General features: G+C 40.9%; 13 protein-coding genes across 21 annotated transcripts; 10 read left to right on the top strand and 3 right to left on the bottom strand.

Moving 5' to 3' along the window:
- Window positions 1-9,249: 9,249 nt before the first annotated feature.
- On the top strand, window positions 9,250-10,341 carry LOC116192456. Its single transcript, XM_031521014.1, has 2 exons — window positions 9,250-9,507; window positions 9,770-10,341. The coding sequence occupies exons 1-2, from the start codon at window positions 9,366-9,368 to the stop codon at window positions 10,012-10,014; spliced, it is 387 nt and encodes a 128-aa protein (XP_031376874.1). The 5' UTR covers window positions 9,250-9,365; the 3' UTR covers window positions 10,015-10,341.
- Window positions 10,342-12,830: 2,489 nt separating this feature from the next.
- Window positions 12,831-15,042, top strand: LOC116193162 (glucan endo-1,3-beta-glucosidase 14). 2 transcript variants are annotated; one of them, XR_004154212.1, is made up of 6 exons: window positions 12,831-13,207; window positions 13,295-13,707; window positions 13,809-14,126; window positions 14,284-14,589; window positions 14,688-14,815; window positions 14,894-15,042. XR_004154212.1 is itself a non-coding variant. In XM_031521951.1 (5 exons), exons 1-5 carry the CDS (start codon window positions 13,108-13,110, stop codon window positions 14,736-14,738), a joined length of 1,188 nt encoding a protein of 395 aa, XP_031377811.1. In that variant the 5' UTR covers window positions 12,831-13,107; the 3' UTR covers window positions 14,739-14,960. The 2 variants fall into 2 exon arrangements, 1 of the variants encoding a protein (XP_031377811.1); XM_031521951.1 differs by having other exon boundaries at window positions 14,688-14,960.
- On the bottom strand, window positions 14,994-18,137 carry LOC116193163 (palmitoyl-monogalactosyldiacylglycerol delta-7 desaturase, chloroplastic-like). Its single transcript, XM_031521952.1, has 4 exons — window positions 17,270-18,137; window positions 16,934-17,074; window positions 16,588-16,728; window positions 14,994-15,546 (listed from the first exon to the last, which is right to left on the bottom strand). Exons 1-4 carry the CDS (start codon window positions 17,840-17,842, stop codon window positions 15,235-15,237), a joined length of 1,167 nt encoding a protein of 388 aa, XP_031377812.1. The 5' UTR covers window positions 17,843-18,137; the 3' UTR covers window positions 14,994-15,234.
- Window positions 18,138-21,175: 3,038 nt separating this feature from the next.
- Window positions 21,176-22,868, bottom strand: LOC116199091 (SNF1-related protein kinase regulatory subunit gamma-like PV42a). Its single transcript, XM_031529392.1, has 3 exons — window positions 22,342-22,868; window positions 21,858-22,209; window positions 21,176-21,671 (listed from the first exon to the last, which is right to left on the bottom strand). Exons 1-3 carry the CDS (start codon window positions 22,806-22,808, stop codon window positions 21,315-21,317), a joined length of 1,176 nt encoding a protein of 391 aa, XP_031385252.1. The 5' UTR covers window positions 22,809-22,868; the 3' UTR covers window positions 21,176-21,314.
- Window positions 22,869-26,684: 3,816 nt separating this feature from the next.
- Window positions 26,685-28,332, top strand: LOC116199083 (protein TOO MANY MOUTHS). Its single transcript, XM_031529381.1, has one exon. The coding sequence runs from the start codon at window positions 26,745-26,747 to the stop codon at window positions 28,230-28,232; it is 1,488 nt and encodes a 495-aa protein (XP_031385241.1). The 5' UTR covers window positions 26,685-26,744; the 3' UTR covers window positions 28,233-28,332.
- A 2,298-nt stretch (window positions 28,333-30,630) lies between these two features.
- LOC116199126 (PTI1-like tyrosine-protein kinase At3g15890) lies at window positions 30,631-34,544 on the top strand. Of its 2 annotated transcripts, none has more exons than XM_031529423.1 (4): window positions 30,631-31,160; window positions 31,951-32,095; window positions 32,816-33,078; window positions 33,577-34,544. In XM_031529423.1, exons 1-4 carry the CDS (start codon window positions 31,117-31,119, stop codon window positions 34,247-34,249), a joined length of 1,125 nt encoding a protein of 374 aa, XP_031385283.1. In that variant the 5' UTR covers window positions 30,631-31,116; the 3' UTR covers window positions 34,250-34,544. The 2 variants fall into 2 exon arrangements, with proteins under 2 accessions (XP_031385283.1, XP_031385291.1); XM_031529431.1 differs by having other exon boundaries at window positions 30,632-31,160; window positions 31,957-32,095.
- Window positions 34,545-35,143: 599 nt separating this feature from the next.
- On the top strand, window positions 35,144-38,483 carry LOC116199005 (E3 ubiquitin-protein ligase KEG-like). Of its 3 annotated transcripts, none has more exons than XM_031529307.1 (5): window positions 35,144-35,500; window positions 36,005-36,442; window positions 36,579-36,670; window positions 36,762-37,235; window positions 37,346-38,483. In XM_031529307.1, exons 2-5 carry the CDS (start codon window positions 36,077-36,079, stop codon window positions 38,304-38,306), a joined length of 1,893 nt encoding a protein of 630 aa, XP_031385167.1. In that variant the 5' UTR covers window positions 35,144-35,500; window positions 36,005-36,076; the 3' UTR covers window positions 38,307-38,483. The 3 variants fall into 3 exon arrangements, with proteins under 3 accessions (XP_031385167.1, XP_031385149.1, XP_031385158.1); XM_031529289.1 differs by having other exon boundaries at window positions 35,992-36,442; XM_031529298.1 differs by having other exon boundaries at window positions 35,146-35,500; window positions 36,056-36,442.
- Window positions 38,484-39,310: 827 nt separating this feature from the next.
- Window positions 39,311-41,821, top strand: LOC116199156. 2 transcript variants are annotated; one of them, XR_004155482.1, is made up of 5 exons: window positions 39,311-39,962; window positions 40,447-40,579; window positions 40,699-40,950; window positions 41,135-41,308; window positions 41,466-41,821. XR_004155482.1 is itself a non-coding variant. In XM_031529448.1 (5 exons), exons 1-5 carry the CDS (start codon window positions 39,771-39,773, stop codon window positions 41,550-41,552), a joined length of 807 nt encoding a protein of 268 aa, XP_031385308.1. In that variant the 5' UTR covers window positions 39,317-39,770; the 3' UTR covers window positions 41,553-41,821. The 2 variants fall into 2 exon arrangements, 1 of the variants encoding a protein (XP_031385308.1); XM_031529448.1 differs by having other exon boundaries at window positions 39,317-39,962; window positions 40,699-40,919.
- Window positions 41,822-42,453: 632 nt separating this feature from the next.
- On the top strand, window positions 42,454-47,798 carry LOC116199058 (chaperone protein DnaJ). Of its 2 annotated transcripts, none has more exons than XM_031529351.1 (11): window positions 42,454-42,974; window positions 43,633-43,701; window positions 43,893-43,985; window positions 44,089-44,210; window positions 44,709-44,904; window positions 45,156-45,331; window positions 45,456-45,585; window positions 46,037-46,197; window positions 46,430-46,527; window positions 46,786-46,888; window positions 47,243-47,798. In XM_031529351.1, exons 1-11 carry the CDS (start codon window positions 42,654-42,656, stop codon window positions 47,286-47,288), a joined length of 1,515 nt encoding a protein of 504 aa, XP_031385211.1. In that variant the 5' UTR covers window positions 42,454-42,653; the 3' UTR covers window positions 47,289-47,798. The 2 variants fall into 2 exon arrangements, with proteins under 2 accessions (XP_031385211.1, XP_031385219.1); XM_031529359.1 differs by having other exon boundaries at window positions 42,838-42,974; window positions 43,531-43,701.
- Window positions 47,799-50,947: 3,149 nt separating this feature from the next.
- On the top strand, window positions 50,948-54,396 carry LOC116199073 (signal recognition particle 54 kDa protein 2). Its single transcript, XM_031529370.1, has 9 exons — window positions 50,948-51,442; window positions 51,827-51,926; window positions 52,030-52,183; window positions 52,274-52,424; window positions 52,511-52,659; window positions 52,775-52,875; window positions 53,005-53,162; window positions 53,256-53,370; window positions 53,650-54,396. Exons 1-9 carry the CDS (start codon window positions 51,212-51,214, stop codon window positions 53,976-53,978), a joined length of 1,488 nt encoding a protein of 495 aa, XP_031385230.1. The 5' UTR covers window positions 50,948-51,211; the 3' UTR covers window positions 53,979-54,396.
- Window positions 54,397-54,778: 382 nt separating this feature from the next.
- On the top strand, window positions 54,779-56,072 carry LOC116199144. The gene is made up of 2 exons (XM_031529438.1): window positions 54,779-55,391; window positions 55,545-56,072. The coding sequence occupies exons 1-2, from the start codon at window positions 54,867-54,869 to the stop codon at window positions 55,986-55,988; spliced, it is 969 nt and encodes a 322-aa protein (XP_031385298.1). The 5' UTR covers window positions 54,779-54,866; the 3' UTR covers window positions 55,989-56,072.
- Window positions 56,073-56,121: 49 nt separating this feature from the next.
- Window positions 56,122-58,773, bottom strand: LOC116198987 (protein FAR1-RELATED SEQUENCE 6). 2 transcript variants are annotated; one of them, XM_031529274.1, is made up of 2 exons: window positions 58,366-58,773; window positions 56,122-58,242 (listed from the first exon to the last, which is right to left on the bottom strand). In XM_031529274.1, exon 2 carries the CDS (start codon window positions 58,240-58,242, stop codon window positions 56,233-56,235), a length of 2,010 nt encoding a protein of 669 aa, XP_031385134.1. In that variant the 5' UTR covers window positions 58,366-58,773; the 3' UTR covers window positions 56,122-56,232. The 2 variants fall into 2 exon arrangements, with proteins under 2 accessions (XP_031385134.1, XP_031385140.1); XM_031529280.1 differs by having other exon boundaries at window positions 58,379-58,773.
- A 121-nt stretch (window positions 58,774-58,894) lies between these two features.
- On the top strand, window positions 58,895-62,586 carry LOC116199103 (cis-3-alkyl-4-alkyloxetan-2-one decarboxylase). 2 transcript variants are annotated; one of them, XR_004155467.1, is made up of 13 exons: window positions 58,896-59,050; window positions 59,180-59,399; window positions 59,698-59,773; window positions 59,873-59,958; window positions 60,213-60,306; window positions 60,412-60,488; window positions 60,599-60,726; window positions 60,919-60,990; window positions 61,382-61,452; window positions 61,657-61,732; window positions 61,919-62,062; window positions 62,150-62,242; window positions 62,311-62,586. XR_004155467.1 is itself a non-coding variant. In XM_031529400.1 (12 exons), the coding sequence occupies exons 1-12, from the start codon at window positions 58,989-58,991 to the stop codon at window positions 62,187-62,189; spliced, it is 1,146 nt and encodes a 381-aa protein (XP_031385260.1). In that variant the 5' UTR covers window positions 58,895-58,988; the 3' UTR covers window positions 62,190-62,586. The 2 variants fall into 2 exon arrangements, 1 of the variants encoding a protein (XP_031385260.1); XM_031529400.1 differs by having other exon boundaries at window positions 58,895-59,050; window positions 62,150-62,586.
- Window positions 62,587-65,731: the final 3,145 nt, after the last annotated feature.

The raw sequence follows: 65,731 nt of genomic DNA, 5'->3' as shown, positions 1-65,731 counted from the left end.
GTTCATTCATTCTGACCCAACCCAAGGGGGTTGATTTTCAGCCATGCCACAAATCATACCTATACCTAGGGAGCGCATGCATGCACAACATGCCCTTCCATGAACCAATACTAGGCAAGTTACGAATCATAACCCCGAAACTAACGTGGAAGCCAAGTCGGATCAAAAGCCGAAATTTAGTGCAACTAAACTTGTTCTGGAGATAAACTTGTCATGATGAGTTTAGAAAAAAAAAAAAAAAAAGAAGTTCTCCAGACAACAATGTCACGTAATAAATCAGAAAAGACGTTTAATACAGTTCACACTCGGTTCGGAACTAAAAGGTTTCGGCTCTAGCCTTCCAAAAGCCTTGAGAAGCTCACGGGTTGGAATCTTTCCGGTGGTGCTTTTATTTCTTCATTCATTCAACCGTTGCGTTAAAAAGGAGGAGAAAGGAGAATAGGAGGAAGAAGAAAGAGCCACCTGTCCACGAAAACGAACCGCATAAAATAACTTTGCCCTCTGATCTGAGATTTAATGATCATCGTCAGAGTCCTGTCCGGGTGGCTAATCTTCCGTTGTATTTGTTTACATTTAATCAAATAAATATTTAAAAATTAATTATAAGTTAATTATAAAATAAAATAAAATAAAAGGTTAAGGATGAAAGTCTAAATCACTTAATCATTACATAAAAAAATCATTAAATAAGTTAATTCAAAATATTAAACTTAATAAAATAAATTATTTTTCATTTATTAATATTTTTAACTTCTTAAAAAAATATCCCCTCATCCTTATCGATTCCCTTTTCTTCTGTTGGGCTATCCCTCCAATTTGGAGGAAGTTGGGCTCAAATTGTATTGGGCTTTTATCGGGCTTTAATAGGCCCAAGAACCCAGTTTTGTTAGGGTTTATATTTCAGCATATATATATATATATATGGCAGCAGAGAACAGCAGAATAACGGAGCTGCAGATTTGAAGAGGCGGCAGAACAGCAGCAGCAAAGGCGGCAGCACAGCAGCAGCAAAGGGGCAGCGCGCAGCTGGAGATCAAACCTCGATCGGGACATCAAACGAACTCCGATTGGGACGAAATTTTGACAGCAGCTTCACAACACGTGGGGCTAACTTCTGAACGGTCAGAATTTCTATTCGAGCTCTGTAGGTGCTGTTTCAGCTGATTTTGTGAACCACCCGGTGTGGGTGACGAATTTAGTATTTGGGTGATCCAAGAGAGTGTTTCTCTTGAGTTTGGTGATCCAAGGGTTTACCCTTGATGAAAGACATTGTATAACCTTCATAGTGGATCGTTGATTCGGAGTTGGTCCCGTGGTTTTTCCCCACATTGGGGTTTTCCACGTAAAATTCTTGGTGTTGTTTTACTTTACTGCTTGTTGGTTGATTTGATTAGTTCCTATCTCGATTACACTAGAAGGGGAGGAAGATTAATCGCTGCGTTATTGTTTGGTTGAGTACATCCCTAACCCCAACAAGTGGTATCAGAGCCTCGGGTTAGAGAAGTTTGAGTTTTTCGGTGTTTTCGAGATGGAGGAATCTACAGGATCTATGTTCAAGTTGAATGCAACCAACTACTCTATATGGAAGTCTCGGATGGAGGATCTTCTATTTTGCAGGGATTTGTACGATCCCATTGAAGGGGATTCCGCGAAACCCAAAGATAAGGATGACAAGGCTTGGGAACGCACAAATCGGAAGACTATTGGTTTGATTCGGCAGTGGATAGACAATAGTATTTATCATCATGTTGCTCAGGAGACAAATACGAAAGCTTTGTGGGATAAATTGACAAATCTCTATGCGAGGAAGACACCACAAAATAAGGCATTCCTCGTGAAGAAGCTGGTTCATCTTCGTTTCCAGGATGGAGGTGATATGGCTGCGCACATGAGTAATTTCCAGGATATTATTAACCAGTTGACGAACCTGGAGATAATATTACCCGATGAGTTGCAGGCCTGTCTACTTTTAGGGACTCTACCGGATAATTGGGACACACTTGTGGTTGCATTAAGCAATTCTGCGCCAAACGGGAAGCTATCGTTGGCTACGGTGACAGACAGTTTATTTAATGAGGAGACTAGAAGGAAAGGCACGGGAATTTCCATTCAGTCTGAAGCTTTGGTTACTGAACAACGGGGGAGAAGTCAAAGCAGAAATTTCTCTTCCAAGCATAGTAACTCACGTGGCAAATCGAGGGGTAGATCAAAGTCGAAGACGAGGAAAGTGGTCACTTGCTATCACTGTGGAAATGAGGGACACTACAAAAGGGAGTGTAGAGCTCTGAAGAAAAATCAGAATGGCAACGGTGAGAGCAAGAAGGAAGAAGGCTTTACAGCAGTGGCATGTGATGGAGAGACCTACATCATTTGTGATGAAGCTTATGTGAATTTCACATGTCAGGACTCTACCTGGGTTGCAGATACAGGTGCCTCGTTTCATGTCACTCCTCATCGGGATTTCTTTTCATCTTACACTACCGGGGACTATGGTTATGTGAGAATGGGGAATGGACAATCATGCAAGATTGTCGGTATTGGTGATGTCTGTCTAGAGACCGAGCTTGGCTGCAAGTTGTTTTTGAAGAAGGTGAGGCATGTTCCAGAAATTCGCCTTAACCTAATCTCGACGGGTCAACTTGATGATGAAGGCTACAGTAATGAATTCAGCAATGGGAGATGGAAGCTCCCCAAGGGTTCGTTGATTGTGGCACGGGGTCAGAAGACCGACACTCTCTACAGGCTGCGTGCCAAACACAATTCCGGTCAGGTTAATGTTGCTGAGGATTATCCTATCGAGCTATGGCACAGGAGACTCGGACATATCAGCGAGAAAGGTATTCAAATTCTTGCTAGAAAGCAGTCTTTGCCCGTTAAAGGTATGCACTTGAGCACTTGTGATCACTGTTTAGCTGGTAAGCAGAGGAGAGTTTCTTTTGTTAGAAGTCGTCCCTCTAGATGCCATCATATACTTGATCTTGTGCATACAGATGTTTGCTTTATGTCGGATAGATCTCTTGGTGGTGCTCTCTATTTTGTGACATTTATAGATGATCACACCAGGAAAGTTTGGGCTTACCCTATGAGAACTAAAGATCAGGTGACTGAGATTTTCAAGAACTTCCATGTAGCAGTGGAAAGAGAAACATGCATGAAGCTGAAATGTGTCAGAGCTGATAATGGTGGTGAGTATAGAGGTCCTTTCGAGAACTATTGCAGGACTCACGGTATCAAACTTGAGAAGACGGTACCGAAGACACCACAACAGAACGGGCTTGCAGAGAGGATGAACCGCACAATTGTTGAGAGAGTTCGTTGTATGCTTTCTCAAGCGAAACTGTCTAAGCCTTTCTGGGGCGAGGCAATGAGGTCAGCGGTTGATCTTATTAATCTTACACCGTCAGTTGCACTTGATGGAGATGTACCCCAGCAGGTGTGGACCGGCAAGAAAGTATCATACAAGCATCTCAGAGTATTCGGGTGCAGGGCATCTGTTCACATTCCTCGAGATGAAAGATCAAAACTTGATGCCAAGGCAAAACAGTGCATCTTCTTGGGTTATGCACATGAAGAGTTCGGGTACAGGCTTTGGGACCCTGATAGCAAGAAGATCATCAGGAGCAGAGATGTTGTCTTCTTTGAGGACCAGACAATCGAGGATTTGCAAAAGTTAGAGAAGGCCAGTGTAGGCAATCCTCACGAGATCTCTATTCCTGTACCGGTTGATGTAGAGCATCCAATGGAAGAGGTACCTGGTGAGTATGAAGAAACCACGACTGGGGGTGAGATTCCTCAGGTAGATGATGATGTGACTACGGATGATACAGGCTCGCAGTTACAGTTAGAGCCTGCAGATCTACCTAGACAATCTGATAGAATAAGACGATCATCTACAAGATATCCGCCTCATGAATATGTGCTACTGACTGACGGGGGAGAACCTGAGTGCTATGATGAAGCTGTGGCACATGAGTACAAGGAGCACTGGTTGAAGGCGATGAATGAGGAGATGAACTCCTTGTCTGAAAATTACACGTATGACCTAGTGAAGCTACCGCAAGGTAAGAGAGCATTGAAGAACAAATGGGTCTACAGGTTGAAGACAGAGAACTCGCGACCTCGATACAAAGCTCGACTGGTAGTGAAAGGTTTCAACCAGAAGAAAGGAGTTGACTTCGAGGAGATCTTCTCGCCCGTTGTCAAGATGTCATCGATCCGAGTTGTTCTCGCACTGGCAGCTAGTCTGAACTTGGAGATCGAGCAGCTCGATGTAAAAAGCTTTCCTGCATGGTGACTTGGAGGAAGAAATATATATGGAGCAGCCTGAAGGATTCCGAGTTAAAGGTAAGGAGCATTTGGTGTGCAGGCTGAGGAAGAGCTTGTATGGGCTTAAGCAAGCACCTCGGCAGTGGTATAAAAAGTTTGACTCTTTCATGTTGAGCCATGGCTACACACGGACAACTTCAGATCATTGTGTGTTCGTGAAACAATTCTCGAATGGTGATTTTATCATTTTACTGTTATATGTGGATGATATGCTACTTGTTGGTCATGATATGAGCAAGATTACAGAGTTGAAGAAGGAGCTCAACAAGTCCTTTGCCATGAAGGATTTGGGACCGGCAAAGCAGATCCTTGGGATGCATATTTCTCGTGACAGATCAAGTGGAAAACTTTGGCTTTCTCAAGAGAAGTACATCGAGAAGATTTTGGATCGGTTCAACATGGGTAATGCTAAACCAGTTTCATCACCACTTGCTTCTCATTTCAAACTTAGCTCGAAGCAATGTCCTACAAGTGAGAAGGAGAAAGAAGAGATGAAGAAAGTTCCTTACTCATCAGCTGTAGGAAGTTTGATGTATGCCATGGTCTGTACAAGACCAGATATCGCTCATTCTGTTGGTGTGGTTAGTCGTTTTCTCTCCAATCCGGGGAAAGAGCATTGGAATGCAGTTAAGTGGATTCTGAGGTATCTCAGAGGAACATCCAAGGTGTGTTTACACTTTGGCACTGGTAAGCCGGAGTTAGTGGGCTATACGGATGCGGATATGGCAGGAGATATTGATTCCCGGAAATCCACTTCGGGATACTTGATGACTTTTGCAGGGGGAGCTATCTCATGGCAGTCAAGGCTTCAAAAGTGCATCGCTTTGTCTACAACGGAAGCCGAATACATTGCGGTGACCGAAGGTTGCAAGGAGATGTTGTGGTTGCAAAAGTTTTTGCAGGAGTTGAGCTTGAAGCAAGAAAGGTATGTTCTACACTGTGATAGTCAAAGCGCCATTCATCTTTGCAAGAATCCCACTTTCCATTCGAGGTCGAAGCATATCGATATCAAGTTTCATTGGATTAGAGATGTGTTGGAGTCCAAGCTGGTGAAGCTAGACAAAGTGCACACTGATGAGAATGGAGCTGATATGATGACAAAACCTCTCGCTAGGGAGAAACTTCATGTTTGCCGAAGTATAGCCGGTATGCTTGAAGCCTCCAAATAGTCGGGAGGGGGAGTTTGTTGGGCTATCCCTCCAATTTGGAGGAAGTTGGGCTCAAATTGTATTGGGCTTTTATCGGGCTTTAATAGGCCCAAGAACCCAGTTTTGTTAGGGTTTATATTTCAGCATATATATATATATGGCAGCAGAGAACAGCAGAATAACGGAGCTGCAGATTTGAAGAGGCGGCAGAACAGCAGCAGCAAAGGCGGCAGCACAGCAGCAGCAAAGGGGCAGCGCGCAGCTGGAGATCAAACCTCGATCGGGACATCAAACGAACTCCGATTGAGACGAAATTTTGACAGCAGCTTCACAACACGTGGGGCTAACTTCTGAACGGTCAGAATTTCTATTCGAGCTCTGTAGGTGCTGTTTCAGCTGATTTTGTGAACCACCCGGTGTGGGTGACGAATTTAGTATTTGGGTGATCCAAGAGAGTGTTTCTCTTGAGTTTGGTGATCCAAGGGTTTACCCTTGATGAAAGACATTGTATAACCTTCATAGTGGATCGTTGATTCGGAGTTGGTCCCGTGGTTTTTCCCCACATTGGGGTTTTCCACGTAAAATTCTTGGTGTTGTTTTACTTTACTGCTTGTTGGTTGATTTGATTAGTTCCTATCTCGATTACACTAGAAGGGGAGGAAGATTAATCGCTGCGTTATTGTTTGGTTGAGTACATCCCTAACCCCAACATCTTCTTATACGCTTCTTTCTGGTTTAAAGTCACGTCACACGACACTGCATGATTTGATTCGTTGCCGCGATTAAGTTTAGGATTCGACACTTGTCCAGGATGGGGAATACCTTCCTGGTTCCTCCCCTAATCTTTCTTTCCCACCTAATCTAAGACTGTCGAGACACGTGGTGGTATCCCGTTAGCTCTTTCCGAACGGGGCTTGTCGTATGACCCCATTCACGTCCACGTGTCGTCAAGCATAGATTTCTATTCTCGGCCCCCAACGGAAACATACTTCCTTCGACCGGCCAATTTCTTCGATCGGTTACGGTGGTGAAGCTCTACCCTTCACGTCTATTGAGTGTACATATTGATGAATACCTAATCCTCGAAAATAATATGGCCGGCTTACTTATAGGTATAATTAAGCTGGTGAAGTATTATTAATCCAGCGTTTGTACAAAGAGCGATTTGTAGAAAGATATATTATTGCTTACTTGTTTCGAAATTATCACTGGATACATAATATGCATATGTTATATGCTGCTCAAAATTGAGAGAATGATGAAACACGTTATTGATTGTCGCATGCTCGAGTGTTGGACCATCTATGTGTACTGTGTTACTTTGTTTGCTATACGCGCATTATTGGTCGACTTGGACCATTTCATATATATGGTACATGATGAGCATGGGAATATTAGTACCGGGCTACCAAGTTTGACTCCCGTTAGCTATTAGTTGGCATCACAAACAATAGAAGACAAGCATGAACGTGGAAGATATGAGCATGAAGTTACGTTGGAGAAGAGAAGGCCGAAACTAAATGTAGAGAAAATGATATCGAACATGAAGTTACGTTGTGCTTGAGATATGCTCTTTTCATACCATACCTGCTCTTGTTCTCAAACAACACATTAATCACGACACACTATTGAGTTTAACACTTTGAAATGGATTTTTTATAGAATATCACTTTAATTTGAGAAGTTCCTGTACAAGGCAGGAGGTCCATGTGATAACAATGGCAAATATCAGACATGGAATTAAGTCCATACGCAACGTTATCATTGTTTTTTAATCACTATAGAACTTTCAGTTTTTGTCCTAATTCCACTTTCCTTTTGGAGAATTCTCAAATTTTTTGGAAATTTTTTCAAAATTGTAAGAAATATGTTCACCTATTAAAATGTGGAGTCAATTTTCAAAGAAAATTCTCCTCTCCACTTCTCTAATTTATGTAGGATTTGAAGAATTTTTTTTTTGTGGGTCTTCTCCACTCTTGAAGTGGAAAAGTAGATCCTTTTAGTTTCTCTCTCTCTCTCTCTCTTTTTGCTACGTAATAATTAGTGGGCTTCAGTTTTGATGATTACGGGGCTTTGATGCCAAATCATCTTTCCTTTCTATAATTGCATTATTTATTTTCTCTTTTCTTAATTGATTAGATTGTTTACGTTGTAATTTCTAAAATTAATTTATTCTTAGTTAATTTTACACTAGTAATATAATATAGCAAATCACAATTAAGCAATTGTATAATATATATTTAATAGTAATAATAATAATATAATAATTATTATTATTATTTTATTATTATTATTATTATTAAAGTTCCACTATCAAAACCAATTATTTATAATCGGGTTATCTAAGTGTTTTTTTACTGTACAACATTTTTCACCATAGCAATAATCTAATAAAAAATTTATATGAATTAAGTTTATATATATATGTATCATAAAAACAAAAAAAAAAAGGGGCATATTTTCACTCAGCAAACATGTTTTCCAAATTTTGAGCTCCGCTTGAGGGGATTACAAATTTATATTTGTAAACATGATTTCTCAATTTTTTGTAAAGAAATAAATTCAGAAAAGAAGAAGAAAAGTGGAGTTGAAAATTAGAGAAGACTTCTGTTAAAGTAAATGGGTCATAAATTCTTGAAATTAAAGTGTAGTAATCTATGAATTCCAATCCAATTTTATACGACTGTCGGTTGACGAATTCATTGCCGAACTTAAATATTCTTTAATGAGAATTTCTCGTTTTCATTGGGCATTACCTCCTTTAGATAGATCGAGAACAATCCCGATTCCAACTCTTTAATCTGTAAGTTTTAATAAAACGGACGTTGTAAATTGTAAGACTATTTAGAAGTTAATAACAAGTGAACTGATTATGCAGTAACTGATTTACTTATGCATACGAGTTACAAATGAAAATATAATATAGAATGGGCGAAATACTTGGTAAAAGAATTGTCTATTGTTTTCTTATGTTTTTCATATAAGTTAGATTCATATTATTATACCGCTATAGGAAGGACTAGGAGTACCCTCCTTGATCCGTTGTTGAAATTACTGAGATGTTAATAATCTACATTACAAATTGGACAAAGAGTTAGATGGGTAACATTTGCTTTCCGGTATTGTCTATCGTAAAATAATGGCAAAAATTATAAACCACTAAATTAGATGGAAGTTGAGAATAAATGAGTCAATTTATAACGTTTGTAACTACTGATTAACCCATTCTTCTCTATCAACTTATCCAAAAAAAAAAAAAAACTCAAGTCCCAGCTCCCTCTCCTCTGTTCGCTGTTCTCTTTTTCCTCTTACCATTCTTTTCTTATTATTTATTATTGAATAAAAAATCTTTTTTATCTCTACAAAATAATTTATATTACTGTATTGTTATAAAAAATAATTATACATTGCAGAGATTTTAAAAGAATATAAAGCAATTATGTCAAATTGTACATTGCGCGAGATTACGGGTTTTTCTAATTACAAATTCAAGATATGTCTAGATAATGATTTTCAAGTTTTGGAGACAAGTTGTGAATCATACAGCCAAACGACATACCTTTCTTGATCTTATTATTTATGGAAAATATTTCTGACTTTATCTGCTGAAAATATAAAAAATATTAATTTCTCGAAATATTTGTTTAGATTCTGATAAAAACATATTTAATAATAATACTCTCAAAAAATTGAAAAATGTATTCTAGTACAAGAGGAAGTCTAGACAACATATGAAGAGACGACTCCTGCACGTATATATATACATACATCTCCCCTGTTCTCTCTCTGACTATCTCCCCCAAATAAGACCAAAAGCTCGCACCTTTGACTCTCCCTGCGTCTGTTCGAGGACTCTGTCTCTCTCCTTTCTTCTTCTTTCTTCCTTCTTCCATGTCATCTTCTATGCTGGGTTCGCAGAGCTTGGTCTTAGCCACAACAGCTATGGTGGTCTCGAGCACGGTCCTCTTCCTCACCTTCTCTCGGCACAAAAGCGATCCCGCGGAGCGGCCTCTTCGTTCTTGCTTATGCTCAGGTACCTCATGAACGGGGGAAATTTGACAATCAAACCCGAACTGCGAATTTTTTTTTGTTGTTTTTTCCTGGCGAAATTTCCGACGGTCGGCTTCATTAGGCCGGCGGTTTTTTAATTGTTGGGTATTTCATTATCAATTCAAAGCATGGATCTTTGATCATATCATAGCTCTGTTTCCAAAATACATGCTCGGTGAATTTTAGCTCGAGAAAGCAGAGCAGTGCGATCAGCTTGCATTACTAAATTCCCGCGAATTCTGCAGATCGGAATAAATTGGGGCAGAAGAAGAAGAAGAATAAGAGGGTGAAATTCGCGGAGAGCGTGAAGGAACCGAGAACGAACGGGAAAGAGTTCAGGAGGAGACAGCGGAGGGACTCTCGTCCAGTGGAGAAAAGCTGCAGGGAGTGCGAGATTTCTTCTTCACGGGCGCCGGGGATGCCGGCGAACAGGGCTGCCCTGTACAGTGGAATCCTCAGGGATCGAGCTCAGAGGATGGAGTGCTACTGAATTCAACATCCTCGGTTTGGTCTGTAAATCAATCTAACTGTAAAATTCATCTTCTTGATTCTCCCTTTTCTCGGTCTGGATAATCTGTGTGGGTTCAGGACAGCCATAACAAGGGGGAGAAAAAAAAAAAGAGAGAGAGAGTGACAGGGGAAGTCCCTTTTTTTTTTGGCTTTCAGGTTAGTCATTTTTCTCGTGGTTTTTATTATTGTTTGTAGAAGAGAAATCTGGGTGGGCTGTGGGCGTAAATTGTAAATATTAGGAATTTGTAATATAATTAATTAAGGAAATAAAAGAAGAAGAAGAAGAATGTTCTTCATTTTTTTTTCAGTTGTTTTCTTTAAGAATATTGGGTTGACTTGACTGTATTAACCTCTGCGTTCTGATTTTGAACAGAACAGGCAAATAATAGTGCCAGCCTCGGAGTTTGTTCTTAATACTTGCATTGGCTCTACATATATACATTGTGACAGAGAAGTCAATGAAATACAAAGACTTCATTAAATTTAATTAATAGTTAGTCAATGACTAATTATGGAAAATGTAATTATTATATTTAACGGAGGAAATTAAAGAAAAGCAGGGTGGAGGGCCCTCCTTCTGGTGATGGTCGGATGGTTCTCGAAAAGGTCGGCGAGGGATTACATTTTGTCTGCAATAATCTTTCTAGACGTTCTATTGTTTTCTTTTAATTCTTAACGAATAAACCGTTTCATTAAAAATTTAAATGAAAAATATTGAATTGTTCGGACGTTCCAATTGAAAGGCAAGACAATTTAAGATTGGGATTAGACCAATCTCACAAATTCGACACAAATAAGAAAAAGAAAATTAGAATCGTCTTCTCACTTGTATAGACGGCGCAATTATTTTAAAAATTGTTCGCGGCTGAGAACGGTGTATGATTTATTCTTCAATCCAGATTCTGCTGGGTACTCAAAGTGGACCGCACTAGACGGGGTGGGCCCAACTGCCCCATTCCCCGTTCACATGGACATGGTGACGGGGGTAGCTATACAAGTTGAGCGATGTTGATGGGACCATGTCATATATGTACCATGAAAATATTATTCTTGTTATTAAATATAAAATAGATAAACAAACGAATTTCGGATTGCTGGAACCAGAAATTAAGAAGCTGCCACCCGCACCACTCAATTGGGTGAGAGATACATCCAGAGATTCAAGAGGGAGGGAGCCATCTAAATTGACCCATCAAAGTTCATCGACGATGAAATTTCCTGGAGATGGTGTGCACGCCTCTAGATCGTGATTGCTGGACTAGACCAAACCGAACCGAATTCGAACTAAAATAAAGTTTCTCGAAGGTGATTGTTTTGTCATATATATTCAAGATTAATGTAGTAATAACAATTAATCTTAGCGTTTTTGGTCGGTGATTTTCTCGCATGTGAAAGCGGTCCTTACGTACATCACAGGGGGGCCACGAATATGGACGGGGGTGTTTGGTCTAACACAAGCACGTGACCTTTAGAAGCCGAGCCAACTTTTCCAGCAATATATACGAATCGAGTAGTACATGCATTGAAAAATCACCACCCAATTTTGCGAGATATTTTGCCGCGGTATATGGATAGTTTATAATTGAAGGATACGGTCTTCGGGTGGGTTAACTGATATCCAATTTTATACGAGATTTCTTCAAAGAACAAATAAATTATGAACGCTCCCACGGGCACAAGTGATATTGGGCCACTGTCGGCCCACTAAACCCAATTCACGGGCTTCTCGATCTGGGCCCTGTAAGAGAATCTTTCTTCTCGAGTCTGGACACTCAACTTCTTCAGGAATATGGATATGGGTCGTGACGGAAAATTTTATAGTACAATCACTTTATTTAATCGTTAATTTGTAAGTATTCATGAACAAATAAATAATTTATTGATCATTCAATGATCAAGAAATTGATTACATCAAACAACTGATTACACTATAGATATATCCGGTCATGACGTTACCACGTGATACGCATTATGTTTTATTTGTGATTATATTTTTGGCGGCCACTCTGGCATTCGGAAGTCGAACTCAAAACTTTAATTTAAGAGAAACAGATACTTAATCACCTAAACCGGCCCCATACTCATTCATTTGTGATAGTTTTACTTACTACATAAGGTTCGAAATTCGGTGATAATTATGGCGACGATCTCCATCTGTATGTATGATCTTTCCATAAGGAATACATGCTTCAAATAAAAATGAAAAGAAGTATTGGAAAAGCTAACCCTTGACCTCGCTGTAAATATAGTTTTATGGGATCGGATAATCTCATTCTTAAGAGCTCCTTGAGGCACTTTGACGTTGCCAAGCTAGGCTTAGGCCTCTTCCGGCTTTGGCACAAGGCCAGGACCACCTGCCTTCACATGGCATTAGCACGATCCATATGCATTTTGTCAAACTTGTGGTCAGTGGATGGAATTAAGTTTATATGGAAATTCTGTTTTAAAGTAAAATTTTCGATACATATGTATGAATGATTATTCTGCTAAAAGAATGAGTAGTCAGCTGGCTATTGATATTATTCGAGATATAGATCGTCTATAGGAACGCTACGACAAGGCATTCGTGCGTATAACTTCGCAGAGAATCGGGAAGGAGGGAGGGGAGGGCGAGGGGGAGATAAGAAGAACAAATGTGACCGTGAGAAAGAAAGAAAAGGAAGAAAGAATAGAAAGTATACTTTGGCAAGAGGGATATTGCAAAAGTGAGTGTAAAGGGAGGAATCTATTCCAAGCCCTCTCCACCCCAAAAAGATCCCAAAGCAAGGCCATAGTAAACCTTCCCTTTCTTCCCCAAATCGATGTAGGTTAAGAATCTCTGTCTTCCCCAGTCTCTTTCTAAGGTCAAGAATCTCTGTCGTCTTGGCAGCTAATTAAACTATGTCCATGGCATGGCATTCCTGAAGAGGAAGAAGAACAAGCAGAAGCTTTCCTTCCATGCAAGCTGGGGCATGTGTTAAATTCCTCCATCAGTTATTATTACTAGGCTCGGTACAGATATGCAAGGCATGTTATAATTGCCATATAGACATATTGTATCCACACACATATATATATATATAACTTGCACAAAATGAAATGCTGTTCCTCTGATAACTCCCCGACCAAACAAATGGGCTTCTCCTCCGTCTTCCTATGGCTCCTCCTCATCTTCTTCTTCTGTTTTCCTAATGGTATGTGCCTCTCTGATCACACGCTTATATGCAGTAATATGGTCTGGTTATATCTAATTGCGCGCTCGGGTTGTTCCACTTGCGCAGTCATGACAGTGCAGGCATTCACGGGGACTTATGGAGTGAACTACGGGCGCATCGCCGACAACATCCCACCCCCTTCGAACGTAGTGACACTCCTCAAGGCAGCGAAGATCAAGAACATCAGGATATATGACGCCGACCACAGCGTCCTGACAGCCTTTAAGGGCTCGGGGATTGAGATAGTCATCGGGGTCGGGAATGAGTTCCTCAAGGACATGAGCGTGGGTGAGGACGGGGCCATGAACTGGATCAAAGAGAATGTGGAGCCCTTTCTCCCCGGAACGCAGATTCGGGGGATAGCTGTCGGGAATGAAATACTTGGAAGCACGGACGTCGAGCTCTGGGAGGCCCTACTCCCAGCTGCCAAGAACATCTACAGTGCCCTCGACCGCCTTGATCTGACCGACAAAATTCAGGTATGTGAACGTGTTTAACGTATGACTCGAGCAGTTTTTGTTTCTCAGGGATGATGCATATTAATGACTTTCCTCCCACTCATAAATTTTGCCAAGAAAAGGTTCAAACTGCGCACTCAGAGGCCGTGTTTGGGAGCTCATACCCACCATCGGCAGGGGCTTTTCGGGAAGATGTGCTACCATACATGAAGCCGCTCTTGCAGTTCTTCTCGCAGATTGGATCGCCGTTTTACATCAATGCATACCCGTTCCTCGCCTACAAGAGCGACCCTAGCCATATTGACATCAATTATGCGCTCTTCCGATCAAATTCCGGGACGTACGATGCTAAAACTAATCTACATTACGACAACATGTTTGACGCCATGGTGGACGCGGCTTACGCTGCCCTGGAGAAGGCTGGCTTTGCAAAGATGGAGGTAACTGTATCTGCATAAACTAGGCCTACCTAAATATGTTCTTCGTTCTATAGACACAAAAATGTGCGTCCATTACAATGCTAGTGATTATGAATTTGGATTGGAAGGTATATTTGCATCGTACATTTATCGCCAACATCATTCGATCATGTGACAGGTCATTGTCTCGGAGACAGGCTGGGCCTCGAAGGGTGACCCTGATGAGGCAGGGGCCACTGTGAAGAATGCCAGGACGTATAACTATAATCTACGGAAACGATTACTGAAGAAGAAGGGGACCCCTTACCGGCCCAAGATCTCCGCGAAGGCATACGTGTTTGCGCTGTTCAACGAGAACCTGAAGCCGGGTCCCACGTCGGAGAGGAACTTCGGGCTGTTTAAGGCTGATGGAAGCATTTCGTATAATATCGGGTTTACTGGCTTAGTGTCTTCTTCGCCATCATTGCCTCCTCTCTCCCTCCGGGTAAGAGTGCGTACGTCCATTTCATAAATTTCAGAGTTTACCGAAAGTCGCTAGTACGTACAATTATTGAACTTCCGGACTGCCTCACACTCTTGCAGGTCCTGACAATGACAATCTGTGTTGCTGTTCTTCTCTTGAAATTAATCTGACCAGCAGAGGAAGTGTTTCAAAGCTCAGCTCTCTCTGGTCCCGTGAGATCATGCTGGGGCAGCTCCAAACACTCGATGTAATTAGGTTTCTTGAATTTAACCAGATTAGTCTGCAACACCAACACTTCGTAGCTGATTCTTTCGTTCTTGTACAGAATTGACTGTCATCTTGACATGCTAATTCAAGCAAAGACCACAGGATAAGCTTGTAATGTTCATATATTTCATTGCGTCGGTTCGATGAATAGGCTGACGTAACAGCAAAGGAAGAGGATGAATAAAATATATAACACAATATATTATATATGCAGTACATCTTTTGTTACTTTTGGGCCGGACATCTTTGTTACTCTGTGGACATGTAACCGGCTACATGTATTTGGCCCTTGACGTCAGTTAAGGGGAAAAAAAAAAAAAAAGAAGCTACCCAACCTCTGTGCATTCCTATCCAAGCCATGTATAATCGAGTAGTTGACCAGCTAAAATCAACCCGAACTCAGTTTGCCGTCTCCAGTGCCAATCTCTGCCTCTGAATCTCAGAAGGCAGCTTGACATCCGTGGCCAGTCCAACAGCCTGGAGGAGCCGGATCATGTACCAGGTCATGTCGAGCTGCCACCACTCAAGACCATGGCGGGCTGAGTACTCGAATGCGTGGTGGTTATTGTGCCAACCCTCCCCGAATGAGAGTAGCGCGACCCACCAATTGTTCCTGGACAGGTCATTCGTGTTCCAAGCTTGCTTTCCCCATACATGGCAAGCCGAATTCACCAGCCATGTGATGTGGTAAACCCAAGTCGTTCTGACTCCCTGCAGCATTCCATTACAGAATATACAACATCAAAAAGACATGAACAAAACATCCCGGGGACTCGGAAACTGTTTAGGCTGCAAAAAAAAATATTCAAGTCTTCAATTTTAATTTTATTGGAAGATATTGAGGAGTAAAATGGGATAAATCTCACATCAGAAAAGAAAAGGAAAATTTATGCCTTTAGTACCACCACTTATCAGCTTGAGTTTTTAAGTTAAAATGGGCTCAGGCCCGTATAAGCCCAATGAAAATTTAATATGGTATCAGAGCCTAGGTTACGCGTATGCGTGCCTACGCGCGTGTGTGCACCCACACCACGCCAGGCCCAGTATGTCCGAGTGCAGCCAAGAGTGCGCCTCGTGTTAGTGTCCCCCCTTACCCGAGCACGGAAGATGAGCCCGGCTCGAGGTCAATTGCTGAGGGCGGGTGTTTACGGACACGTGACAACGTGTAGGCAGAAATAGACCACACGTTGCACGTGAGGGCGGGTGTTGAGAGGTAAAATGGGATAAATCCCACATCATAAAAGAAAAGGAAAATCCATGACTTGGGTACCACCACTTATCAGCTTGAGTTTTTAAGTGAAAATAGACACAACTTGTATAAGTCCAATTAAAATTTAATAAAAGACAGCAAACCAGGAATTTGTGGTCATAGAGGTCCCATGGACCCACCGCAATATGTCAAAGCGCCTTCAGCTTAGACTGTTCACAAAGCTCTCAAGCCCTCGTAGACTAAAACAAAAGAACATCACTTTCACCGAACAATAAGCACAGGACCCATATGGTGGATGCGCAAATGGCCCATTAATCTCTCAAATTATTATGTCCCACACCACTAAAACCCATGGCCCGAAAAGATCATAGGTGGATATTATCATTGTTTTCCAAGCAATTGAAGATAACCTTTGGCGGCTTATCTTCACTCAGCAATCGCATGAAAGGTGAATTATTATTAGCCAAGGCCGCGGCTTCAAGGGACCAGATGCAATCTCAGGACATGCGAAAAATGAGAAGGGAGACAAAAGAGATGCTTACCATTCCCCAAACAAGGAAGGGGAATCCACCGAGAGCGTAGAGGAGAGCTGCAAGTGCAATGGGATGTGCAATGTAAGTGCTCTGCACGAACCTGTAGAAAGGCTGCTTCTGCAAGTCCACCACATTGTTTGGTCCTCCACACTGCCCAACCACCATCACAACCATCAAACAAATGCTCCAACAAAAGCAATCTATCAATAGTATACCGCATGAAGCAGATCATACGAATAAAATCAATGGTAAGCTTTGCTCATTCAGGCCATGTCTAGATTGATTGTGCACAATTAGCACAGCCAGCCACGGATACGATAATGTGGCGACCACATGGTCAGTATCAAATGCATACCCTCTCGGCCACATAGTCAGTGTCGAAAAGCCAGCTGACGTGACTGAACCAGAAGCCTTCCTTCGGGCTGTGGGGGTCTCTCTCTGAGTCACGGAACTGATGGTGGTACCTGTGCGTGCTCACCCAATCTATTGGGTTACCCTGCCAAACGAAACCACAGAAACAAAGCACACCAAAAACACATCAAACAACATTAAAATCATCGACGTGAGAAAGCAACAAATCCAACTTGGTTCGACTGTTTCAGAGCAAAACACAACATCTTTGACATGTTGAATCATCAAAAATAAAATAAAAAATAAAAAAATGTAAACTTTGAATGGGATGAGGGAGAACCTGAAGGGCAAGGACCCCGCAATAGGCAAAAGAGTACTCGAGCCACTTCGGGAGCTTGAAGCTCCGGTGAGATAGGTTCCTATGGAACGACAGAGTAATGCCGAACAACCCCGTCACCGCGTACAGCCCGACTGCTACCCAGAGCGCTTTCCAGTTGAAGCAGAGCGGCGCGAACAGGCTCAGCAAATGCATGGCCAAGATCACCCCGCCGGTGGACAAGTCCAAAGAGTTCCACCTCCGGTCCCGGAACACCGTCCTCGGCCTCGTAACCACAACGTCCGATAGCATAATCCGCCTCTGCTCCCCCTCCACTGCCTCCTGCAGGTCCGACGCGGACAAGGCAGGTCCGGCATTATCCAATGCTGCTCTGTTTCTCAGCGGGGGAGACTCGGAGCGCAGTTTGAGGACCGTGTAGGCGCAGAAAGTGAGGGCGTCGAGTCTGGTGGGGAACTTGGGGGAGGGTCCGGAGCTGAACCGCGAGGACAGACCAACTATGGGTCTCCTGGGGCGGTGGAGAGTGCGGAGAGGAAGGTGAGGGCTTGGATGTGTTTGAGGAGAAGCCAGCAGAGCCATGGCGGGGGACAGGTTAAGGTGAGAAGATATCAAGGATGATTTAAGATGGATTTGAAGGTTGAAGAGCGACCATGTTCTGTGGTGCAGGGAATCGTCAGAGGATCGGCAACACAAAGTGCGTGCATAGATAGATATGGATGTATTTATATGAGTGTGAGGGGTCGACAGAGCAGAGAGAAAATGGACGGAATGAAAGACGACGAGAGGCGGTGGAGATGGCGGGGGGGCCTTGTATCTGTTAACACTTGGAAGGGATGCAGAGAGAGAGATCTTACTTGATAAGGAATTGATTTCATTTGGATTTGGATTTGGATTGGGGTCCCGTATTTTTAATTTTCTATTCTCTTCTCCATTTTCTTTTCCCTTTTCGACATGTTATTATTATCTCATAATAATCAGACCATTTTATAACCCAAAATCAGAGGCAATTATCCCATAAATTTTGATTATTTACCGTGACAGGGATTGCACGTGAAATAGAGGACTAAAAACGTTTTTTTTTTTTCCTGATAAACCACGAGCTAAACTAAGCTCGATCAACATGTGATTCATGGCAGATGTAAACCATGGCTCGCTGTAGCTGCTATCTTTATATATGTGGGACAAGGTAACTGTTTGTTTTGTAAGGAAAATAATGAGTAACAATAGTGGCGACATTGTCGGCCGAAGCAAAGACTACACTTCTAACAAATGCTTTTAACATAAATGCATAAGGGAGATAGATTCAACTTAAGATCTTAGAATTATCAAACTATTTCGGAGCAAAATTGAAACCTTTAGATCACCACGAAATAATGTAAATGTTTTGACACTCTAGTTTGCTCCCAAATTTGAGGAAGGCGCTTAATGTATGACTAATAACAGCAGGATACTTCTATACTTCCAGTCTAGTTAGATTATCATTTGGCGCAAAGCCAAGCCCCCCAGAATGTCCGAAAAGACTGCGAATTAGAGGATATTCGTTCCCATTGAGGTGTGAATCACGTTTCACGATCACCCCCCCATTTAATAGAAATCCAAACACATACCATTCAATATATAATATATTAAAACAGAAGATTTGACTCTGTAGAGCTCTGTTAGAGAGTCTTTCAGCTCCTGGTAAACTGCACGGTGGCTTTTTTTTTTTTTTTTTTCTGGATTTGCTTTTATTATATTTTCTTTTCATCTTCCTTAAACCAACTCTTTACACCTCCCTCCTCTCTGTCCCTCATCTTCTCTTACTCAGAAAAACAAACTCAGAATATTGACCATTCAATTAAAATTAAAGAAGCAAAATAAATTTTCTTGGACACAAACAGAGGAGGACACGAACAGATTGTTCTTCACCCAAGTACATCTTTCTCTTCCTCCCCTCTCCCGCTCTCTCTCTCTTTCTCTCTCAGTCTTTGTCTCTGTTTTTTATTTTCCGGTGGTTCTCTGTCTCTATTTTTGGGTTTTGCTCATATTATTTAACCGAGAGAGGGAGTGGGAGAAGAAGATTTCTTTTTTTTTTTTTTTTTTGCCCCTTTTGGGTTCCGCCAATGCTATGGATTGTTCTAGATGATCTGGAAAATCAGTGAAGGAGGATCGAGTATCAAACCATATTAGAAAACAGGTAAACAGAGTAGTGATCAGATCAAATAATTCTTGAATGTAACAGGAGCTTTTCTTGGTCTCTGTTCTTAAACTCTCTATTCACCTTCTCTTTTTTTTTTTTTAAAGAAATTAATGATTGTGGCTGGAGCCTTGATTGTAGAGGACAGCGAAAGTGTACTAGGAAGACTTAGCAGAGTAGGCTGAGGTAGAATGAGCCGAAAACATCAGTATTAGTTGTCGCTGCAAATATGGGCCGGTGCTTCCCCTGTGCCTTGTTAACTTTTGTGTTTCGGATGTGTATATTTTCCTTCGGACGTGGGGGCACCATTAAGTTTCGAGCGGCTTTCGATAAATTTGAAGGACATCAAAGTAAAGGAAGTTTCAAATGCTTCAGTAGGCTTGCGTGAAACATCTTAAAAACGGAGGAATTGTTTTTCTTTGGGTTTCAGAGGGAAGAAGATCACTATTTTTCTGGTCTAATTGCTCACTTATGGTTGCCTTATGTGCTGAACCATATTCTTCCTTTAGAGTGAGATTCCTCTTATCTTGAACAAGTAAGATGGGGTGCTTCTTCTCCCGCTGAGGATTAGAGGAAAATTCACTTTTCAGTCAAACATCATATATATATTATTTATATGTACAAATATATAGACATAACTAAAAAAACCGAGTCATGAACGCTAAAGTTAACGACATCTATGTACATGCTATTCATGTTGACTCTTGCAAAGATGAGCTTCCATTTGTACGATAAGTGCCTTTCCCAAAATCGTTTGGAGCATAACTCTACTCATGATCAAACAACTTTTTGTATCGATTGCTGTAAATGTTCTATCAAATTGTTCATATATATATATATATAGCATATATTATATCAATTCAATATTTTATTCTTTTAATGACACATGCCAAATCTTATATGTGCCAATTTACGAAGAGATGAATACTCTAATCACTTGATTTTTGCTCTATCTTTCTTCTCACGGTGCCCTTTCTTCATTTGTTTTAGTTTGCCATGTATCAATCCTCTTTTGTGTATCGGCTTTTTCATCTTTCTCCATGAGATTTCTCTTGGTTCATATACACGGGCTGAATATATTCAATTGCTAATTAATATAACATAAAGACTCTACTATGTTAAACTTTTTTACAGCATATTACAGAAAATATTTACACACATTTATTTAGAATTAGCTTTACTAAAAATTGAAGTGTGATTTACTTAGTAATATCCATATAGTATCCGATACTTTAATAATAGAGTATTCCTTTAAAATTTGAAATGCCATTGCAGGTGTAATATCTTTCTAGTTATTTTACCATCATATATCATGGCTTTTGAAATAATTTCATCCCACATCATATTTTCAAAAATTTTCACAACACATCACGAAATTTCATTCCTTACAGTCACAAAAGAGTCAATTACGTACATTTTCGTTCATATGTTTGGATAACGTGTTAGTAATATCACGTTTCCAACAACCCAATAGGATAGAGCATCAAACAACTTAAACTGGTGGTTAAAGAGAGTGACCTCTTTAACAAAATCTCAAATTTCGATCATTCGAAGACACTATGTCAGAGGATGCTCTTTATTGGTTCACTTGCACAACTATGATCGAATTGACCTGTTTTGAATTATTGTAGGCTATCCTTGTGGACTGTAGACTTAATCGCGCTGAGAGCCGCTCTCTTTATTTTTATTTTTTAAAATCACCCTACCCCCGTATTTTAAGTTTCGGCTACAAGATATTAGTCTCGGAATATACTGGGCGGACAAGCCCCAAACTCTCATTACCACGCTTTAATCAACTACTCAAGTCCAACCGAGTTCGTATTTACAGCATGGAAAGACCAAACAACCTCAGGGAGGGGAAAAGAGAAAGGAAAACTAAGATGAAAGTAACGAGGCCCGGAGCATACGGACAAGATCAGTGAGCGAAACAAGCCCCACGAGTAAGCCGTCCGAGTTCACGATCCACAGTCTGTGCACATGCTTATCGACCGCCTTGTCCATCACCTCCCGGAGGGGAGTACTCTCTCTACATGTCACTTGCTCCCTCTGAGGGTCCCCGGAACCTGGCCATCCCCTGTGGATGGGAGATGCCGAGACCATCTTGGTTGGAGATGCAGAGACCATCTCTGTGAACTCAAGCGCACTCGCTGACAGCCACTGCCTTAGAGCAGAGAGGTGGCACCTCCTTATGTCTGTCGCCGAAAATGTGCCGATGAGTTTCCTGCCATTGCCCTGAGATCACAGATCAGATATTTAATATGCATGCAACACTCAGACTTGGCTCGGCTTGACTTCATTAATATGCATACAAGTTCCAATAAGCGCACACTCGATTCACTTTAACTGAACACACATGAAGCAGGTTAATTTCAATTATATTTCAACTGGAGGTGAGTGGGGTGCGCGGAGCATACATACATCTATGAGCTGACTGTGATCTTCCTCTAGCACGCCAGAAGCTACGATCGGGACCGCATTGAGCAGGGCAGCTTTCATGCACTTGATAGCCTCGATGACTCTCGTCCGATCAGTAATAGCAAACACATTGGGGTTCAGAGCTCCCGACTCCCGGACTGATAGGGAGGAGATGGCAGCCATCTCGGGACCATGCTGGTCCTTGAGGAACCGGAGAATGTCCATCTGGGTCATCATCCGGTAGCTCGTGGCTGACTCCACTAGTTCAACCCCTGAGACGTTCTCCATGTGGCTGTCCACCGGAACAAGGGCTCGGTGGATACCTTTGCTGAACACTTCCATGCAATCTAGGATGCTATACTCAGGGCAGCATGCAAATTCAAATAGTACAACAACCAGTTTAAATTAAATTAAGTAAATAATAAGTTCGAAGTGAAGCACTGAAATTTAAATTAAAATCAATGAAATCGTCAGTAAGTGTCACAACCTAGTATTGGGATTTAGAGTCCAGAGACTGAGCCCTTCAAGGCAGTGCCCAATGATGTTCGATACGGGGACAGCCATTTTCTGGTCGAGATCAGTTCCGTCGTCATCATTCATCTGATCGTCCCCGGCTATGTGGGCAAGGATATCGAGCATCGTGACCATCCCGATGTAGTGCTTCCTTATGGCCCCGGTGTGTTTGTCCGATTCCATTATCATGGACCCACCAGCCCCAATCCACTGCCCTGGAGGGGCCGCAACTGGGACAGCCACCACATGGTTGGCCACCAGAGCGTTCATGGTGTGCGAAAGAGAGGCCGTGTAAGGGACCTCCACGAGCCGCCGCGTGTTGGGAAGCAAGTCCTTAATCTTCTTGTCCCTCAGCCGCTGCTTCTCGCCACCCTGGGAGGGCGTTGGGGCGGTGGCTGAAGCGTCCGCCGTGCTTTGAGCTGTTGGTTGCTGTTGTTGCATTGTTTGGCCGTTCCACTGGTGCAGAACAGACGGGGGGGTTTTGGGGGGTTTTATGAGTATATGGTACGGGTCGAGGATAGTGTTAGATAAAGAACACCAAATTCTTCCTACCGAAAAAAAAAAAAAAAAAAAAATTTCTCGACGTGGCTGCAGGGCAGGGGAGCCACGGACGCCAGGGCACTGTCGAGACGACAAGTGGCGGATGTGCTTGGGGGGATAGGATTGAAAATTCCGATAAGTGACTGGGCATTGAATCGATGTGAAGAGAGAACCAAGTCCAATCCCTCTCGGCCTTGGGTATGGTCAGTAGATCAAATCCGAATAATTTTGTGAAAAGGAAAAGGAAAAGGAAAAGGAAAAGGAAAAGCTGTTCTGGGATTGCAGCAGGAGGAGGGGAAGTAAAATCAACATACCGATTACGATCACATAACATTTCCTATGGTGTGTTCACGAGCACACGACACAGATTCAAGGGGTGCTTATCAAGAAATTAACTTCATCATAAAACAAGTCGGTGCTTACGCAGAGCAAATTCTCTATCCCTCATCTCTAATTCGTAAAGGAGCGCACACGTTAGATTGATTCATCCTCTTTCGCTCTCTACCATATCAGCAGAAATTAAGTAAATTCTCTATTCTCTAGTTCATTTCAAATTACCGCAAGTAGAAAACCCAGACGACTTAGTCCTTCGATGTCTGTACTCTACGTCTCTCTTTATCTAGCTCATGGCTGCGGCTCAGTATCTGCAATCGGTCTACTCAAACGAATCCAGTTCGATGCAGCAAAAATAATCAAATCGCTGCTTGAAGGGCGATCTCTCTCTTTCTACCCTCTTAAGAATTTCTGCATGCCTCTCTCCTTCTCTAGCTAATGGTGGCTCAATATTTCACAACCCTTCTCCTCTAGGCGAATCAAATTCCATGCAGTCAAGGTTGTCAAGATCGCATACCTATCTAGGTTCGTAGCATCGAATCGAGAATGGCAAGATTTTATTTATAATGAACATAGAAATATAAATGTATACTTTCTTATGAATTTGCCATTTACAACTTTTACTTAACACTCAAAAATTAATCCCTATTCATATGATTTTGAATTTCGAAAATTACCAATCGCAAAAAGAGATTATAAGATAGCACAAATCATAATTCAAAAGTTTTCAAAATAAAAAACACAGTTTGCAAATCATAGTATCGTAATAAAAATAACAAATAAGAACAAAAAAAAAATGATATGTCATTTAAATCATTGTTAAGATCTTCGTCATCATTGTCGTCGTATGTCATCGAGTGGGCCTATCCTACCCATATGGGGTTTGCTCGACCTAAAATTACTCTAAAATCAACCAACAAAGCATTGGATAGGATCAGTTGGATCGTAACTATCTTACTATCCCTAATTAGATATCATAGACCCTCTTATCTTTCGGGTCTTTTGGTTGAGATCGGGATAGGTAGCGGGGTGCAAGATTGTAAAATCGCATTATCTTAAGGTTCAGCGAGACATCTTGACCACCTTGCCTGCAGCAAAAACAATCAAATCACTGCTCGCAGAGCTCTCTCTTTTCCACTACCAACCCAATTCTTTAGATGAATTAAGATCCATCCCCATCGTTTCGCTTTTGTTCGATTTTTCTCCCTTATCCTTTGGGATTCTCGATTTAATCCCTATGGTTTCAAAATATCTTCTTGCATATACTTTCCTAAAATCCAGCTGAGGAAACTAATTTTATTTTATTTTACAAACTACATTGTTGAACCTTGCTCCCACAAATTCAAATAAAAAAAACAAGAATATGTCTTATTAGATTGTTAGTTAATTAAGATTAATTATGTGGATTTTTATCTGATATAGCGTGCATAAAACGCAATAATATATACTCGGTGGTCCTTAATCTTATTTGTCTTAGGATCTCGATAGCTTGATTGGAAATCATATAGATAAGGGCTTGTCGGATAGTTTGGCGACTACTTTGCAATTCCTGGGTTGAAGTTGGGAGAAATTGGGGGTTTGTGCATAATGTGTAAGCAAACGGCTGTGTAAGGACTGTTCTGATTAGTCGGGAAGAGTTGGGGCGAAGATTGGGTTGTTTTCAAGCACAATTAGAATTTGTACCAGGCCCAGTTACCTTATGTAGGCCCAATGGACTTGGATCCCCAAGGCATCTAATCTTTGGGCCGACGAATTAGAAACCTAATTTCTCATATTTATGACTTGTTTGATTTCAAAGTAGAATTTTAAAATTCTACTTTAACTTAATTCTACCCATAACAAAACAAAATAACTTATACAAAGTCAAAGGATAGGTCCCATTTATACTGCTCTTTTTCCACAACAAAACAAAATAACTCATACAAAGTCAAAGGGTGAGTCCCATTTATACCACTCATTTTCAAAATCAAAATCTGATTTTAAAATTCTATTTTGAAACCAAACGCAGTATTAGATATTCTTGATTTCAATTAATGACATATATCACTGTACTACACTTATTTCTCGCATTTCGCGTTTTCTTTTTTATTCAAGTGATAAACAGATACTTTCATAAGCCATTAAATTAATGCAATGTCATGCCAATATATATAGGCACTAGTACGATCATACACTAATAATTTAATTGGATCACTTGTATGGAGGATTATGAAGGGACGAGCTTTCTCCCTCCCAATCTGAGCAAGCGAAAAGGAAGTATTATTATCCACTCAGCCCACTTCTAACATTTGTTGAGCTAAAGCAATATCTACTTTGCTTCCCCTTCGCGAGCTGTGGAAATAGAGATAAATGTTTGGAAAACTTTTGAGTAATTAAGCATTTAATTAGTTAAGAAAAAAAATACATATGGAGATGAAAGAAATGACAATGATGATAAAATATTTTGCGGGAGGAAAAGAATACCAATAAGTGAAAATAACTTATTTCATTAAGTTATAATTTTTCCTTGCTCATTAGTAAATTAGACCATTATCTTTCATCTATCTTATATAATTAACGTATAACGGATTTTTAAATGCTTAGTTAATTAAATTGTAATCTAACACAACCCTACCACTTAAATTTCCCACAAATTATAATCGACAAATTAAAGTGTTTGCCATACGTTTATTTGAAAATTTTGAAATTAAAATGAACATTTACAATAAAGAACAAGTAAAAAAGTATTCATAAGTACGTATTAAAATATTGTAATTCTTGTAATTGCCAAAAATTAAACAAGATATTAATTTTGAAATATTCCACGGAACGCTTTTTTTTTTTCCTAAAACAATACTAAATAAACGTTTATTTTATCTCTCGCAGCATTCTAGACGAAGTCTAAGGCATAGGAAATAGTTTGGCAACTGACTTGCAATTTATGCGAAATGAACACATGCAATGGCATGCCAATTTTATGCCAAACGAAAGAGTATTACTCTCTTTGCAAGCTGCCGCACCAATCAGATTAATTCACATGTACTGGTCAAATTTTCACTTGGACTTCCCCGGAATTAGATCACGAGAATGAGAAAGTATTTTCAGGAGCATTTTCATCAATTTGTGACACTTAGATTGCTCAATAACGTCCTTGGAAAACTAATACAGAGAGTAACACAATTAATCCGCCCAACAGCATCATGGACGTCTTTGTAAGCTCCGTAGAAACAAGCTCGACCAAAAGAATTTTATCATACGTTACGAAAACAAGTTCGATTGATCGAAGGAATGGAATCCACGTATGGCTCGGACGGGCAAAAGTCCCGTGAAAGACATAAATGCCGAAAATACTCCGTGGAATTTATAAGGTCCTCTCCATTCTCGTGATCCCATAAATTCAATCTCTGGACCAAACCAAGGACTGGTCCATCTCATTTAATTCTCGACGCAGCCCTTACTGAGTATAAAAAAAAGGTTGCCTTCCCTTTCGATTACTTTTTCTTCTACTGAGTCCGAGTCTCAACAATGGAATCACTCCTCTCACTCTTGCCGTTTGCCTTCATTTGCCTACTATTTCCTCCCGGTAACTCCTTCACGGTCATAATGTCCGATTCCGGGGGCCCCTCGGCCCTAGTGGATGCGCCGCAGAACAGACTCTCCACGGGCAACAATCTAATCCGGACGGACTCCCAGGAGCAGGAGGCTGTCTACGACATCATGAGGGCCACTGGCAACGAGTGGGCCACGGAGATCCCCGACGTGTGCCGGGGCCGGTGGCACGGGATCGAGTGCATGCCTGACAAGGATAATGTGTACCATATTGTCTCCCTCTCGTTCGGAGCATTGTCCGATGACACTGCGTTTCCGACTTGTGATCCGACCCGGTCGCACATCTCTTATTCCATCACCAAGCTACCACACCTTCGGACGTTGTTCTTTTACCGTTGTTTCACTTCCCATCCCCAGCCAATCCCTGCGTTCCTCGGGCAACTGGGGTCCTCGCTGCAGACTCTAGTGCTCAGGGAAAACGGGCACTTCGGTCCGATTCCTAGCGAACTCGGGAACCTGACCCGATTACGGGTCCTCGATCTCCACAAGAACAACCTGAACGGTTCGATTCCGATCTCTCTGAACCGAATTGCGGGTCTGAGGTCCCTAGACTTAAGCGGCAATAGACTGGACGGTTCAATACCCGGTTTTACCTTCCCTCTACTTACTGTCATCGACCTGAATCAGAACCTCCTCGCGGGTCCAATCCCCGACGAGGTGGGATCGTGTCGCTCCTTGATCAAGCTCGACTTCAGCCGCAACCGCCTAACGGGTGTGATACCCGACTCAATTGGCAACCTCACAGACCTAATCTTAATGGACCTGAGCCACAATCGACTGTTGGGCCAGATCCCGAGCTCAGTCCGCAACCTGGTGGCCCTCCAGGCGTTGATATTGAAAGGGAACCCAATGGGGCCCCAGATGGTCATACCCGATAGCGGATTCGATGGCCTGAAATCCTTGATGATCCTCGTCATGTCCGGTATGAACCTGCACGGGTCGATCCCGGAGGTCCTAGCTCGACTGGAGAGCCTAAGGGTGCTCCACCTCGACCGGAACCGCTTGAACGGGCCAATCCCGACCGCCTTCAAGAACCTAAAGAACCTTTCCGAGCTGAGATTGAATGACAATCTGCTCACCGGCCCAATTCCCTTCGGCAGAGAGGTGTTGTGGAGGATGAAGAGGAAACTCAGGCTTTACAACAATTCCGGGCTTTGCTTTGACTCGAGTAACGGGCTTGAAGATGACTGGACGGACAGCTATGGGCCGAGTATTGGGCTTTGTAAATCTATGGGCTCTGGGCCTGCAACAACAGTTCAACGTGTGTCTGAAAGCTATGGAGATGTTGGGCCCGGAAAAGAGTATCTCCCTTCATCATCTACTACGACCATTGCCAAGCGGTTGTTTTCTCTTGGGTTGATTCAATTCTCAGCATTTTTGTTGCTCAATTCAGTTTTGTTATAAGGAAGGATGCTTCTTGAGTAAGGGTCCATGTATATAATCTTTAATTATACGCGGTTTTCAATTTTACTAAGCATAATATTAATAGAGAAGATTAAGGAGCGATACGAGTGTTATTTCGATTTATTGCTCTGATACCATAAATAAATATAAAACGATAAATAATGGCTGAATTCCTCACTTGATTGGGTGAAGTGACTTTCGTTACAATATATAGTCGTGTACAATGTTCAATGTGTGGAAACTATCTATACATGACGAAAATACGTAATATGTACAGGGTAAGGTATAACGACACAAGATATGCTAAGATTTTGGATAATCTTCTCTATTAAATATAAACTGTTGTGGTTCTATTGATGTCTTTACTATAAAAATAAATAAAAATAAAAAGATCACATGGATTGAACTGAAAATCCTCTCGACTAGAACTTAAGCATAGGGTCGTTGTTTATACGAGTATGTAATCAATCATAGTGGACATAAACTAATTTAGCGTATACATTAAGGTGAACCTATCTTCCGGATTTAAATAATCTCCGAGTTGATTTCAACCTATTGTTAATAATATGTTTGAATTAAAATGCACTGTATTTGTCTATTTTGATCCCAAGAGCAAAGCATCCTCCAAATGAGTTTGGTGAGTGGTGTCGGTTGCGTGGCAGCTTCGATAATTCAAACCCATGAAACTGACCATTATTGGATTTAAAAAAAAATCCCTAAAGACTATATAATACCCAGCATAAACAGAGCAGCCTCGATTAGATGGGAAAACAGTGGATTAATCCAACCATCTCCTGACAAACAGTGTCAGAACAACCACTGACTGAATCAATCAAAGACCCCAAGAAATATAGGTTTGATTTTAAAGTTAAGTAGAATTGAATTTTGATTTTAATTGGGTTATAATGATTATATTGTTGAATTATGAGAAAAAGTATAATAGAGTAATAAATAGTTAAGAGAATTTAGTATTAAAAATTGAATTGAATGGTTAAAAAAAATTTTAAAAAAGAAAAAATAATAATTGTGTTGTTGATTTTTATTGTGTATTAAAGATTGAATCAATCACTGACTGAATCAATCAAAGACCCCAAGAAATATAAGTTTGATTTTAAAGTTAAGTAGAGTTGAATTTTGATTTTAATTGGATTATAATGATTATATTGTTGAATTATGAGAAAAAGTATAATAGAGTAATAAATAGTTAAGAGAATTTAGTATTAAAGATTGAATTAAATGGTTAAAAAAAATTTTTAAAAAGAAAAAGTAATAATTGTGTTGTTGATTTTTATTGTGTAGTGAGTAGAGTTAAAGTTAGAGTTAGAATTTTAATGGTGCGTTTGGTTTCAGAGTTAAAATAACTTTGATTTTGATCGTGGAAAATGACAAATGATTGTGTAGTGTGTTGAGTTAAAATTAAAATTAAAGTAAAAAATTTTGACTTAGAAAATGTGTATTTTTATTGTGTAGTGTATTGAGTTAAAGTTAAAGTTAAAATTTTTTACTTAGAAAATGTGTATATTGTCATTTTCCATAATCAAAATCAAAATCAAAATCAAAATTACTTTAACTCTCGAACCAAATACACCATAAATGGTGATGTAATTGGACTGTGTACATTTTTTTTTTGAGCTGAGTAATAAAACAAACGCATCTATTTACTTAGCAAAAAAAGAGTAATATAATAAACGCCATTTTTCTCATCAAATTTTTTTTTTTCATGACTTTTAACTTTGCTTAGGAATGAACAGAGACCGTCTTTGAACAGTATTCAATCAATGGAAATACCACAATATTAATGAATTTCCTTTACATGGAAAATTTTCGTAACAGTATTCAATCAAATCATTTACCGAAAGAGATTCCCCCGGCTAAGAAATTAGTGAATATTAATGCCGAAAGTCACGACTGAATATATATATATATATATATATATATCTCAAAATTTACTATACACTGTATTTTTCATACCTAGTTTAACAATTTACATCCATTTTTCACTTTTTGATAACCGCTACAATATTAATCAATACTAATTCAAATCGAGAATTCTCCTCATGTTGTAAAACATCATATATATATATATATATATATATATAGAAAATTTATTTTTTAATTGATAGATATAATGCCATCTAATTTACTGTATCTAGAAAGAAGAAATTCTCGAGGCTCTTTGTTGGTGCATGACCACTAACCAATATTGTTTGTTACATTAATTATTATTATATAATGATATAAAAATAAAATAGTCATAATAAGTTGCTATAATTATTTAATTAAATATTCTTGATTTTTTTCCTTCTACTAATAAAATATCTAATTAAATGGGGGAACTTATTAAATTACTGGTATTGGTGGTGAATAAAATAATCGATGGGGCTGGTCCCCTTCGGAGCAGTTTTCCCAATTTGATAGCAGCTCAGTCAGACCAGAGCAATGGAGACTTAGCTTAGCCCACACACTTTCTCTTCCTTCCCTTCCCCCTCCTCTGCAAAGCAGAGACATTCTTCTTCATCAGTTCTTCCCTTTTTCTGGGGTGGGGGTGGGGATTTCTTCTGTAGGCAGACAAAAGAGCCAAATGCTGAGCTTGAGTGAAGTGGCTTTCTCTTCCGAAAAAGCGTTACGTTTGGCATCTTATCATCATCGGTTGCAGCTGCTGACCCACCCAGACCCAACTAAAGTTGGAGAGAGAATCTAGAGAGAGAAAGCGAAACCCCTCCTCCCCCACAAAAAAGAGAGAGAGAGAGAGAGAGAGCGAGAGAGAGCTGCTTCAGGTCCGGCCGGAGCTGAAGCCGAAGCTGAAGTAGTAGCAGAAGCCAAGGAAGACAAACGGGACAGACAACCGGGTTTTGTTTGGTGGAGGACGTGCCGGTGTTCTGCCATGGCCTTCTGCTCCATGTTCTGCTGTGCGAAGGGTTTGGATCGGTGCGTCAATCTCAACTTTCCGTGCGCTTTTCATTCTGCGGAGACTCATTTCGGGCTTGTTTTACTGTGATGGATACCTTCGGACGTCTTAATGTTATGAGTCGTCTCAATATTTCGCAGATTTTGCTCCCATTCCTGGCTATTTTTTAGGTTCGTGTGAGAACTGTCTGCTTTAGATTTCTGGGCTGCTTCAGATTTCACGAGTAATGAGAATTGTCTTGTTGGCTCTCTGTTTGGTTGCTGGAAATTTCACTGGACAGAAACCTGACATTCTAGCTAGGAATATCTTGTTTATGAATTATCTTATATTTTGGTGGCTTCTGACGTTCTAACACTAATCCCACTGACACAATTTGGTGTTGTCCAGTTGGACATTACGTTGGACACCTTTCCGTAATATACAAATACCATTTCGTTATTATTAGTCTCTTGCGAATGGAAATACGACTAGGACATGATAACAAGAATTGCTAGTCCAATCTCTGAAAAGCTGATATTTGCTACGTAATTGTTGATTGGACAACTAAGCGGCGACTTTTATTTGATGACTAGATAACAAACAAAGTCCCTAGTAATTGTTCAAATTCAAGGGAATCAGAATTAACGTAGCTATGATATGGATTAAAAAAAGACTGAGCTCAGTGACCGTATTACCATTGTTTGACTTGATTGGCGAGGAACATAGAAGGTGATGAAATAAGGATAGTTTAATCTTCTACGAGTATGGATCTTTGGGTGCTTATTGCTTGATATGGTGGTCTAATCTGCAAAATATGTGATTTTGCTGAAGCGATAGAGGAAAGAAGCAGCCAACGTGGAGAATATTCTCACTGAAGGAACTGCATTCGGCTACAAATAATTTTAACTATGACAATAAGCTCGGAGAAGGGGGCTTTGGCAGCGTTTACTGGGGCCAACTATGGGATGGATCTCAAGTAATATACAGTGACTTTGCTCATGAGTTCCAATTGTGCTCATTGCTCGCTTTGTAGAACCAATTGATATTATTGTATAAAAGCATATTGCAAGTTTTCATTCTTCTTGTTGCATCGAGTTGCTTAGCTGTAGCTGACTGTTTACTATTGTCATATGACAGCAAACTTGTATGTGGGTCCTTGAATTTGGGGCTATTCGATTGATCATACAGTTTGTTGCAGTAGGATGAAGGACGACACTGTGAATCCCCAAAGATGACGCCATAATCGTTACTTCTTTCATTTCTAGGATGTGGGAATTAGCTGAAATGTGTTGTTTGGGCTTTTTGGTTGCTGATGGAAATCAGAAGTCGTTGGCCAAATTTGACTTGATGCGGATCGTATTTTGAAGGCAAAATTTGACTTTCGAGATATATGCTCGCAGCCTTGTTATTGGCCAATCACACATTTTTGCAAAAGTGCCCTGACAATTTTATTACGGTTTAACTTGATTCAAAGATCTGATCTCCATTTTTTATTCTTGCAATAGGCACATCAATTTCATAGCATATTTTTGCTAGGTTAAAGCTAATGGCATGCTCACATGGTACTTATGCACAGAGATAGTCTGTCACTTTCCAACGTTTTAGTCAAAGCTCAGCGCAAATGCAGATTTTTATGTAGAGACCTGTATCATTATGACTTGGGAAATATTTTTCTTTATTCTGATTTATTATGCAGATAGCTGTGAAGAGATTAAAGGTGTGGAGCAACAAAGCTGAGATGGAATTTGCTGTTGAAGTCGAGATACTCGCAAGAGTAAGGCATGATAACCTGTTGAGTCTTCGTGGCTATTGTGCAGAGGGGCAAGAGCGTCTTATAGTGTATGATTACATGCCGAATTTGAGTCTACTGTCCCATCTCCATGGGCAACACTCCTCAGAATCCCTGCTTGACTGGACTCGACGGATGAACATCATAATTGGTTCTGCAGAAGGGATCACGTGAGTATCTATATCCCTTCTCCAATAGTTTGCTTTTGTCATCTGCATATGAGGAAAGATACGGTTTTAACTAGTTCTGGAGACTGTTCCAGCTTTCTGGTTTTTTATGAAAATCCATTTATCCAGCTTTTGTTTGAAAATAAAAAATGATTTTCATGCTTTTCTGAAAATGTAAGTAACATGTCTCCTGAAATTCAACATCTAGCGAACTGCACGGTCTGTACGTTTCCAGAACCAGACTCTCTAATTCATTCCGCATATATTGCAGTAATTTGCACATGGAAATGATATAAGTCAGTCAAAGACTGGATAAGTTAATCTGTTTTCATGATTGGACTGAAAAAAAAAAAAAACTCCTCCATTTAGCTTTGTAATTTCTGGTTCTACAATTTGGGATCAAGTGGAGCAGTGTCACAGCATAAACAATGTATAAGTTTGAATTTTGTTTCTAGATAATTACTATTTATCAACACTAGCGTATTGATATCTTTGATCCAGCTATCTTCACCACCATGCAACCCCACACATAATCCACCGGGACATCAAAGCAAGCAACGTTCTTCTTGACTCTGAGTTCAGAGCTCGAGTTGCTGATTTTGGTTTTGCAAAATTCATTCCTGATGGAGCGACCCATGTGACCACAAGGGTTAAGGGCACACTGGGGTACTTGGCCCCAGAATATGCAATGCTTGGGAAGGCATCGGAGAGCTGTGACGTTTACAGCTTTGGAATCCTTCTGCTTGAGATCGCCAGCGGGAAGAAGCCCCTTGAGAAATTGAATGCCACCACAAAGCGTTCGATCACCGACTGGGCCCTGCCTCTGGCCTGCGAGAGGAAGTTCAATGAGGTGGCAGATCCAAGGCTGAATGGTAAGTGCGTGGAGGAAGAGCTCAAGAGGGTTGTGCTCGTGGCCTTGATCTGTGCCCAGAACCAGCCCGAGAAGAGGCCCACAATGCTCGAAGTTTTGGAGCTTCTAAAGGGAGAGTCGAAGGAGAAGCTCGCGGAGCTGGAGAGCAATGAGCTCTTCAAGAGTCCGAAAGCTGGGGAGTACAATGATGGGACTTCACTGGCCGAAGACAGCTCCGACTTCATGTCGGAAGAGAAGGATACGAAGGAGGAGGTGAAAGACGTTAAAGAGGAGATAACTTCAGAAAATGCACATGGTGTGTGAAGAAAATGGTGTACAAGAGACTAGATTTAGAACTTCGGGTTTTTGTTTTTGTTTTTCTTTGTTTCCTGGGTGATAAGATAGGGTTTTCATTAATCAAATCAAAGATTCAAGAAGAGGCCTTGTTCCTGTGGTTTATGATAGGGAAAGTGGCTGCTCCAATGATGTCATGTGTAAGGTGTCGTCTTTATTGAGTGAAGGTTGAGATTTGTGTGGTGTAATGTTTCTTCTACTCTTCCTCAGGTTCCATATCTTGGTTGGTTTTTTGTGAGAAGACAAGACATGCTCTTTTTTTTTTTTTTTCCCCCCTTCCCTTGCTCGGATAGGAAAAGACATACTTCAATTTTTAAGATTGTTTGCAGGTGTACGTTTGATAGTAAATCGGGGAGACTTGTACTGGCTCGGGTTCTGATAATACAAGGAGCTCCTCGCAGTCGGATTTGGGCAGAGTAGGCTCCTATCGAACGACTTGGTGCCCACGATGAGGCCCTCCAACTGTCGCGGCCCAGACTGAATGAACGGTCTTTGATCAGATGGTCTAGTAGCATATGATACAATACAAGATAGATTAGTGCGTTTGATTTTAGAGTCAAAAGTAATTTTAATTTTGATTGTGGAGAAAGACAAATGAGATGGAATTATAAATTTGACTTGAAAATATTATAAATTTGACTTGAAAAATGTGTATTTTTATTGTGTAGTGTATTGAGTTAAAGTTAAAGTTAAAATTTTTAATTTGAAAAATATATATTTTTATTATGTAATATATTAACTTAAAAAAAAATTAAAGTTAAAATTTTTTTATTGTGAATTCAAACTATGCGTTAATATCTATCGGACTGGATTCATGCTGCTTGCCTTGGGGCCTTGGACTAGGACTAGCCAGGACTAAGAACCGGCGAGGTACGCGTGTCAGGAGATGGAGCATCATCCTCCACAAAAATGTGATGACGTGGCAAACCACTGGGAACGCTGCTGATTGCGGGCGGATTGATCCCACCCCTTCCGATTTCGACGGGTTCTCCCTCTGCAGTTTGCGCTGCTCTTTTGACTCTTCTCATCGTCGTCCAGTTCCAGTCAGCTCAGCTCCGTTGCTGTTGCTGTCCGTCTCTTCATCTTCTCCTCCTCCTTCTTCCCCAAAATATCATCCAAATTCGTCCGACGGTTCATTATTACGAGTTCGGCTTCCTTCCCTGTGGGCTGATATCGGAGCTTCTTCCCCCGTCAGAGAGCTGCTGCTCGACTTTCCGATCGGTTTGTACCTCTTTCTCCTTCTCTGAGCTAAATTTATCGTGCAACGAAATCTTGCTCAGCCAAGATTTTGACTCAGCTCTTCGTATGAGTTCAAATTGAGGTGCTAAAGTTGGATATTTTCACTATCTGCTGAGCTTGGATTTTCGTTCTAGTTTAAGCGACTCTTTCCTGTGAAGGGCGATTTGCGAGTTTGGGTTGTTATCGTGGATGACTTGTATATACTTTGCCGTTCTCTCGTATGTGCATTTATGTGATGAGATTTGGCCGACTAGCTATTTTGGTGACGATATTTGGCTGTCTTTCACAAAGTAATGCTTTTAACTGTTCGATGAAATTTTCTCACCATTCTGTACCTCTCTATTATTCAGTCCCCACTGATATAATAATTATAAGTGTAGTTTTCTGCGTAATATTGGGATTGGATGACTACTGATTTGCTTGGCTTGGTTTGTCACTCATGGAATTTGATGTTCGTATCTCAAACGAGAAAGTATGGTCGAGCAGATTGGAGCGTTGACTGGTGAAGCTTATAATGCCATTTATCTCTCGCTACAGCATTTCTATCCTACAACAGACATGGCCGAGCAGATTGGAGCGTCTCCTCCTGTGACCCCCTTTAATTATGAGCTTGTGGAAGGAGATCCTGACAACCTCAAGACTGTGGATGCTACTCCAGTTCAGTTGGGTCCCTGGATTGACCCTGCAATGCTGAAACTGAAGCACAGGATAGGTCGAGGTCCGTTTGGAGATGTTTGGTTAGCCACTCATCATCAGTCTGCTGATGATTTTGATGAGTATCACGAAGTAGCTGTGAAGATGTTGCATCCATTGAAGGAAGAGAACATGCAGCTGCTGCTGGAGAAGTTTGAAGATTTATTTTTCAAGTGCCGGAAACTTCCTGGTGTTTGTTGGTTGCACGGTATCTCAACCATAAATGGAAAGGTGGTTTATATATATATATATATATATATATATATATATGCTCTCTTGGTGAAATGCGTTGCTTGAACCGGAATAGCTGCAATTCATTAATTAAAAAAAAAAAACTTATTTGTTTACCTTTTAATATTATTGGCAGCTCTGCATTGCCATGAAATTTTATGAGGGATCACTGGGTGACCAATTAGCACGTCTTAAAGGAGGCAAGCTTCAGCTGGCAGAAATCTTGAGGTAATCTCTGCAACATTTTTTCTGCTGGGATGAGTCACATCGGAATATTATTAGGCACAGTGTATGATTTGTTGGGTGCTATCTTCTGCAGGTATGGGGCTGAGATTGCTAGAGCAATTCTGGAGTTGCACTCCATAGGGGTTTTGGTTTTGAATCTAAAGCCTTCCAACCTGCTCCTCGATCAACACAATCAAGTCTCTCTGGGTGACTTTGGAATCCCATATTTACTTTTTGGGATTCCTCTCTCTGATCCGGACATGATTCTCCGCCTCGGAACTCCAAATTACATGGCTCCAGAACAGTGGGAACCTGAAATAAGAGGTCCAATATCCTACGAGACAGACTCATGGGGTTTTGGTTGTAGCATTGTGGAGTTGTTGTCTGGCATTCAACCTTGGTGTGGGAGGTCAAACGAAGAAATCTATCACTCAGTTGTGATCAAACAAGAATATCCACCTATACCAAGTGGCCTTCCTCCTGCTATTGAGAATGTTATTAGAGGTTGCTTTGAATATGACCTCCGGAACCGTCCTTCAATGAAAGATATCTTGCAGGCTTTTGAAAGGTATCTCGCTTTGCTTCTGGTTAAATTTCATCTTTTATTTGACTCCCCTAGAGATTCAGAGCAGAAAAATGAAGTAATTCTTTTTCCTTTTTTTTAACGATGATACGCAGCTCTAAGAATGCTGTTTACACTGATGGAGAATGGGTAGGCTTGGGGAGCAGATCTTTTACACAAAGGCCGAGTTCTGGATGCACTCCTTGGTTTCTTCTTAAGGACCATATTCAGGTCGGTGATGCAGTACATTCAAGAAGGCCACTTAATGCTAGGAGACCTCGAAATATAGATGTCCCTGAAGGATCTGTAGTGGGCCTACAGAATGATAGTGGGAGAGAGGGGTTTGCCTTGGTGAAAATTCCAGGAGTGCCTCATCCTCTAAAGGTGCAGATCTTCAATCTGGAGAGGGTCACATTTGGCTTTGCAGCAGGAGATTGGGTGCGGTTGAAGGAGGCCAGTGGAAACCATTCTTCTCTTGGTGTCTTGCATTCAATTCTCCGTGATGGAAGTGTAACAGTTGGGTTTGTTGGGCTTCCTACTCTGTGGAGAGGCCATTCATCTGAAATTCAAATGGCTGAAGCCCTTTACGTTGGGCAGTTCGTGAGAGTAAAGGAGGACGTGCTAAGTCCTCGGTTTGCATGGCCTCGTAAGAGCAGGGGAATATGGGCCACTGGGAGGATATCGCAGGTGCTACCAAATGGGTGCCTTCTTGTATCCTTCCCAGGGAGATTTGTGTTTGGGGATGAGCCAAACAGCTTCCTGGCAGACCCAGCCGAGGTGCAGCTCGTCTTGTTTAGCACTTGCCCTGGTGTAGGGAAGAAGTATGAACATGTGGAGGACTTCCACTGGGCCGTGAGGCCACTGGTGGTGGCTTTTGGGCTGTTCACCGCCATGAAGATCGGGTTTTCAGTACAGAAGAGCCTGTGTTCGAGGTTGAAGAAAGGCCAGAAGAACTCAATGAGAGGTGGTGGGCAGAATCAGGACAGCCAATCCGGTGGCAATAACGCAGCATGGCTTCCCCCACCGGTGGCAAACATGATATTTCGGGATGGTGCTAATGCTGCTACAGCTAGATAAGCTGTCATTATAGTCTTGATTTGCCACCAGAAACCTGTCGACATATAAATTGTATATATTTATCAGATACAATAGATGTCCTATATCAACAAGTAATACAATAAAAACATCAATTAGATTAGATGGTGTAGCCGTGCTATCCTTTTAATCCAGTAATGAATGCTATTGCAAATGGTCCATCTCGTCCCCCTAACCGTGATCGCATATGCTGAATGAATGGTGCGGTGAGATGGATGTTTCTTCCCTTCCTTGCTTGTAGGATGCAACTGGCAATGAGTCTAATGACAGGGAGCTTTGAGATCTTTTGGATCACTTTCCACTTGAATTCTCAGCTGTCATTGCCCTGGTGTGCTTAACTTACAAGTGCTCCTCTAAATATGGTATAATCAAGTATACTTCAATGTAATGTAATCTCGATATATTTCGGACATCGGCAAGCCCTTCATCATTGGTCGCTTGCCCTTCATCATTGGTCGCTTTTCACTGGGCTGCGACATGTTTTCTTAAACTATATTTCCTTTGGGAAAGGGAAAAAAAAAGAAAAAGGAAAAGAATCTAACTATCTTTCCATTGCAAAAGGCCGATTTGATCGAAAGATGGTGTAGCGTAATGGCGCATATTCTCACTTATTAAATTAGAGGTCGCAAGTTCAATATCCAGTGGAATTACTCGTATATTTTTATTAGTTATTTATGATTTCTCCTTTATTATACTAAGTCTTGGTTCTCATTTGATCAACCGAGTCCACAGCCTCAGGCTCGAATCAGGCATGGGCCCAAAGTCAGTAACATGTGAGCTTAAAGCCCGGATCGCCGGTCCAGAGTTTCATCTCAATCTGACGCCCTTTTTTGCCTTTCCTTCCCATGTTGGTCCTGGTCGGGCTATTAGCCGAGGTCGCACGCTGAGGTGGGGGGGACCCACTCTGCAGTGTGCGGTCCTACGTGGATGGGCCTCGCATGATATATGTTGGTATGCGCCTGGCCGGAAGACATGTTCCCCACGTGCTTTAGCCACCACTTGGAATGCACCTCCTCCTCCAAAAGCCATCCATCCTCATCTGTCCTCGGCTCCACTCCATCCATTTGCGTACACATTTATATATATTTATATGGTATATATGGTATATAACCTCACACGGTGGCGGAGTGGATGATGAAAGGAAGAAGGAAAATCGGAAGAACAAGCAAACCCTAGCCTTGCCCCGAAGAAATCTCAATCCCGATTCCATTTCTATCAGATCCCAAGTCAGAGAGAGAAAGAGAGAGACAACCCCTTGATCGCCGGTCGTAATTTATCTGTTGCGTCGCTGGTATTTATCTGTTCTTCCGACGGATAAAAGAGTTTTCGGAGTTTTACAGGAAGGACGAAAGAGGGGGGAGAGAGAGAGAGAGAGAGACGCAGAGATAAGAGATCAGAGGGGATTTAAATTGGAAACGAGTACGACGGAGCTAGGGTTTTTGAATCATGTCTGCAGTAGTCTGTGGTAGCAAGAGATCCTACTTTGAAGATCAACACCCCTCGACCGCTTCCCCTATCCCCATCACTAAAAAGCTCCGCCGTTGCTCCCCTCCTCCCGGTTCTGCCGCCCCAGGGAGTTTCCCGGCCCCGTCTCTTCTCGACCGCCTCTCCGCCCTTTTCCCACATATGGAGGCTCAGGTGAACACCGTCCCCTCGCTCTCTTTCTTATTGGAATTAGTTATCATCACTGATTGATTGAGATGTTGTGTTGTTTCGCCCTATCTTTATTGAGTTGTAGAACTGGAATTTCCTGCTTTGCCACCTGATCAAATTTTGTTGAATGGATGCATCTGACTGCTTTTTATTTGAATGGGTTGATGGGGAAAAAAATTTAAAAGAAACTGTAAATGAGGAGTCTCTGTCTGAGGCATACTATGTCTTCTTGCCCAGAACATATGTTAGGTGAATCATGGTCACTGAAATTCTATCTAGAATGCTATGCCATGATAATACGCCCGAGTGGCTCATTGGGACGATTCAAAAGTGCTTGCTTTGGTACCATTGTAGCGTAATCGTTCAGTTTGAAATACAATTTTATGAGAAAATCCAGCCTGGAAATTATTACCGCATTGAACATGAGTGAAATGTATATATAATTGAACCGTCTATGCAACTTCCTCAGGTTCTTGAGAGAGCGTTAGAAGCATGTGGCAATGACATAGATGCTGCAATCAAGAGCCTTCACGAGCTGTGCCTGGGATCTGCAGAGGAGAATCATGCCCCTGCTGAAGAATCCGTTTCTAATGTTGAGCAAGGTATGCTCAAATGGATTGCTCCCTTACGTTTTGTCTGAGGAAGATTATTACATTTTTTCTTTAATTTATTTTGATTTGTCCTGACCAATGTGGACCATCTGTGTACCGTGTCCTTGCAGTACCTGTTGCTGATAACGGAAGTGGCTTGGCTCCTGAAGATCCATTGGCTCCGAATAATATTCCTGCTGATGGTCCAGAATGGGTGGAATTGTTTGTGAAGGAGATGATGAGTGCCACTAGCCTCGATGATGCCAGAGCGCGTGCAGCGAGAGCTCTCGAGGTCTTTGAGCATTCTGTCAGCAGGAGAGCTGGTGCACAGGCAGTGGAAAATTCACAACAGGTGTATAATAGATGCGATGTTTGTGCAAATGGTGAAAATTTACTGGGAGCTCTTTTTCCAATTTTGATATTTTGAGTTAGTGTTCTATGATCAGAGAGCTAATGCTCCCATAGTTTATTTATTCTGTTGATTGACCGCCGCCAGCTACTCACCATGTCACAACAGTTTACTGGCATCTAACTGGTTGTTTTTTTTATTTCATTGATTATTACCAGGAAACCATCATGCTGAAGCAGCAAATCGAGGCATTGATGCGAGAGAACAGCATTCTAAAACGGGCTGTTGCTATTCAGCATGAGCGTCAGAAAGAGTGCGAGGATAAGAATCGGGAACTGCAGCAGTTGAGGCAGCTAGTTTCTCAGTATCAGGAGCAGCTGAGGATGCTCGAGGTATGGAAGAGAAAACTGTTATTAACTATTGCCATGCTGCTTATGAATGTTTGGGTGAATATTTTTATTTTGGATGGAAGTGGTAGCTCATAATTTGAAACTATGACTGCTTGTTCGGATTTGGATCTTAATCTTGCTGTCTTGTTTTTACCTTCAGGTGAACAACTATGCTTTGACGATGCATCTGAAACAGGCTCAGCAGAGCAACTCCATTCCTGGGCGCTTCAATCCCGATGTTTTCTGATTGTGATATCAGGAACATTCGCATGGAAAAGCATCGATTCAACCTCACTAGTAGTAAGGAAAGATGAGGGACTGTGGGGGATTCGACAAAGAGACCCTCCTATTGGGCTCGCCTTGTTCGCCTTCTACCCCCCTCATTGGGGATTGATGGTTTATAGATATTGTATGCCTTTTGCTTGTGATAGAATAAAGAAATGTATGTTTCTTATGGATAGACATTTGCAAGTCCAAAGAGTAAATGGATGACTTCAGGTTGGTATCAGTTTTGCACATGCAAGTAGTGTAATCATATTCGGCGTGTCTAATATGGTTCCATGGGATTAATTCTCTTCATCCCTTTCGCTAGATACCGCATAAAACCTCACCAATATATTCGAGATGGACTTCGTGATCTCAGAGGCTCAATCCTATCTATATCTGCCCCTGCCCCTAGTCACTAGCTTGGGGTCCATGTTCCAAAGAATTATATTACAATTGAAAGATATATCTAGCCTCTTTGAATTCCAATCAAGATGGAATAGAAACTGTTTCTTTTTACCTCTCTAGAGTCCATTTGATTCTTAAAAATCCTAATAACAAGATGTTTCTCGTAAATTCTTCGTTGTCGGTAAATTTTCGTAAATTTCATCTATTGTTTAATTTTTAATTCCCTAGAGTGATTCTAAAAATCCTAATGACGAATATATTTTTGGTACATTTCTTTGTTGTTGGTGAAGTTTCGTAAATTCTTTGATGGTAGATAAAGTTTATTCATTGAGAATTCAGTTTGCCGATTAGTCATGTTATGGTAGATGATGGGAGTACATAAATTTGGTGATAAGAAAACGTGACAAAATTGCAACTGCAGACACGAAGTCGCATAACACATTCGATCACCGCCTCTCTTTTATGCTCCCACCTTTCTTACCTTGCCTTTCCGCCACACAACTTACGTAAAACCGTCCTTTCCACTTTTGCCCCTAGAGAAACCAGGAAATTCCCATTTCCTTCGCCATCGTCGTCGGCTCTCGGTCTCCCTCCCCCTCGCAGGCATCCGGCTATGGCCGCAAACACATGAACGCTGCCACTACCTAGGAGGTGTAGCTTCTGGAAGTTCGTCGATATGGCCATTCCCTCCTCGTCTTCTTCACTCCTTCCTTCTTCCCACCCGCTTGTCCCGTCAATTTACCCTCCATTATCTTCCTCCTCGTCTACTTCTTCCTCTTCCGTACTGTTCCCTGGTGGCCCCAACCTCAGGAGCTGCCACAAGCTCTCCGTCTCCTTACCTCTCCAGTACTCGCATAGAAACGGTAAGTCCTCCTCCTCGAGGCGTTTCGGAACGGTGGTCGTCAGAGCTTCCGGGGACTACTATGCCACTCTCGGCGTCCCCAAGTCCGCCAGCAGTAAGGAGATAAAGGCGGCTTACAGAAGGTTAGCTCGTCAGGTACGTACTGAGAGCTCTCTCCTCAACCTCAATTTTACGATTGACAAATTTGATGGGTTTATTATGAGCTTCTCATCACGCATTTGGGCTCATCATCTTATTAATAAGAGAAATTTCAAATTAATCGTGAAGTTATCCGGTCAGTAAATGAATAGCTGTGATCGCATTTGCATTTCAGTACTTTTGATTTTCAATGAGCGCATGATGAGGACGATGGAGGAAATAGCTAATAGCTTCGCATTGCTCGAGACTAGAGATATTCTGAGTGCTCTTTTCCCATGAACTCACATCTCTATAGATTTCTGGAGAATTCAGTGTTGATAGGGCACGAAGCTCGGCATGCTTGGTTATGAAAGTACATTGAACCCTTGTGAGGTTCTTCGGTGGTGTGTGGATTGTACCTATTGGCGTAATATCTACCTACTCGGAGTGGGCCTGCATATTTGAGTTGCCGTCTAGTAATAATTTGTATATGCTAAGTGTTTAGTGACTATAGATGTGTACCCTATGATGTGTTGTGCTCGAAATTGCTAGTGATTACAGCCTTGTTTTGCAGTCATGCTCGTTGGTATTCATTGCCTTTAGTTGAATGTGTCTCTCTATTCATGTATTGGAGCAAATGATGCATTCTCACTTCTGTCCGTTCCTTATTCTTAAGTACCACCCCGATGTAAACAAACAACCTGGAGCAACTGAAAAGTTTAAGGAGATCAGTGCTGCATATGAGGTATGCATCAAAAAAGTAGTACTCTGTCTCAATTTTTAATGCCTTGTTGAGGTATTTCTTGAGCTTACTTTCTAATAAGCGCCTCGTAGAATCCTCTAATTAGGTGGTCACTGTTGATGCCAATGAGGCTTTCTCTGGAAGGTATATCTTTTTTTTTTATCTTGTTCTTGAAATTCTTGGGGTGAATTCAGGTGCTATCTGATGATAAAAAGCGGGCTCTATATGATCAATATGGTGAAGCCGGAGTCAAGAGTACTGTTGGTGGAGCATCAAGTGCTTATACGGTACCGTACACATGCATCCAACCTTTTAGTATATAAGTAATATAACTGCTTCAATTCCATAATACGTATACCGTCTGTCTTATTATTTTTAGACACTTCGCAGACAAATCCTTTTGATTTATTTGAAACATTCTTTGGGCCGAGTATGGGCGGTTTTCCTGGGATGGACACAACTGGGTTTAGGACACGGCGTCGTAGTACTGTTACAAAGGGAGAAGATCTACGGTGAGCCCTGTGTAAAATTTTCCTTTTTTCAGTCAGTACTTAAACTACCCGTGCACTCGCTGCTAGAAATCCATACCCTAAAGTTCTTTTTGGGTATGGATTTGTCCCTGACTTGGTTATGGTAATTTTTCACCAAGGTTTGGTCGAAGTAATTTTTCACCAAAGTATACTTTGTATTGTCTTTTATGCTGGGATTGACAGGTTTGGATAATGCTCAATGAAATAGTTCTTCTGTGCTCAGTTGCAACAAAAAGTATCAAGTTTGCTTGATGTGTTGGTGTATTATTTGTTTTTGGCTGTTTTGATTCTGTATCAATAGTTCTTGAAGCTATTTTATTGCTTTCTTGTTAATGACTTGATTGCATCTCTTGTTTCTGGCGGTATAAGAACTCATGTTGTGTTTACCCATCTTCTATATTTATTCCTAATATTGTCTTCAGAAATAGCTCTATAAATTTAGAATAGTTAGAGTTGACTCACGGTTCCAAAGTTTTTCAGATATGACATGACTCTAGAGTTTTCTGAGGCTATATTTGGATCGGAAAAAGAATTTGAGCTCTCCCATTTGGAAACCTGTCAAATCTGCTCTGGTACTGGAGCTAAAATTGGCTCCAAGATGAGGATTTGCTCAACATGTGGAGGCCGAGGACAGGTTATGCGTACAGAGCAGACTCCCTTTGGCATGTTTTCCCAGGTACTGAAAATTATTATACTGCAGTTCTGATGATGAAATCCTTCCCCCCCCCCCCCCGGCGGGGCTCTTCCTTTTAGGATAAAGTAGTGGGTTTGCATCATAGACCTTGCATCATGAAAACAATAGTCTTTGGGATGATCTGATATTTATGTTCTTCTATAAAGCTGCTACTGTTACCTTGTTATCATTTGATATCAGCTTTCATTTTGAAGGCACTCAAGTGTCAGTGGTGGTGCTTTCTTTTATGGTAGGTTTCTGTTTGCCCAACCTGTGGTGGAGATGGTGAGGTGATATCAGAATACTGTCGAAAATGCTCTGGTGAAGGGCGTGTCCGTGTTAAGAAGGACATAAAAGTCAAAATTCCTCCAGGAGTCAGCAAAGGAAGTATTCTCCGGGTTGCTGGAGAAGGTGATGCGGGACCAAGAGGGTATACAAAGTTACAAACTGCTTTAATAGTTTTCACTGATGAATAAGTGTCCATGAATTTTAGAAGTCCTATCTTTACACAAAATGACATGTTTTATGTTTATATGTTAAATTTTTTTTTGCAGAGGTCCTCCCGGCGATCTTTATGTATATCTTGATGTTGTAGAGATACCCGAGATACAAAGAGATGGCATAAATCTCAGTTCAACAGTCTCTGTTAGTTATCTTGATGCAATATTAGGAACTGTTCTAAAGGTAATATCTTCGTCCATATTATGTGCTCTATATCAACAGTGGAGTTCAATGTATTTGACTCAATTAATTTTGTCCATTGCCGTAACCACTTGAAGCAACACTAATTATCAAATTGAAAAATAAAATTTGCACCACGAACCAAAAATCTCTATGAGCTCTTGTCCTTGGAATTGGCTTTTGATCGTGAACTGCTTGTGAAACTAATTATAATGGTATAAGAGTTTGAAACAGATAATGATCATCTAATGCAACCAACCTTAGATGCATAGCCTGATTATATTCTTCTTTTTGCAGTATTTGATTGCAAAGCTAAATACTGAACTGTCAATTGGGTAAAAATAAAGAACTTGTCTCATATGCCCGAGAAACGCAAAAAAAAATCGGGTGGGCTGCATGTAATATAATGATGATACCTATGATTCGTGGATAATATTTCTTATGTTAATAATAGGTGAAAACTGTTGAAGGAACGACTGACCTTCAAGTTCCCGCCGGTACACAACCTGGGGATGTGCTTGTACTGGCTAAAAAAGGTGCACCAAAACTGAATAAGCCATCGATACGTGGGGACCACTTATTCACGATTAAAGTTACCATCCCGAAACGTGTAAGGTAAACGGTGTTTGGGATTGCTTATGTTCTGCCGCATCTTGTTTTGGTCTCAGCAATTTCTAATCAGCCCTTTGGTTTGTGCACTGTGAGCTGCTGCTATATCCTATAATTCGGTCCCATGGACTTATGTTGTAGAGACTTATGGAGCTCTCTCAACTGCACTTTTATAATCACATATGAAGTATGTTTCACAAGATTTGTAGTTGACTTTTCTCACTACTGACTTGTGCAGCACAAATGAACGGGAATTGCTTGAAGAATTAGCCGTGTTAAGTGGTTCTAGTAGCAGCAGATCGCGAATTAGGCCTAGATCTCAACCAACTAATAAAGGTCTGCTTCTTATTTTATCCTTTGTTTTTCTTAATTTGCTATTTCTGTCTTTAGCTTTTTGAGTACTAATAACAAAACTTGCTTCTATACAGCATTGTTTTTTAACTGCGTTTCTCATCTTATATAGACCTTACCTGCATATGTGAAATAATTAACTGTTTGCAAATGATTTAATTTGGAAATTATTGCTTTTTTCCAAAAAGTATTATAAAACCTCTTGGACCTTCGTTAGTCATTGTCCTTGCAATTGTCGTGCAGCCACAACTATAGGGACTCCATTGGAAGCTGATGTGGAGAAAACTGAAGAAGAATCAGAGACCCAGAGCGATGATTGGTTGAAAAAGTTGACCAATTTTGCCGGGTAATATTTCTTTTTCTTATCCATTTTACAGTTGCAACATTTTATTCTTCCTCTGTTTAGTTCATGTTAAAATTTTGAACATGGCTAATACATGGAAGGACCACAGTTGCTCCTGAAATGACAGCAAATGGTTAGTTTATCCTTGTAAGCAATGAAATTATTTATATAAAAGTGATTTGATAGAAACTGATAATTTTTGGAAATATTATCTCACCCTTGAGAAATTGGGTGTTGAGGTCGCTGATACAGGGTGGCTCATGGAATTATGTCCATTAGGAAATAGTTGTACGCTTTCGTAATTCTTCTTCTTCTTCTTCTTCTTCACAAAACATGGGTGGATCATGAACTTTGCAGGTCTGTTGCAAATGGAGCTCTCAAATGGATAAAAGACAACCTGTAGTTTTGAATCTTCCTCTAGATGAAGCTTAATCCTCAGCTATACCTGTCTTTTGCATCCATAGTTGCGGCCGGGAATTCTTCTGGCCTTACCCTTGAAGTGGCTCCTGAAAGAGATTAACCATTCATCTGGTCGACCTTTTAGTTTTCAGCAAAGGACAAATGATTATGAGGTGCAAAAGCTAGCAGGTATTCTTTCATTATTTCTTTGCTGGTGTAAATTCTAGTGATTTGTCTGTCAGGCGATAAAAAGAAGATTTGCTTCAGCAGAGTGTACCGAATATTTGATTCGAGAAAGGGGTGGGATGGATAAAGTGTACTGAATATACCGAACACGCATGATATGTTGGCGTTGCAAATTGATGAGATTTACTTCGCACATGTTATGCAGGAGAGGAGATTTTTCGTGTTCTATTTTCTGGTTCTTCTTGGTGAATTACTCTGTTGCTGTGCAGAACAGAATTATAGTAGTAAGACGTGTTCTCGTCTTTAATAAATTGATTGGATAACCAAATCGATTGAATGGGTCTAATCCTTCGATGAGATCTCAAATGCCGTGTTTGGTTTGAGGAATTTAATTTTCTTTTGGATCAGTTCGTAATGGGATCACTTGTTTCGGTGAACATTTTCCCCCCTCCTTTTATTCCCTGTATAAAATATTTCATTTACTTGAATTGGACTCAGTTCTGTAAACAAACCCCAAAAGGCACGCAGGGTCCCTCTTTTGAGTATTTATTTAGAGTGAAGATTAAAGCTACTTGCATTCGAAATTTCCAAATAGAATCTGTTTCCGATATCAAGATGGGATTTTATGCTTAATATTTACACCGTTTATAAATATACCTAAATTCTTTCAGAAACTTATTTGAGATTGTACACTCGCGGCCCATTCTCCCATTCACTCGTGGCCAGTATTCCAGCTCCATATTGAATGGAAGTGGTCGGGAGAGCCCGTGCTCATTGTCCCTAGCCGACGCAAGGTCTGCAACCCGGGCAACATCATATTGCCAAAGGGAACTGTGACCATTTTTCTCATCAAATTGAATTGGCTTGTTCTTCAAAACGATAAGCAAGACACCCATGAATGACGCATGTAAAGTAAGAAAGAGATAGTTGTTCAGTGAAACACTTGGTTTTGTATTACTAATTCAATATTTTCTCGTTATATGAACGGGAGATAATCGAAGAAGACTATTCTTGAGTCTTCTTTCCGGCCAGGGAGCTTCTCAAAGGACCGGCCAATGGCCTGCATACCCACTTACAGCGCCGTCTCAATGGCCGCCTGGGCTTGGATCCAATCAGTAGCCAAGACATTGAGCAAGTATTGGAGCAGCACATAACCCGCATCTACAATTGTATGATTCATCAGGGGCACGTGACGCGTTTTCTCCATACGGGCCGATCTGGAGATTACGGAGATTATTAGAGTGTTTTTGATTAGCAGACTATTCAACCCTCGCCTCGATCTATTGGAACACGTTCAAGGAGGAATTGCCGCTGCTGCGGTGCGGCAAAGGAGCGCATGGAGGGAGAGGTAGTGGTGACACGCCGATAAGGATGCCCAGCTGCATCCATGTATTTTACAACTCGCTTACCGTCTGTTGGCTAGACACAAATCATCGGACATGCCCCCTTGTGCCGTCCACAGCTGATTAAATTTATTTAATTTGGAATAGGAATATGAACTAATCAGGAAGGAAGGACAATCCGAAATATATACTGGCTAATCGATGCAGTTAGAAAGTCAAAATCTTTCCCTTCCCCTTTCTTTTGGGCAGAAATAAAGTGTACTTACAGTCGATATCTTCGAACGGATGAAGGAGGTGCAATCTTATGATTTTTTGTTATGGTTGATTTATTTAATTATACCAATCTAAGATTAAATTTTATAAAAGTTTTCATACAAAACAAAATGACTTAAAATAATTTTACATGTATAGCGTTTATTACGTGTTCTCGCTATAATTACACAAAGTTAATATATATATTAAATAATATAAATAAAATTAAACATATCTTGTTAAAGTTAAGTTGAAAAAAATTCTAATATGACTCCGTGTCATCGTGATACACTTAGTATTTTTGTTCAAATATTTAATATTTTAGTTAAAGTGTTTGATACTTTTACTATTTGTGATGGATTATACAAAATAATAAATACTTCAACCGTAATATTAAAGACTTAAAATAAAAGTAAAAGTAAAAAAATATTTGTATTAATCATGATTATTAAAAATATAAAAACTCGAATTCAGATACTAAATACTTATATTAAAAATACTAAAAGTGTCATTGCGAGACAAAAACATGTTAGCTTGAGTATGTTAAGGTACAATTTGAAAGATGCGGGGGGCGCCCGCATTTGATCTGAAGTGAGAAGCAGAGTCTCTATCATTAAGAATTTGCATCTTAAAGTCCCCGGCTGTCCTTATAGTTCAATTTTGAATGAATCGTTGTAGAATTTTCATTGTATCGTTTTATGTGGGTTGGTCTTGTGACTGTTTGTTGGATAAGTGTATTGGGAACTCTTTTTTTTAATTGCGAAATGATATCATCACTTATCCAAAAAAAAATTGAAAGATGAAAGATAATAAGTACGGTCTTTATAGATTTTATACGATTGGTATAAAAACACTGTTATTATATTAAAATATAATGATCGAATATATTTTTTTTATCTTTAATCTTTAGCGTGTTTTTGTCATTTTTGTCCTAAATTTTTTTTTTTTGCTGCTTTAGCCTGGCTGGCAGTCCATTTTTCTGTTTAAAAACACATTTTTTATTCATAAATTAATTTTTAATAAATATTATTTTCAGAAATATTAACAAAATTAGAAAAGAACTTGGGATGTAGGGGAATGGAGGAGCCGAGGAGAGGGAGAGGGAGGAGGGGGTCAGTACTCAGTAGAGTTCTTGTCGGCGACTATCGCCACCACCATCACTCAATCGGGGTCATTGACGGCCTCGGCCGATGAGACCATTGCCTTGGTCTCCCACCACCCCCTCCTGTTCCCGATTTCAATGTTCCCCTATTCCTTTTTTCTAATATATTTTTGTGACTTTTTAAAATTTGAAGACTATATTAATTTTAAAAATATATTTGGACGGTAAATGAGTTTTTGGTAAAAAATTGGATGGTCAGACCATAAGTATTTTTTCTTACAAAATAAAAGAGAATTTTAGGACAGTAAGATATTCGGAAGTAAACAAAAATCTAAAACGAAAACGAATAAAGCTCGAAAGACGGCTTTGTTTGATTTATGAATAATAATCTAATTTTACTCAACTAAATTCTACTCTTTCCTAAATTTAATAATATAATATTATTATTTTTGTCTTTTTTTAATAATACATTTACACTCATAGTTTTTACTAATTATTTTTACACTTTCATTCAATAATACTTTTTTACTCATATTTTTTCTTAATCATTATTAAAATCAATTTTTTAATAATAAATCATTTATCTACTTTTTATCTATATATATAGATATATACATATATATATATATATATATTATCAATAATCAATATATTTATCAACATTTACAATTGTAATTTAAAATCAAGTTAAGTTGGATAATTTGTCCAACCCGAAAATCAAACTAAAGCTGAACTTTCATTAATATATATATATACATACACGAACACAAAGAAAATATATATACACGAAAGAACTGGAAAAAAGAAGGAAAACAAAAAAACAAAAAAAGAAGCTGCAGAAATCTCTTCGTGAGCTTCTGCTGCTCAAAGTGAAAAAGAATCTAATCTGTTTTTCCCTCTCCATCATCTCTTTCTTTCCGAACTCCCGATTACCGGAGACATCCCGATCACGACTTGACGAAACCCTAACCCCTTTCTCTCAATTTCGTCTCAGTCAAAACCCTAGCCCTAGACGATCGTGCTGCTTCCCTAGAATCAGCGAAAATGGTGTTGGCCGAGTTAGGAGGGAGAATCTCCCGCGCGATACAGCAGATGAGCGATGCCACAATCATCGACGAGAAGGTCCTCAATGAGTGCCTCAACGAGATCACCCGCGCCCTCCTCAGCGCCGATGTGCAGTTCCAGCTCGTCCGCGATATGCAGAAAAACATCAAGGCCATCGTCAATCTTGAGGATCTCGCTGCCGGCCACAACAAGCGCAAGATTATCCAGCGAGTGCGTTTTCTTCATCATGTTTCCGGTTGGCTGATTGATTGCTGAAATCTGTTTTCTGTTTCAGTTGGATATTCTTTTCATCTTGTTTCCGGTTGACTGGTCATGCAATGAGTCAGATAGTTGAAATTGCTTAAAATTTCTGGACTTTTTTGTTGTTCTCTTGTAAATATTTGCGCTCTATGTAAATATGTAGCTAGTCATCTACAGCGAGGCTGGAAAGTCGTTCTAGAGTTCTTGGAACATTTTATTGTTATTGTTGCTTTGTGTCGGTCGGGAGTAGAGATATGAAAAAGTAGTTGCTGCATATTGCTCTTCTTCTGCTACGTCTTCCATGTGGTAGTTATATTTGGTACTGTCATATAAGAAGTTATCATTTGGTCTTAGGCTATATTCAATGAGCTTTGCAAGATGTTGGATCCCGGGAAGCCTTCTTTTACTCCAAAAAAGGGAAAACCGAGCATCATCATGTTTGTTGGTTTACAAGGTACAACTGTAGCCTTTAACCTGTTTCCTGATAGAGCATTTTCCCCCCCTTTCTCTTGAAGAAACTGTTTTTTTTTTTTTTTTTGCGATTGTGGAAACTTCAGGGTCTGGTAAGACTACAACATGTACCAAGTATGCATATTATCATCAGAAGAAAGGATGGAAGCCAGCCCTTGTTTGTGCTGATACTTTCAGAGCTGGTGCTTTTGATCAGTTAAAGCAGAACGCCACCAAAGCTAAAATTCCATTCTATGGAAGGTAAGAGGTCTTGACTTCAGATTTTGTGATCTTCAATGGCAAAATTCATTATTCTGTGCCCGGTTGAATTTTTTTTTTTTGGATTAATAGTTATACAGAATCAGATCCCGTAAAAATTGCTGTAGAAGGTGTGGAGACATTCAAGAAGGAAAACTGTGACCTCATTATAGTGGATACTAGTGGGCGTCATAAACAGGAGGCTTCCCTTTTCGAAGAAATGCGGCAAGTTTCTGAAGCAACGGTACTATTTTGGTATTAATGATTTTCTTATCACATCATGGGATGCTAGTTTCTAAATCTAATATGCTTTTGGCGTTTCTTGTGCAGAAACCAGATCTTGTAATATTTGTTATGGATAGTAGTATCGGGCAAGCTGCATTTGATCAAGCCCAGGCATTCAAGCAGAGTGTTCCTGTTGGAGCTGTTATTGTTACAAAAATGGATGGTCATGCAAAGGGAGGTGGTGCTCTTAGCGCGTAAGTATTATTGACATGATTTTGCTTGTCGATCAGTATATGTAGATATACATCTTTTATTTTTTTATTTTTGTATTCGTCAACTCTCATTGCATTTTTTTCCTTCTGTGTTCAGTGTTGCAGCAACAAAAAGTCCAGTCATCTTTATAGGTACTGGTGAGCATATGGACGAATTTGAAGTCTTTGATGTTAAACCTTTTGTCAGCCGTCTTTTAGGTATACTCTTCACTTATTTAGTTCTATGCTTCAGTTTTACAGCTTTCAAGTACTTGTTAGCTTGTTCTGGTTCGAATATATATGGGTGGTTTAGTTAGTTTTGAGGAAACACCATCTTTTTCCTTTTAGGTATGGGCGACTGGACTGGATTTATGGACAAAATCCATGAAGTGGTTCCCATGGATCAACAGCCAGAGCTTCTACAAAAGCTCTCAGAAGGGAACTTTACGCTGAGGATTATGTATGAGCAGTTCCAAAATATACTTAAAATGGGTCCAATTGGCCAGGTTGAAGTTACATTCCACTTAAATCAAGTCCATTGTTTCAGCAATTTACTCTGTGCAAGCTCTTTAATTTGGGCGGTTTTAACTTTTTTGTAGGTCTTCTCCATGCTCCCGGGATTCAGTCAAGAGTTGATGCCGAAGGGTCGGGAGAAAGAAAGCCAGGCAAAAATCAAGCGTTACATGACTATGATGGACTCAATGACAAATGAAGGCAAGTTCATTTTATTCAGTGATTAACGCTTTGACTATGCATCTCGCTCCTAAGTGTTGGTCATTCCAGCAAAAGATCAGGCTAGTAGATGGGGCGACGCTTCTATATTTGCTTATACTGCATTTCACCTCACATGAGAGGCCCTTAGACTTACGAAAATTAAGTCCTGAGAAGCAAATAGGACGGTGGGGATTTGTATTCGCTTGCTAAAGCTGATCAATACTGCATCATGATATGTTTGAATATTTTACTGCTCACTGTAGCTCCTTTGTATTGCAGAGCTAGACAGTACAAACCCTAAGTTAATGAATGAGTCGAGGATAATGAGAATTGCCAGAGGATCAGGTCGGCAGGTCAGAGAGGTGATGGAGATGATGGAAGAATACAAAAGGCTTGCCAAGATCTGGAGCAAGATGAAGGGCCTTAAGATCCCGACCCGTGGTGATATGAATATGCGGTCTCGGAACATGAACGCCCAACACATGAGCAAAGTCCTCCCACCTCAGATGCTGAAGCAGATTGGAGGAATGGGAGGCTTACAGAACTTGATGAAGCAGATGGGATCTGCTAAGGACATGATGGGAATGTTTGGAGGCGGAGAATCGTGAGAAAAAACTGTCTAGCTTCTGGTGCTGTCAAGAGCTCTGGACTACTGAGTCGGGCACTGGGCAGAAGAGTGCAGCAGGTGGATTTGGGAAATTTCAGTGGAGCCACTTTTGGCCTCAAATGAGTTAATTCGTTATAGGCCTAGTTCGTCATGCTCGGTTTTACCTCTTGCTATGGATTAGGAATTTTATGGCTAGGCTTAGATTCAGTTCGTGAAGTTTTCCTCCTTTCCTTTCCGAATGTAACTCGTCCACAAGAAAGATATATGAGAATGCTTTACAGTAGGGGTTGACATGAGTTTCGGTAATTGAACAGATTTCCATGCGAATTCGATCCCATGAAAGTCTGGGAAGAATGTAAGCGTGCCATGAATTCATCTCTCACAGTTTTTCTTATCAAAGTCCGATTCTTATTTTTGGATTTTCGTGTGATTCCTTTTTTATTATTTACACACTAAATTTTGCTCCGACTCTAGAATCTCGACCCATTAACCCTGGTCCCCGATCCAGTACCAGCCACGGTGGAGCGCGCGGAATTTTCTCCTATCGTAAGCCTTAAATTCCGATCAAAAAGGAGGCCGAGGCCTACACGTGCATTGCAGAAAAATTATGGAAAATCAAGAAACAGGAGCCAATCTAGCATGTAAGAAAATACTAATGCCCACCATAATATTATGGAAGAGAAATTCTTATAACATCTTATTTTCTTTCATCTTATATTAGATTTATAGATCCCCATTGGTCTTTATAATTGAAAAAAGAAAAAAGAACTATTATTTTCTTTTCTCAGGAAAAAAAAATGGTATATATAAAATAAAACATGCTTTTGGCGCTAATTAACAGTTCCCTCCCATTTCTCTGCAGCATAGGGAGCGAGAGAGAGAGGAGACAATGAAGTTCAAGGCGTTTCTGACGGACAACGGCGTCAGCCTCCTCGAGAAGCGGTTCCTCCCAGCCCTAGACAAGCTGGGGAAGCTCTGCCACCTCTACCTCACCCGCGACCACTTCTTCTTCCTCCACAACCTCCTTAACGGCGACGGTGTCCAGTCCATCGCTCAGTTCAGGACCCCCGCCCTCTTCGACGACTACCGCATCTCCAGCCAGAACGACGACCGCATCGCCTTCTCCGTCGACGTTTCCCTCCTCCTCCGTGCCGTGCGTAGCAGCGCCGCCGTCCGTACCGACGACGGGTCCGCAGCATCCTCCGATCAGGATCACTGCCTCCAGATCAAGCTCGTGAAAAAGCTCCCAGCGAACAGCACTCAGCCCCTGCCGTTCCTCACGTTCGAGACCAAAGGCCACAGGTCCGCGGTGATTCAGGATGTCCCGATCTCGAAGCCTCTGTCAAGAGCCCTGGTCCTCGAACTCCAGACTGCTCTCGATGCGGCTCAGTCTCTTCCCATGACTCTCGTTCAGGTTTAAACTGAAAGTCGTTACTCTACTTCACAGCTTCTGCCTCAATTGTTTCCAGTTAATGCCGATTTGCTGCCGGTTGCCTCTGTTGTGTCCATTAATTTCAGGTTGATGGAAATGAAAATCTGTTAATATAGTCTTCCCTTGTTTGTTCAGGTGCCCGATATGAATCAGCTGCAGGGCTTCATGGACCGAATGAGGCACGTTGGGGACTCGCTCAATGTCTCTATCAGCAAGTGCGGAGACCTCCATCTCCAAATCTCAACTACCTTGATCACACTCGGAGCTGAGTTTCAGAAATTACTAGTTATTGGAGATCGAGCAGAGGCTCCAGCCAGTGACCGGAATCTGAGTGCTCAGTCTTGGTTCGAGAGGGCGATTACGAGAGGGGATGCTCAGTCCGTGCAAGTGAGCGTGAAGCACTTTGCAAAGAGCCTCCACTGTCACTTGGCAAAACCAGATTGTGCCTTCTACGGGATCGGCGAGCAAGGCTCTTGCTTGACAGTGATATTCCAGTTCTTCATCCCGGGTTCCCGACAAACAGATAAGTCGATCAGCTTCCATTGTAGGCTTCCTGTTCTCGACACGGGATCAAACTGAAGAGTTTAATTTGATCATGCCCTGAATTTTCATTTCTGGGGACGCCGCTCTCATTATAAAGTGGAATTTATTTTCCTTTCGGTAGTGAACTCATGTCGTGTCTCGTATCAAGTATCCCAAAAAGAGAAGGAGATGACCCGAGTAGCGTATCTTATTGAGAAATATCCACAATCACGGAAGAAACAACTGAATTGGAATAGCGTTACGATGAGTAAGAATATATCTACAAAAGGCCTAGTCCGATCTATTCCTGCCTATCATCAACATTATGAACCCTATTGAGTGATTCCTCGAAGGTTTGCAGAGCAGCCTTGTAATGTTCAAGAGAGATCACCCCCTCCTCTACAATCTGCAGGGCACTCCGAAACAACTGGTTGAACCGTTGCGCTCGATCACCAACATTCGCATCTCCCGACCGCAGTTCGGGAATATGTACACGCTTGTAATCCTTCTTCCATCTCGGGAGAATGTACTTCGAAGGAATTTCTTCAACCCCGTTAAAGTTTAGCACACATAGGGCATGCCTGCAGAGATAGCCGTAGAAATTGAAGCAGCTGCAGATGCAACAAACCTCACTGGCCGATCTGTTGTACAAGACTTCGTAGTCCCTAATCTCCCTCCGATTTCCTTCCCCTGGGACACGCTCCTTCACTAGGAATATGACAATCGGCCCATCGATGTGTAACTGTGTCGTGCTAAAACAAGAGTACATCTCCTCAACCTCAAACTGGACCTTCTTAAATATGTCCCTCGTGTATACCCTAGAGAGCTGCAGCTCAAAAAAACACCGAGTCTTTAATCCCGGCCTCGAGTTCCTCGACTCTATATCTGTGAGGGCTTCTTCCTTATGCCTCTTCTGCAACGCTAATTCATACTTATCAAGAAATTCCTTCAAAGGGGTCTGTTTATGCACGTATTTCTGAAAGAATGGGCTCAGTACTTCACCGGGTCGAGCAGCAGACATCCCTGCAAAGAATGTGTCTTTCAAGTACACAGGAGCCCATTTAACTCGGTCTTCATATAACCCTCTAAGCCATTCATGGGCACCGACCCCAAACTGCTGGACCATAAACCCCCAGGCAGACTCGAACTCGATCACTTTCAGAGATTCATATACCACTTTAATCAAAGCCTTCCTGATGGCATCATAGTTTTGAAGTCCTCCCAGCTTTTCAGGAACTTTTCTCATGATATGTGATAGACTGAAACGATGGGCAGATCTAGGAAAAACCTCAGCTATGGCATTCTGTATAACTTTACATCGATCTGAGATGATAGTCTGCGGAGTCAGTCCCGACATACAAGTAAGCCATGACTTGAACACCCATTCATAAGACTCCACTGTCTCACCTGCAAGCAAGCCACAGCCCAGCAGGACCGGTTGCCCATGGTGGTTTAATCCAACAAATGCCACAAGTGGGACCTCAAATTTGCTTGATATGTATGAATTATCGAAATAGATAACATCACTGAAGTAGCCACATGAAGCCCTACACCGAGCATCAGCCCAGAACACATTCCTTAATCGGCCAACTTCATTCAGATCCATCAAGTAGAAGAAACCGGGGTTAGTCAACTGCATCCTGCAGAAGTAGTTATAGATAGCCTGTGTGTCTCCTTTCCGAAGGTTCAGCTGATTCTTATCGGAAAAGTTCCTGACTTCTCTTGCATTTGAATTCAAGTTCCCATTGCCAGCCGAATCTATCACGAGCGCCTGGTATAACTTGATAGTCCGTACTTCAGCATTATCAGCATTACCCAACTGAGACTTCCTTTTGGTCCCATTGCCCATCTTTTTGATTGCCCTGTAGCTCTTGGTGCCAAGCAAATGGTTGTGTTCGAGACTCACTTCGAGAATCCTCCACCTCTTGGAGTCTACCAGTCGCATCCTTATCATCGCAGGGCATCCAGTTCGGGTCTCCTTCCGTAGACGATTTGCGTCCTTAATTCTCTTAAATCCTTGGCTACTGCAGCAGAGCACTGCTCCATACTTTTCCCTGCTGTTCCGCTTGAACCACGAGTTCTTCACTCGAACACGGAATCCCACTTCCTTGGCATAGCAACTGTAGTAATTATAAGCATCATCATAGGACTCAAACTCCATCCCGATAGCAGGCGGGACAAACTCCTTCCTTACTTCAGACAAACGGTTTTCCACACCGAATTGGGCTTCAGCATCGTCCCTCTCCCCTTGTTTCCCACTGCATTCACCCTCGACTGCACCTCGATCATCGATCAGAGGCACTTCTTCCATCTGAAACCAACAAGACATGAATTTGGCTCCTTAGAACTAACAATTGATTCAAACCAAATACCATTCACTGTTTAAGCCCCCAGAAACCCACAAATTATAGAACCTTAGAGAGACAAATTACACCTTTTCCTCTTACTCAGCGGCTGCAGAGGCAGAAAGAACCTGAGTTGCAGAGACCGATGGCTGAGATTAGGGAAGCTTGAACTTGGTTCGAGGAGGTTGGGAGAAGATTTGCAGGCAAAAATTCTACGACCGGAGGAGGGAACCAATTGCTTCGAGGGATCCGTGGCGAGAGATGCGGGAATCTAAGAGAAATGAGGGCGGAGGAGGAGGAGGCGGCGGACTGGGCCGCGAGGTGAGGTTAAGGAGGAGGAGGGGGGGGGGGCGGGATCGGAGCTACCAGCAGTTTCACCGGGAGCTGGCGGGGAGGCACGGACGGAGTCATCGGAATCGGCTCGACGGAGGTTCCTGAAGGGCTAAAACGGTAATTACATCCGAATTTGTTTTTTTTTCATTAATGAAATGAATTGAGTTGGTCAAAGATCTGATGATGGATGGATTCATCTTCAGTCCATGGCCTGGCCTGATAGAACAGAAATAATAGGAAGCCCACCCACCCCCACTAAAAAAGCCCATCACTCATTTCTCGAGGGAAAATTCCATTTCCATGGCGGGGAGCGGGAGGATGACGAGAATGTGAGGAAGAAAGAGAAGACAGAATAGGGCCCCAGCAATCAACGAATTCCATGGCTGACATCTTCCTCTTCCCCCTCAACTTACTGAATCTAAAGAAGAAGCCAAAAGAATGGTGCATACTCACTGCACTGGGATTCTGCATCTCCTCTCTTTCCTCTCCCTCTTCTTCTCCTTCCTCCTCTTCCTCGGAAATGCCTGCTTCTTCTCTGTTCTTATCTTCTCCTCTCCACCACTCCTTCAGGAGTAGCAGTCACAATATGAGGAATAACAGCGGCCAGTGGTTAGTCAGCAGGAGAGCAAGAATCTCAACTGTCAGGTCTTCAGATGAGAAGGATGGCAAAGACACCGACTCCCCTGCCTTCAATCCTTTCGGGTTCGTCACGGATAATCCGTCGAGCAGAAGCGCCATTCAGCTTCCCGAGAACCCCGCCGAAGACGGCAATGTCGGTCAAATGCTCTACGTATGTCAAATTTTACTCCTCTTTTTTTTTTTTCCCCCTCTGTAAACAGAGAGATTAATATTGCCGTAGTTTCTACCATGGCCATCTGCTGAAGCTGAATTCAATAGTGTCATTTGCCTTCATGAAATGAAACCGTGGGGACAGGACAGGCTCATGTTTGTATTGTATTGTTCTGTGGATTAACATTTCTACGGCTCCATTGAAGGAGAAGAAATGGTTTTTAACTTGCGTGCCTTGAATATTAAGCTTGTCAGTGGCTTAACATTTCTATGCCTCGAGCTTGAATTTCGACTTGTAGAGGATAGAAGACAAGGGGAAGGAGTATGGCTCCTATAAGAAATCTGGCAAGTTCAGATGGTTTGTAAGAGAAACAGGTGACCTACCTAACTTTGCTGCATAACGACTCCGCTTTATTTCCCACTTTCAATTCAAGACAGTGAATTCGGCACTGTTGTGCAATTTTCGCCATGAAGGATCACCCAAAAGCCGCCGTGGAACAGTAGTCTTCATTCATGGTGCTCCAACACAGTCTTACAGTTACCGAGTAGTCATGTCCCAGGTATACAGTCTTTGTGCTTTTCCTATGTCCCAGGTATAATTTTCTCAGATTCAGTTCACATTGCGTATTTCTTATGGCGGTAATATCTGTATAATTGTGGACTAATGAGATGGTAATAAATGGGATTGTCCAGCTGAAGCACATGTCTGCTCGGAGGAATTCATCTATGCTAAATCTAAATCTGCTTTCATCTTATCTATGACATTAAGAAGTCTTCATTTGTTTGATTATCTTTCTTTTTCCTCTCTTGGTAGTTGTCTGATGCTGGGTTCCACTGTTTCGCTCCTGACTGGATAGGATTTGGCTTCAGTGACAAACCACAGCCTGGATATGGCTTTAACTACACAGGTTCTTGAATATTTATCAACAAAATTAAGCGTATTACACCATATAACAAATTTCTCGCGGGGGACATAATCGAAATGTAATGTATTTCTGTCTCTACTTTCTCAGAAAAGGAGTTCCATGAAGAACTTGACAGGTTGCTTGAAGTTCTCGGTATCAAGTCTCCTTTCTTCCTAGTTGTTCAGGTATATCCTGAGTTAATGTCCGTGCAAAACAAATGATAGGATTATGTAGGTGCAGTATTTACAGGGTACTGAGGACTTAACTTCCAAACACTAACTCATATTTCTGGCAGGGCTTTCTCGTAGGTTCTTATGGATTAACTTGGGCTTTGAAAAACCCGAGCAGTATATCTAAGCTTGCTATTTTGAATAGTCCATTGACTGTCTCATCCCCCACACCTGGATTGTTCCAAAAGCTAAGGTCCAACAATTTCTCTATGCTTTTTTCATCTCTTTTTGCACATAAAGTAGTTTTTGAGTGTTGTGTCTAATCCACGACTTTCATGAATTTTCGTCCGCTATTTTCTGGTTTCACAAGGAAATTTCAGTGCACTATTTTCGTCCTCTCTCAAAACTATACTTATAGGCGTCAGTTTTTTCCTTGTATTTACAGGATTCCACTCTATGGTGAGTTCACGTGCCAGAATGCTGTGATGGCCGAGCGATTCATTGAAGCAGGTAGCCCGTATGTATCAGAACCACATCTTTTACCTCTAAGGCTTTTTATGTTTGCTGTCATATTGCTGTCATTTATGATTCTTTGCGTGATCTATAAGGTGTTTCATTTCATCAAAATTGCTGAAATGCTCTCAGAAGCTATGTATAATAAGAGTATTTCATATTTATCTTTTCACTTAGTGCCTTCATAACAGTCATCATAGAGTATTGAATAATGTAGCTTCTCTGATTTTATTTTCTTATGCTATTAAAAAATATTCTCAAATGAAATAAAATTCATTTATAAGCACATTTCGGTAGTTAAACAAAATGATTAGGTTGTTAATTTCAGGTTTAGAGGGAAAAGGGAGATATTTTAATATCTGCATTGCTTACAGATTACTCTTTTTTCTCGACAGTTATGTGCTGAAGCTGGAGAAGGCCGATGTCTATAGGTTACCTTATCTATCAAGCGGGGGACCTGGATTTGGTTTGTAATATGAATTTCTTTTCCTCATTATTCATGAATGAGATTTAGATATCTTGCATAGAGCAAGTAGATAATAACTGTATACAAATATGGTCAAAGTTATATTTTTTCATTAAGAAAACTGGCCTTTTCAGTTGCGCCAATTACAGTTTGGTGTACCTACTTATCCATTCTGACTGAATTTTACTTTATTTCAATGGACAGCCCTGCTTGAAGCTGCGAGGAAAGCTAACTTCAATCAAATTTTAAGCCAAATATCCACTGGCTTTGCTTCTGGAAGGTATTATATCTATACTCTGGACAAAATCTGGATAACGATTTTCTTGTCGAACGAACTCTATTTTCCTGCATTAGAGTAAGTACTCTTTTGGATGAAGAAGTCTCAAGATCCCATCTGAGCATTGTTTGCTCGTTCTACTCCATCACCTCTCTTTTTCTTCTTTCTTTGGTGCATCAAAATCGTCAGCTGGGACAAGCCCATATTGCTTGCTTGGGGCATTTCGGACAAGTATTTGCCTCAGTCCATTGCAGAGGAATTTCAGAAAGGGAACCCCTCCAATATCAAGCTTAAGTTGATTGAAGGAGCCGGTCACATGCCCCAAGAGGACTGGTACATCAGTTTCCATAAGTCTTCTTCTTCTTCTCAAAATTTTTTTTTTTCCCAATGTTTTCCTGAATCTTTTCCACGGTAATGCAGGCCTGAGAAAGTTGTGGACGCCTTGCGAATGTTCTTCTAAATCCAATCTCTCCGGGGAATGAGAATTGCCTTAAATACTATTGACTTAAGGAGGTAAGAAAGATTTCTGAGTACTTGGTGAAAAAGAAGCAAGGGAATGCTTGACATCATCAACTATACAGATGCAGATGGTCTTCGAGGCAGCATTTTCTGATCTGAAAACCTCTGGGAGATCAGCTCCAACTGTAAACTTCGTGATCCTGTATCATTGAAAATTCAAAAGATTCCAATCAGCTGTGTTGTGATCAGAGAGATGTACAGTGAGGATTCAGAGGACAGATTGCAAGGAAATGTGACGTGAAAATAGTCAATTTGTCTTTCTCTGATGACTTGTATTTGTTATATGAGAGTCTCACAAGACTCAGTTTGATTCTTCAATCCAAATATGCTTTCTGCAACGAATGCCGTATGTGAAGCCGACTGTTCATGAAACTGCATCACTGTTCTGTAAAATACATTCTTGAATATCCATGGCATGTGAGAGAGGGGAAGAAATTTATTAAAATCATTGTTCCAACTTTTTATTGTAACTCCCGGTGTCCATCGATGATGCTTGGTAATAAAGCTTCAAAATGACCAACAAAAGTGTTGGTTGAGTGGTAAGTTCCTCACCACCGTAAGGAGGAGAACACAAGTTCGAACTCCGGAAAGTACACTTGTTGGGAGAGAGAATAACCTTTAATGCTCGATCTCCCGACTGGATTAGTCAGATCCCATTGAGTTCTGGATACCATGGTACACATAAAAAAAAAAGCTTCAAAATGGCCCCAAGAGATGAACCGTAGGGAACATAGAGTTGTACTTTAATCATTTTTGCTTCTAATTCAAAATGATAACCAAGTACTTCTCTGATTAATTTGTGTTAATCATTTTTTGTTCCTTCTTCTCTCAGCAATAATTAGTAGGAGACATTATCTATACATGCAAAAATATGAAACTGGGGAATAAAAATCATTAGTTCTTTTGATGTAATAATTATTTTTATTGTTCGTGATGAATCATTCTGTACCAAAACCAAAGCCAAAGCCAAAGAGTGGGGTAGAATTAGAAATATATATATATATATATATATATATATATATATTAAAAAGAACAGTACATGGTAGATGAAATGATGCTTCCAATTATACTTAAACATGATTCCCGTTGTTTTCCTTATCGAAGCCGATCATCAGAACACGGATCCTGCTTGCTTTGCCGTGTAACTAGCCGAGCCATGCCCTCTATAGAGGAGATTAAAGTTGGTGATGTAAGTACGGTTCTGTTTACAATGATGAGGCGTACTTTAATAATCAATATAAAAATTTTTCTAGTTCACAAGCTCACTCACGATCGCATGACTTGTAATTTATACAATATTCAAGAACTATGCAATAGATGTGAGCAAAATATTGAAGTGGAAATAATTTTTTACGGTTACAAAAGAGACCCATGATAATAATTAATAAAATTGCATGAATAGTTTCACGATGAAAATCGAATCTGAAATCACTTGATTATCGAGCGAGCTTGTACGTACGCGACTATACTATTCTGTCTTTCTCAATTAGAAGGATTTTTTAGCATTCTACCTAGAGCAATTAAAAATATTTTTTTCCATTTATAAAAGGACCCGGGAAATTCGATTCGTCCGATTAGGGAAGTCCAAAACGTTGAAAGGCCGAAAGGGCTGTTATGCCGTGTGGAATACCGAAGATGGCCCCGGAGGATGAGGAGGTGGCACTGTCTGTCCCGATTGGTGGAGAGGTAACAGTTGTTCGACTGCGTCAGAGCCAGCTGGTGAGCTCTTGGAATCGAGTGAGTGAGCCCATCCATGATCCAACAGTGGAGTGGTCCCAGCCTTAACTGCCGGGGACCACTCCTCTCCCGATTCTACTGTACTTGTACTAAATACTATACAACTCCCGACCTCACAGGACCACTCTCCCACTCAGCAGCGCACGGAGTCGGTAATTACGCCAAAAGCGATCCGATGATTCCAAGGGTATTCGAACTTGAGATTGAATGTAAATTTTAAATGCACTTTAATCACGACATCAAACTCCTCGAGGTTATCCTTCCCTCTCTCTTGGCGCGAAGATAAAGCGAACAAAGTACAAACGCCACCATTTCCTAACTTCCAAAAAAAAAAATAATAATAATTCTTCACTTAAAAAATAAAACTACGTCTCTTCCTTCCTTCCTTCCCCTCTTCAAAATTGTTTCGAGCTCTCCATCTTTTCCTTTCTCCACCCCAGGCTAAGTTTTGATCTTAAAAAAAACTATATATATATGCATATAAAATCCCGAATCTATTGTTGAGTGAACATTCTCATTCGAAGCAGGCAGGTTATGACGCACCAATACTAGGCCTAGTGCCGTGACCCAGCATTGACGAAATAGAGGTGGATGAGATGAATGGCAATGACGAAATTGAGAATTTCGAGCGGGGGTTAACTGGGCGAGGAAAGGTAGAGAAAGTGACAAAAATAGATGATGCATCGGTTAGATTTGTTGGTGGCGACAATGTATGAGATGAGGTTGCCATGGGGATACGAGACGAAGATGGAGAGGATGAAATTGGCACCGTTTTCTACTCGAAATACCACGATGATTATTAGAATCACATAAAAGAATAAGAGAACGTGTTTGTGGTGGCTTTGCTATAATTAGACTTACCGAATGTTTGTTTATATGTGCGAATAATTACATAGTGATCCCTAGTCCGTGTATAGAAATATTACGAACCAATAAAAGTGAAGACGATTGGGAAAGGTCACGGATTACTGCATGAAGATAAGTGTCAATTACATTTAAAAAGAAAAAAGTGTAAAGAAAATACTCGGTATGTAAAATGATTAGATCCAAACATTCTATTAGTTGAACCTCTCGATTGATCATGTATCCAACCGCTTATAACTCTAGCAAAATTATCATGTTTTCTTCTTTTATTGCTGAAATAGTAAATTATCTTTAAGTAGAGTATTTAACGGTCACATATGTAATGCGGTCGGTAATCGTCACGGTTCAATCTAATTAAACACATAAATAATTTCAATTAATAAATTATTTAATATTATATTGTCACAGAAAAGAATAGTATCTTGAATATTGTAAAAAATCAATGGGAAATGTTAGTACTAGCAATCGGTGACAGACAAGTAATTGGATGACCACAGGGTAAATTTCCCGTCCTTATTAAGTCGCGGTAATGAGGCACCTCACGCTCTCCAGAAGAAGAAAAGAAAAGCTAATAAGGAAAACAACTGGAACCGGGAAAAGGGGGAGTGCAAAAAGCACAAAGTTGAGTGGAAATAGGAGAACACGCAAAAAAAAAAAAAAAAAAAAAAGCGACCGTGAAAAAAAAGGGGGTATATTTATCCGGTAGGAGGCCCCTGCACGCCATCCAAAACAAGCGACTGTCTCTGTCTCTCTCTCTCTCTCTCTCTCTCTCTCTCCACTCTTTGCTTGCGATTGCGAGCCGTTCAAGATAGAAAAACGCTATCCACTCCGACAGCGACTGCAGGAGCAGAGCAATTCTCATCTGCTTCGCGGGCTAATGAT

The sequence above is a fragment of the Punica granatum genome, chromosome 1 (assembly GCF_007655135.1).
Source record: "Punica granatum isolate Tunisia-2019 chromosome 1, ASM765513v2, whole genome shotgun sequence".
In the NCBI taxonomy this organism is placed as follows: Eukaryota; Viridiplantae; Streptophyta; class Magnoliopsida; order Myrtales; family Lythraceae; genus Punica; species Punica granatum.
Note: the sequence above shows the minus strand (reverse complement) of the source record. Positions and strands in the feature narration are given on the sequence as shown.

Bases quoted from the DNA above. Each gene is read 5' to 3' on its own strand.
- LOC116192456 (XM_031521014.1), top strand. From the start codon at position 9,366: ATGTCATCTTCTATGCTGGGTTCGCAGAGCTTGGTCTTAGCCACAACA. The intron at 9,508-9,769 runs GTACCTCATGAA...CGAATTCTGCAG, and splicing joins TCGTTCTTGCTTATGCTCAG to ATCGGAATAAATTGGGGCAG.
- LOC116193162 (XM_031521951.1), top strand. From the start codon at position 13,108: ATGAAATGCTGTTCCTCTGATAACTCCCCGACCAAACAAATGGGCTTC. The intron at 13,708-13,808 runs GTATGTGAACGT...TGCCAAGAAAAG, and splicing joins ATCTGACCGACAAAATTCAG to GTTCAAACTGCGCACTCAGA. The intron at 14,127-14,283 runs GTAACTGTATCT...ATCATGTGACAG, and splicing joins CTGGCTTTGCAAAGATGGAG to GTCATTGTCTCGGAGACAGG.
- LOC116193163 (XM_031521952.1), bottom strand. From the start codon at position 17,842: ATGGCTCTGCTGGCTTCTCCTCAAACACATCCAAGCCCTCACCTTCCT. The intron at 17,075-17,269 runs GTTCTCCCTCAT...TTCGTTTGGCAG, and splicing joins GCGGGGTCCTTGCCCTTCAG to GGTAACCCAATAGATTGGGT. The intron at 15,547-16,587 runs GTAAGCATCTCT...GGAATGCTGCAG, and splicing joins CCTTCCTTGTTTGGGGAATG to GGAGTCAGAACGACTTGGGT.
- LOC116199091 (XM_031529392.1), bottom strand. From the start codon at position 22,808: ATGCAACAACAGCAACCAACAGCTCAAAGCACGGCGGACGCTTCAGCC. The intron at 22,210-22,341 runs GTTGTGACACTT...CCCTGAGTATAG, and splicing joins ACTCTAAATCCCAATACTAG to CATCCTAGATTGCATGGAAG. The intron at 21,672-21,857 runs GTATGTATGCTC...CTGTGATCTCAG, and splicing joins ATCACAGTCAGCTCATAGAT to GGCAATGGCAGGAAACTCAT.
- LOC116199083 (XM_031529381.1), top strand. From the start codon at position 26,745: ATGGAATCACTCCTCTCACTCTTGCCGTTTGCCTTCATTTGCCTACTA.
- LOC116199126 (XM_031529423.1), top strand. From the start codon at position 31,117: ATGGCCTTCTGCTCCATGTTCTGCTGTGCGAAGGGTTTGGATCG. The intron at 31,161-31,950 runs GTGCGTCAATCT...ATTTTGCTGAAG, and splicing joins TGTGCGAAGGGTTTGGATCG to CGATAGAGGAAAGAAGCAGC. The intron at 33,079-33,576 runs GTGAGTATCTAT...TCTTTGATCCAG, and splicing joins GGTTCTGCAGAAGGGATCAC to CTATCTTCACCACCATGCAA.
- LOC116199005 (XM_031529289.1), top strand. From the start codon at position 35,993: ATGGTCGAGCAGATTGGAGCGTTGACTGGTGAAGCTTATAATGCCATT. The intron at 36,443-36,578 runs GTGGTTTATATA...TATTATTGGCAG, and splicing joins TCTCAACCATAAATGGAAAG to CTCTGCATTGCCATGAAATT. The intron at 37,236-37,345 runs GTATCTCGCTTT...GATGATACGCAG, and splicing joins ATCTTGCAGGCTTTTGAAAG to CTCTAAGAATGCTGTTTACA.
- LOC116199156 (XM_031529448.1), top strand. From the start codon at position 39,771: ATGTCTGCAGTAGTCTGTGGTAGCAAGAGATCCTACTTTGAAGATCAA. The intron at 40,580-40,698 runs GTATGCTCAAAT...GTGTCCTTGCAG, and splicing joins CGTTTCTAATGTTGAGCAAG to TACCTGTTGCTGATAACGGA. The intron at 41,309-41,465 runs GTATGGAAGAGA...TTTTACCTTCAG, and splicing joins AGCAGCTGAGGATGCTCGAG to GTGAACAACTATGCTTTGAC.
- LOC116199058 (XM_031529351.1), top strand. From the start codon at position 42,654: ATGGCCATTCCCTCCTCGTCTTCTTCACTCCTTCCTTCTTCCCACCCG. The intron at 43,986-44,088 runs GTACCGTACACA...GACACTTCGCAG, and splicing joins GAGCATCAAGTGCTTATACG to ACAAATCCTTTTGATTTATT. The intron at 44,211-44,708 runs GTGAGCCCTGTG...AAAGTTTTTCAG, and splicing joins ACAAAGGGAGAAGATCTACG to ATATGACATGACTCTAGAGT.
- LOC116199073 (XM_031529370.1), top strand. From the start codon at position 51,212: ATGGTGTTGGCCGAGTTAGGAGGGAGAATCTCCCGCGCGATACAGCAG. The intron at 52,184-52,273 runs GTAAGAGGTCTT...TTGGATTAATAG, and splicing joins AAAATTCCATTCTATGGAAG to TTATACAGAATCAGATCCCG. The intron at 53,371-53,649 runs GCAAGTTCATTT...TTTGTATTGCAG, and splicing joins GGACTCAATGACAAATGAAG to AGCTAGACAGTACAAACCCT.
- LOC116199144 (XM_031529438.1), top strand. From the start codon at position 54,867: ATGAAGTTCAAGGCGTTTCTGACGGACAACGGCGTCAGCCTCCTCGAG. The intron at 55,392-55,544 runs GTTTAAACTGAA...TTGTTTGTTCAG, and splicing joins TTCCCATGACTCTCGTTCAG to GTGCCCGATATGAATCAGCT.
- LOC116198987 (XM_031529274.1), bottom strand. From the start codon at position 58,242: ATGGAAGAAGTGCCTCTGATCGATGATCGAGGTGCAGTCGAGGGTGAA.
- LOC116199103 (XM_031529400.1), top strand. From the start codon at position 58,989: ATGGCTGACATCTTCCTCTTCCCCCTCAACTTACTGAATCTAAAGAAG. The intron at 59,051-59,179 runs GTGCATACTCAC...CCACTCCTTCAG, and splicing joins AAGAAGAAGCCAAAAGAATG to GAGTAGCAGTCACAATATGA. The intron at 59,774-59,872 runs GTGACCTACCTA...TTCGCCATGAAG, and splicing joins ATGGTTTGTAAGAGAAACAG to GATCACCCAAAAGCCGCCGT.